Source organism: Eulemur rufifrons, chromosome 1 (assembly GCF_041146395.1).
Source record: "Eulemur rufifrons isolate Redbay chromosome 1, OSU_ERuf_1, whole genome shotgun sequence".
NCBI classification, from domain to species: domain Eukaryota; kingdom Metazoa; phylum Chordata; class Mammalia; order Primates; family Lemuridae; genus Eulemur; species Eulemur rufifrons.
Window position 1 is genome coordinate 32476896 of NC_090983.1, and position 72089 is coordinate 32548984.

Genomic DNA, 72089 nt, shown 5'->3' on the forward strand with positions numbered 1-72089 from the left:
TGCCTTTGCTGGGGTGAAGGGCCACTGCTGGGAAACCCTAACAGGAAGGAACAGGAAGCAACTAGTTCCTTCTATTCCTTCCACCACACTTTCTCTCTTTGGTGCCCCCTAATGGGAACAAATGGCTGAGCTGCTTTCTCAGTCCCAGGGGCGTGTGTATAGCTTATTGGTGAATCTCCCAATGAAGATGGAAACTCTACTGGTCTAGATGGATGAAATTAACAGTTCAGCTCTGTCACGGTCATAGGGGTCAGAACCGGCCTCAAAGAAGTTAGAAATGGACTGGGTGCTTATGTGTAACTAGGTACATTGGTTTGGTAGAGAGTATGCACAGTTAGGAGTCAAAATTTTTTATTCTGTTTCCGGCTGTGCCACTAACTAACTGGGTGATCTCATAGAAACCACAAAATCTCTTTCAAAATAACCGTAATAAGAATTAATTTCTGTATAGCACTTACCATATGCCAGGCACTACATGTTTTACGTACATTAACTAATTTAATCCTTGCAACAAAGCTATGAGGAATAGGGCCATTAAGTAACTCATTCAAGTTCATAAATAAGTAAGGGGCAGGCCAGGAAATGAACCCAGCAGTCTGATATAGAGACTGTCTCTTTATTACCAAGTTTGTTGCCTCTCAGACACTTACATGGGGCTTCTCATGTGCCAGGCACCATTCTCCACCCTTAAAACATGGAACAACCTCTAAAGTAAGGACTGTCATCCCCATTTTACAGATGAGGAAGACAGAGCCTGGAGAGGCTGTGAAACCCTCTGGCCTCCATCTCCCTGCCTGCCAGTGTGGAGGTTGGAGCAGCTGGCATCGAAGGCTGCTTCTGTGAGACACCAGGACTCTAATACCGAAGAGCTCAAGTGTCCTGGCTCAAACACCACTAGAATTAAAGACTCTCCCTACATATTTATAGACCCCCTGACCTCACAGGATTTATAATAAAACAGTGTTGTTATATGAGCACTAAAATTGCCAACTCAACACAGGTTTTTATTTCCCTCTGTCTATTCTCCTGCCAGGAATTAGATGAGAAATAAAAGGAAGGGAATTAACAGCTTTTTTTAAAACTCATTTAGGAAAATCTGTTTCTTGCTTTTGGCAAGTAGCGCTCTGGTCATGGCCACATCTGACTGTAGTCAGATTCTCTTGGTATTAAAGTGGGGAAGGGATTACACACACCTTTTTTATTGCTTTGCTTTTCCCCACTTCTATTTTCTGTTTGACTTTAAAATTTTCAGCCGACCACAAGCCTTTGAGATGGGTTTGTATTGTCACAGTGGAAAGGTGCAGAGTCCAGGGAAGCTCAAGAACTCGCCTGAGGACACCCACCTGGGAAGAACTGAGCTGGGATTTGAACTTGCAGTGAGTTTTACCTAAAGTGACAGTATCGGGACTGCCAAGACTGAAATTGATCTTGCGTTAGAAATGCTATTTTTTTTTAAATAAAACTTTCCTGTCAGTGTGTAACTTTGTAACTCTTGACAAGCCATGGATAGGGACACTGATAAACTGCCAGCCCCTCAGTGAGTGACCTGACATCACTGAATCCCTGACAGTGCCACCGTAGCAAGTCACAGGCCAGCCGTGCACCACGCTGATACCATCTGAGGTCCACAGGGGTTCAATGTCCAGGGACCCGCACACCACACTCAGGGGCCAAGTATGTAGAACATGGCAGTATCTGCAAGAGCCACAGGGACAGGGTGATTTTATAAGGATGCGCACCCATTGTCTTAGAATTGTTCCTATAAAAAAAATTGTACAGCCTAGGCAAAAGCAGGTCCTCTCTGTTCTTCACCAACAGATGACTTTAGCCAACACTTTTACAGCACCTCTTTGGGCTTATAAAAATGTTCGTAATATAATATGCTGGGAAATGGAGGGTTTAGGGTAATGACAAGAGGCCTGCCTCAGAGCATGATCTTAATTCCTTAATTCCGAGTTCCTTAATTCCTCATTTTGAAGGTCTGTAGAAGTCCCTAAAGTACTTTGGTGAGGAATGAAAGTGAAGGGAGGACGGGAAGCCTTCCCAGCAAAGGGCGCTGGAATGCAGATTCCCTGTAATTTACTGTAAGAGCAGTTAAGCAGAAAGAGGGTGGAGAGCTGCTCCCATTCCAACCCTTCCCCTCCTCAGCTAAGCGAGAAGTCCTTATTCTGCATTCCTCTTTACAACACGACTACCAGGGGTTTATCCAATACCCTCCTTGAACTTGAATGTGCATTACTTCAATCGACAAAGTCAACAATGAACTGACGCCAGCACTACTGAAGGGAGGTGGGAAGGCGTTGAGGTTACTTAGCTCGGGCTTCAGGTTCCAGGCCCTCCACGGGCTATGAAATGTTTCAGGTACTTAGCCTCCTTGCCCGGGTTTCCTCCGTTGACAAATGGGAGTAAAAATGCCCATCTTCTTGGCAGGTGCATTAGTTCCCTGTGGATGTCATGATAAAGTACCACAAACTGGGTGGCTTATGCAACAGGAACTTATTCTCTCATAGTTCTGGAGGCTGAAAGTCCAAAAGACCAGCAGGGCAGTGTCCCCTCTGAGAGATCTAAGAAAGAATCCTTTCTTCCTTCTTCCAGGTTCTGGTGGCCCCAGGTGTCCCCTGGCTTTGGCAGCATCACTCCAGTCTCTGCCTCCATCTTCACATGGCCTTCTTCCCTCTGTGTCTCTGTGTCTTCTCCTCTTCTTAAAAGGACACCAGTCATTGGATTTAGGTACCACCCTAATCCATAATGATCTCTTCATAATTCTTAAGTAATTACATGTGCAAAGGCCCAAATAGGGTCAAATTCTGAAGTTCCAGATAGATGGACTTTGGGAGGACACTATTAACCCATGAGAGCTGGCTGAGGGGTTAAATGAGAAGGCGCAGTTAAAGCACCTCACACACTGTCTGCATATTATGGTCCCTACTATGTAACGGCGGTGGCTGTTGTTTTTGTTATTATTGCTGCTGCAGGGGCCATCGCTGTTTTTCTAAGGGATGGAATAAAAGGGTTGGTTTTTGGAACTGAAGGGCAGGGCTGAGGAGTCATGGCGGGCACAGCAGACAGACCCAGCAGAGACAGAGGAGGTGGCTCAGAAAGGGGGAGGGGAGAGTGCAAAGGAGACAGTCCTCATCTGGATTTGCTGAGCTCCTGTGCCCTCAGTCACCAAGGCCTGGGATAAGGCTGTCCCTGTCCCTCCAAGTGGCCTTACCTCTTGAAAGAAAAGGAAACAAATACGGGGAAAGGAGCTATGTGTATGTTCTCACTTCTTCCTCCCCTTCTGTTACAGGTATTTCCGAGTTTTTCTTTCAGGAGTGGGAGAAGAGTAGATTCTGGAAGGAACACTCCAGAGTCGGCTGACGCCTCCTCCCTGAGAAGTAAGGGAATCACAGTGCTAATCTTGGAGAAAAACTCCGATGATTTCAGAAGATTCCTGAGCCCTGGAAGTGAATCAAGCATAGCAGAACTGTGAAAGCAGCTGGAAAAGCTGGGCCTCTTCCTTCCTCAGGCCAGAGGACAGGAGTCCTGGGTGCTCTAAAATTTAGTCAGTCAACGTAATTCTGAATACACCAAAATTTCCCCCTGATGTTGTAAACTGCATGCTGCCAAGCATGGTGGCTAAGTTTTGATGTAATTGTGGCATGTGTTTATGCCACCAGAAAAGATGGAAGGACAAGAATTGAGTCATGACTAAAAATGTTTGAATACAAAGATTCCTTTTGAGACTAACGTCTTTTCTCCAGAGACCATTCTAGTAGTCTCTTAGCCGGGTGTTCTTAATGCTTTTTGTGTACCATGCACCCTTCTGACAGTCCGGAGAAGTCCATGGGTTCCTTCTCAAAATAATGGCTTAAACTAAATAAAATTGAATACATAAGATTACAAAGCAAGCCAATGATATCAAACTACAGTTATTAAAATATCAACAACAAAAACAACAAATTTGTGATAAGGTTCTATATGTGCTTCTTCACTAATGTATTAAACAACAAGGTTTAGCAGCAGACCCTATAGCTACTGTAATTTTGAAGTAATGAGGCTGTCAATGGTATTTCAAGATATCTGCAACTTCAGTGGGATCTGCAGATATCTGTAATTTGTTGCCTATATTCATAATTGAAGAAAATGCTAAATTTCAGTTCGAAGTTAGTGAAAATAAACACTTACTGTTTCCCCCATACAGGTTCACAAAATTCTATCCATGGAGATTTGTAGGCCCCAAATTTTGAACTCCTAGTCTAAGCAAACTTTTCTAAGGTACCCAGTTTTTGGTGGGGCTCTGCCTGCTAGCACGAGCACCAACTCATGTTATATTTGCAAAGGTCGCCCCCTGCTGGCCAAAAGGCTTGTGCTATGACCTGAAAACTCATTTAATTGGCCGTGTTTGAAAACAATGTCAGGCAATTAATTCATTGACTCATATCAAGAAATGGAGCAGGAATATTATTTGTCAACCAGGCCCAGGGGCATCTAATCAGTACAGATTTAAAAGCCCCTTTTGGCTTACTGGGAAAGTGATGGTTTGTGCTGTTGGCCATTAGCAAAGGAGGGCAGGCTAGCAGCCGACAGGCTATTTCTAAGGGGGCTGCTTTCCCAGCTTCTGGTCAGCAACGAGGAAACTGCAGATTGCTGCAAGGTTAGATTTCCCAGTGGGCTTGTCTGACCAAGATCTTTAGGATCCGCTGTCGGTGCTTGCAGCTCGGAGCCAAGTGGAAAGGAAGGAGAGGAAAAATGAATCCGGAACTTACATTGTGCCGGAAATGAGCTATTTTCACATACGGTATTGCACTGAATTCCTAGAGTAACTCTACGTGGAATTTTATTATTATTATTTACAGAGGCAACTGAGACTTGGAGAGGAAACTTGTCACTTGCCCAGGATCGCTCCGAGTGCACGGCTGTGCGGGTTTGGATGGGTAAGGAGGCCACCAGGGGCGGGGCAAAGAGATTCCCATAGCAGTGCCCACACCTGGTAGCAAAGAGTTCTGGAGCCTATGACCTGGTTTGAATCGCATACTTCACCACTTACTAACGGTGTGGACTTAGACAAGGTTGTCAATCATTTTATGCCTCATTTTCCCTATCTGTAAAATGAGGATAACAACAGTACCTATTGTAAGAGTTGTTAGAAAGATTAAATGTAAAGCCCCTGGAACAATGCCCAATATCTGTAGGCATTTGATAAATAATAGCTGTTAATTACTCTGAGACATTGTTGCCTTCCGAGAACCAAAGCAGTTACACCGCAGTTAACAGGCTAAACCAGTACTTCTCAACCGCATGTAGTTTTGTCCCCCAGGGAACATTGGCAATGTCTGGATACATTCTGGTTGTCACAACTAGAAAGGCATCTAATGGGTAGAGGCTAGAAGTATTGTCAAACGCCCTACAGTGCTCAGGATAGCCCCCTATAACAAAGAATTATGTGGTCCCAAATGTCAACAGTCTGACACAGGGAAACCCTGCCCCACACTGCACACCAGTGAAGCAGAGAATAGTTTGCCAGATATAATGATGTGCTAAATTGAAACTCTACAGGGGTGAGGGGCCCAGATAAGAGAAAAATAAGTAAACAAGAAACTGTTAGATAATAATTGATGCTGTAATAAAAACAAAACAGGGTGGCAAAATAGAGAGTGATGGGTGGGGTGCTTTAGATTCAATGGTCAGGAAAGTCTCCATAGAAGAGCTGGCATTTAAACCAAAACCCGAAAAACAGGAAGTGAGCAGCCATTGAAGACCTGAGCAAAGAGCATGGCTGGTAGAGGGAATAGCTTTTGCAAAGGTGCCAGGGTAGGGACAACTGTGATGTGATTGAGGAACAGAAAGAAAGGGAGATGAGAGAGGAGTGGGAGGGAGGGAAATAGGGAGTCGAATAAAATTCCAGTAAGGCCTCACAGAATGGCTTCCTTTGGACAAGGCTACTTCCTAAGGAAAAACATGGCCTCAAAGTACTTGACCATCACTAAAACATGTGCTTTGTTATATGGTATAATTTTAAATTGGTGTTAAATTTGTTTATTTTTTTGTTTTTATCTTTTTTGTTTTTGTTTTGCTTTAAGAAGCAACACAGGAAGTCTCATTCTTAGCAGCGAATTAGTTAACAAGGTCAATTACTGGATTTGGTTACTTCTGGTTTGAGATAAAATCACATTGCATCTTCCTGTTCTCCGGAGTACAGGGGGTTATTCAGATGTGGTATTATAAGAAGGAAGTTAAAAAGAAGGGAGACTAGAACACAGTCCCATTTTGCTCTGTGGAAGCTTTCCAGCTGCCTTGAGTCAGATGTAATATTACAGTGTACATTTTGAAAACCAATAAAGCCAGGGACGGGGAGAGGTTGGGAAGGGCAGGCAGGGTGTTCTCTTAAACCAGACAGCTTTGCCCATAGCTACTCTGTACTCACAAACTCAGAGGCTGAGGAATGAGTCATAAAAGGAACTGATCATCTAATTCTTCCACGGTTCCTGGTGGATTTCTTTACACGAAAGTAAAAATATCACAGGAAACTTTGCCTCCTTCTCGCATTAAGACAGTAGCAGTGAGATAGTAGGATAGAAGTTATAGGCTAACCATGCCTATATTTCATATAAAAGTGAGCTAGAATTGCAATTTATTAAGCAAATAAGTAAATTTTGATACAATGTCCAACAGACTGATTGGTTTATAAAAATGAGAGAAAGGGAGGAGGAGGTTTCTATTTTTGAAGATGGGATAAACTATATCCAGGGTGCTCCAGGAGGGAACATATATGTGGTATAAACAACAGAATGTGAACCATGAGAGATCTGGACATATCATGTGGAACAACACTTAAATGGCTCTGGAATAAAAAAATTTTCTCTGAGTGCTCTATTTCATTTAAGTTTTTAAAATTAGCTGGGCAATATTTAGGACGATTACCAGACCCCAGTTCAAAGCCACCACTCTCAGTGAAGCTGGGAAAGCAAGACTGCCAGCCATTCGTCAGGGTCTGCACTGATTCATGAGCCTCATAACCCAATTAGGACAAATTGCCAGTTGCCTACACCCAATATGCATTCTGCCCTCCTAGTTTCAGGACCTCAAGTTTTATTTGGGGCAACAAAATGTACAAAGCTAAAAGACTATATTTCCTGACCCCTCTAAATTACACGTGACCTTATGACTAATTCCTGGTCAATGAAATTAAGTGGAAATGTTTTGTGTGACTTCTGAGAAAGCATCTTAAAAGACAGCTGATGTTTCTACCCTTTGTCTATCATTTCCTTCTCCTCCATTCTGCTGTGTGGAATACGGATATGATGGCTAGAGCTCTGTCAGCCATTTTGCAATATGAGGACAAGGGTCATACCTGAAGGAAGGTGATTGTGACTATAAGGAGCCTGGATCCCTGAGGATTTTTTGGAGTTGGCATTCCAGCCCAAAGCACCACAACTCTGGACTTCTGCTAATACAAGAGAAATCAACTGCTTCTGTATAATTTAAGCCACCATTTTTAAGTTTTTGTTTCATGCAGTCAATTAATCCTAAATGATACATCAATCATTTGCATAATCTGCTCACATTGTGAGGTTAAATGGCCAAGGCCAAGATCAAGTGCTCTTCTAAGGTCTTATTTTATCTAAGTTTCTTAAAATTATTATTTGAAACAATGAACAATTTATAATAAGATTGACATTATATATGGTCTTAAGTGACCTTTTTTTTAGAGGCGGGGTTGCACTATGTTGCCCAGACTGGCTGCAAACTCCTAGACTCAAGTGATCTTCCTACCCCAGCCTCCCAAGTAGCTGGGACTATAGGCACATGGCACCACGCCCTGCCAAGCAACCCCATTAATCTAAGGGTGTTTGAATATTCCTTGGCAGATCTCATCAAATGAAGGTAATGGAATTCAAGTACTCTATAGCCTTTCGCATTTAAAAGTGGTTTAGACATCTGCAATCATTGATAAGCAAAACCAGTGACTCTCATCTTCAGGGCCCTACAGCGGAAGAGTCAATATTTCTCAGTTAGTAATATATAACTAAAAGATCTGGAAAGTCCCTCTTTTTCTAAGCCCCCTGATCTCTCCAATGTAATAGTGTCTGTGCTGACTGGCTCTAAGGTAGCCATTCCTAAGGTTAAAGCATGAAAAACTTTCTTGCTTTCTCCATGTGGTAATCAGTACTGCTTCTCACCAAATGCTGCCCACTCGCTGCCTTCCAGGAACATGGTAGAGTTGCACTTCCTGGATCCCCGTGGTCAGGAAGGGCCATGTTCTGGCCAATGAATTGTATCACTTTCAAGTTCAATGTGAGACCCTTCTGAGTTGTATTTTTCCTTTGCCATCGTACCAGGTGGTGGCTGCCCATCTCTCCAGCGGGGAGAGAGGTGAGCCACCACTGCGCAGAGTTCTGGGTGTCTCACGTTGGACATGGAGTATGAACAAGAAATAAACCTTTTCTTGTTTCAATCCACTGAGATTTAGAGGTTGTCTGTTTGTTACTGAAGCTTAATCTATATTATCCTGACCGAAACATCACATAATCCAGAAAAAAACCTTCTCAGGATGGGAGTAATCACACAGACATTGAGTGATAGAATCCATGGTTCCAGCAATCAAAAAGATGTGAGTAAAAGTCTGCTGCAATTTGACGCAACCACTTAACCCTTGTAACATCAACAAATTATGTTCATAATACTTTTTTTCATCAATTTCCTATAACATATCTATCTATAAAAATCTGTCAATTAACAAAGCAATTCTCCCATTCCTCAGTGGCTTTAGACCTATGAAACTTCCTGCCAAGCCTAGTGTTTAGATTCCACATACTATTAGCTCCACCATGTGGTACTTAGAAAAAATGACATCTATTTATAGGCCCATAAAAGCAAGGTCAAATAGCCATAGACCCCTTGAAAGGAGAATTGTACATGATTTTTAAAAAAATCATATCCAGGTTGCTAGGGTATCAAATCAAAAGCAAGAGAGAGCTGTTTGTGGTAGTGCGTGCCTGTGGTCCCAGCTACTCGGGAGGCCAAGGCAGGAAGATTGCTGGAGCCCAGTAGTTGGAGACCAGTCTGGGCAACATAGCAAGACCCCCCTCTCTAAAAAACCAAGAGGGAAAATATTCCTGTTGTGTGAACTAGGAAGTTCAACAAAAGTGAGGTTCATTCATTTATATATTCATTCAACTAATATTTGCTGAGCTGTACTACATATCGTTATTCCAGACAGCAATGAACAAGATGTACAAAATTCCTGCCTTAGTTGAAAAGACAGACAATGGAACAAATGAACAAAGTAATACATACTACAATGTTTAATGGTGATAAGTTCTGAAAACCAAAATAAGTCAAGGTTAGGGCCTAAAGAGTGGATGGGGAAGGAATTATTTTAAATTAGATTGACAGAAATAAAGGTGAACAGTCCACATTTAGCTGTTACAAAGTTCATTTAGATGAATGATACAAAATCTCAAATATATATAAAAATGAACATTCTCCTACAGACATAAAATGTAAAAACACCTTAAAATGCTCAAATCTTGATTTCTAAACTTCATCACCCTGAAAAGAAACCAGGACTTCCTGGAGAAATGGCTGATTCATGGTCTGGGGCAAGAAATGGACAACAAGATGCTGAGATGTATCTTTAGACCAGAAATCACCAGGAGCATGAAAAGACTGACAACAGGGCCATGTTAGTCTTTAATCTGTCATGAAGACAGATTATAGGGGCTCCCACGGCAAAATGGGGGAGTATTTAAGCATCAGTAAGAATAATAACTGTAACTGACTTTACATTGGGATAAATAAAAATTCATGAGTTTATAGTGATATTCAAGAAAAATAAAGGGACAGGGCTGTGTTTTATCAAGGAATATCAATAGGAAGTATTATAGAAGTAGAGAATTATCGTTTTGCAAACTATAACACTGATTCATACAAGCATCATCTTGTATATTAATTTCTTGCTGCTAATGTAACAAATTATCATAAATGCAGTGGCTTAAAACAACATAGATTTATTGTTTTGCAGTTCTGGAGATCAGATGTCTAAAACGAGTCAGCACAGCTTCGATCCTTCTGGAGGCTCTTGGGGAAAATGTGTTTCTTGTCTTTTCTCGTGTCCAGATGCTGTCTGTCCACATTCTTTGGATCTCAGGGTCCCTCATAGTTCTTTCTACTTCCATCATCACATCCTCTTCTTGCTGGTTCTGACTCTCCTAACTCCTTCTTATAAGGACAACTGGGATAACATTTGGCCCACCCTAATCTGGGATAGTCTCCTCATAACAAGATCCTTAATTTAATCACATCTGCATAGTTCTAATTTGCAATGTAAGACAACATATTCACAGGATCCAGGGACTAGAATGTGGACATCTTGGGCCAGGGGCGGATTTTTCACCCTACTGCAACTTGTGAAGGGTTGCTTGAGAGCAGAGTCCTCACAAGCTATCAAAGTATCATCTCACATACAACTTACTAATAATAAAGGGGAAAATGACTTTTATAACCAAGAATTCTCATAATCACCACTTTGAACAACGGGACAATGAGACATTATGTATTACCTAATGTTATATAATATGAGGTACACAAATCACTTATAAAATATTCTTGCCGAAAATGTTTACCCTGAATCTAATCAAGCCTTTAGCCCTGACTTCCAGCCTGCATGAATGATACTGTAATAAAACAATCAAGCACATTCAGGGTATTTCTACTACCCTAGACTTCTTGAAATTGCAATGTCATGAAAAAGGATAGGAGATATTTTAAATTTTTGAAAAGGACCAAAGAGACATAATAACCAAATGCAATGTGTAAACCTTGACTAAATCTTTGTTTAAAAAGTCATTGTATAGACAATTAGTGGAATTTTAAATTTTCTAAATATTAGATGATATTATGGAATTATTTCTAATGTTCTTATGATTATATGGGATAATATCCTTATTCTTTGAAAACACACACACATGTTAAAATATTAAGGATCGAAGTATGTGGTGTCTGGAACTTATTTTCAAATTATTTAAATAAAATATGTATGTGTGTGTGTAAAGAGAGAGAGAGAGAAAGAGAGAGATGAAACAAGATGGCAAAATGTTAACATTTGTTGACTCTAAGTGGAGAATATACCATTATGTATCATATCTGTGATAGTTAATTTCATGTGTCAACTTGGGTAGGCCATAGCACCCAGAAATTTGATCAAATATTATTCTAGATAATTCTGTGAAAGTATTTTTTGGGGATGAGATTAACATTTAAACCACCACATAAATGTTAAATCTCTCTCTATGTATAATATTTTGTATATATACGGATAAATATATCTATGTGTCTCTATCCATAAATATGAGGTAGATAGATAGATAGATAGAAAATTTTCTTTCTCTGGGGAACCCTGACTAATACAATATCCTTCTTTAAACTTTCCAGTATGTTTGAATTGTTTTCTAATAAAAAGTTAGGGAAAAAATTTAATTTCAGGTAAATAAAAGAAAACAGGAGTTTTAGGTACATTATTTTAGGGCTCATAGCTATGCCTCTAGGAGAGAAGATTAGTCCTTATGGAGAATAGTCTGAGGAGCCGAGCCAACTAAAAATATGCATCACCTGCCAGTTTGCAAATAATTGTGAGAATTCACTATGTTGGGGACTTTGGTCAGTGCTAGGGAGAGAGTGGTAAGCCACCCAAAAGTAGTCCTTGCCAACTTCTTCCTGTGGCACTGCATGCCCCATACCTGGCAAGCCAAGTTCACTGGGACAAAGTAGAGCCCATCCAACCAGTTCTTGGTCCCAGGAGAATGTACAGGCTTTAGATCCAGGGCGTTTGTAACGATGATACAGCCACTTCAGAGAGCCTGGCTCTGAAAGCCAACCAATCAGTGACAGCCTCGTACTTCAAAAGTCTGACAACTGGTAGCAAATTTACTCCAGAGAACATGATATAAACTCTTTTCTTCCTCTGTAACCAACACTGAACATGCTTAAAAAGGTTCTGCTTTGGGCCATGAAAGGGAGTGTATTTACCCTGGTGCCTTAAACATTAGAAAACTGAACAGATTACCTGTGACTACGGTGCTCACACATTGGACAAAAGGAAGCACAACATTGTAATCTATGGAGGAAGGGAAACAAACAAGGGAGGTTCTGTGATTATCCCAGATTTCTGCTTGGGACACTTTCTGGACTACCCAGCAGGGAAAGAAATATGGAGCAGTACATGGTGGTAAACTTGCTGAGTTGAGGAGACAGAGATGGAAGTTCACAGAATCTGGAGAGACTGGACTACGTAAGGCAAAGTTTCAGAGAGGAGCAAGCTATACAGAACAGAACTCCAGAAATTTATGTAGAGATTTCCTTGAGTTTTTAGTGAATACTAAGTCATGGACACATAGGGTGTGATTCTATAAAGTCAAGCAAAGAGTGACTAAGAGCTGTGAACTGAATGGTTCCCAGAGATCCTATAGTGCTGGGAATTTCTGTGAGTTCCTTCTAGCCAGCATGGAGAGTCCTGTCCTGTCTGATCACTCAGGACATCCAGTAGAGACCCCATAAAGGCTACTCTTTAATAATAAAACTACACTCTCCACAGAGCAAAATCTCCTCTAGATAGATCCTAATGAAGCATAACAAAAGCCTCAAAAGGATCAAATTGAACCACAAATAACTTAATTGTCTACCTACCAGACAAAGCTCAACATTCTTTTCAAGGGGGACAATACCCAGATACTCAATGTTGTAAAATTCATGAAGTTCAGCGTCCAATCAAAAATTACTAGGCCAGTGAAGAAGCAGGAAAATTTCACCCGTAACCAAAAGAAAAATCATTTACTAGAAAGAGATTTAAAAAATGAATGAAATGGTAGCATTAGCAAAAGAGAGCTTTAAAACAACTGTTATATTAATAACTATGCTGAGGAAGTTAAAGAAAAATATGAACACACAGAGGAGGGAAATAGCAGATTTGAGAAACAGCCAAATAGGAAATCTAGACATGAAAACTACAACACCTGAAATAAGGCTGACATAATCCCACTCCTGCCTCTTTGACACAACAAAGGCTTATCCCAAAACCCTTTGTAAGATCAGAGGTTTGCTTTATTCATCCCCAGATGAATTGACTTCTCCATGGCAGCTTAGCCTTCGGCTGAATACCCCCGGTGACGCCAGTCAATGCAAAATGCAGCAAAACAATTGCCAAGCCAAGCCCTGCCCAAATTCCCAACATATTCATGAATAAAACAAATGATTATTGTTTTAAGCTAGTAAATTTTGGGTTTGTTATGCAGCAATGAATAACTGAAACAGTTTTGTACATGAAAGGCATGATAAATTCTTGGCTTTTCATCCTTATCAACTTTTAGAATAATGAGTTAGTGCCCCAGAGACTTCCAAAGTTATCCAATGTTTTGGGTTGTGTTTGGAGTTTCATTAGAAACTAATGGCTTTTAAAAATATATGATGTGTTTTCAGTCCATGTAGCCATTACTTTTGTCAGTGCCTACATTGGCTCATCTTATCCAGTGGAAGCCTTTTTAAACTGGCCCCTTCAACATTGTTCCAGCCATCTTTGATAGTGTCCTTGCTTTCTGGCCCAAGAATACCTCTCAGGCTAATCTTGCGTATTTTCTGCACAGACCTGAAATTGCTCCCAAAGCCAGTTCCTTTTATTGGGAAACCACATACAAAGACCATAATTTGGACATCAGATATGTCTTTCCCCCAGCTTTATATTTTTAGAATCATTTTGTTAGTCCCCTAGATTTATTGAGGTATAATTGACAAATAAAAATCCACATTGGTTCTAAATAACACATTCACTGTCCATTTTAAAATCTTTGAACAGGAGATGCATCTTCAAGTTGATGGCAGGCGATAGTTTAAAAGGCTGTATTTTTCTTTTTAGTAATAGATGGCTTACGTATTATCTTGTCTATTTCATCTAAAATGTATTTCTTATCTAAGATTAGATGAAATTACATGAAGATAAATCTAAGATTAGATGGAATACAGATTAGCTTTTTTTTTTTTTTTGAGACAGAGTCTCACTTTGTTGCCCAGGATAGAGTGAGTGCCGTGGCGTCAGCCTAGCTCACAGCAACCTCAAACTCCTGAGCTCAAGGGATCCTCCTGTCTCAGCCTCCCGAGTAGTTGGGACTACAGGCATGCACCACCATGCCCGGCTAATTTTTTCGATATATATATTTTTAGCTGTCCATATGATTTCTTTCTATTTTTAGTAGAGATGGGGTCTCGCTTTTGCTCAGGCTGGTCTCGAACTCCTGAGCTCAAACGATCCGCCCACCTCAGCCTCCCAAAGTGCTAGGATTACAGGCGTGAGCCACCGCGCCCGGCCCAGATTAGCTTTTTATACTTTATAAAAATAGAATGATTTCAGCTTATTTTTCCACAACTTACTTTTCCTGCTAAACATTTTCTTGCTATAAACTTTATTTAGATATAATTTGCATAAAATATATAGACTAATTTACATATAATAAAATACTCCCATTCTAAGTTCACAGTTTGAGGAGTCACAGCTGTACAAAACCATGTAAACACCACTACAATCAAGAATATACAATTTTTATCTCCCTCAAAACCCCCTTTGTACACCTTTGCAGCCAACCCACCCCCCATTCCTCTACCCTCAATTTCAACTGCAGGCTACCATTGATTTACTTTCTGTCATTATAGACTAGTTTTATCTTCATTTGTATATCCATTCGCTACTGAACATTTGGGGTCTTTCCAGTTTGGAGTCATTTTTTAAAAAAGCTGCTATGAACATTCACGTACAAGTCTTTATATGGGTTCATGTTAACATTCATGTACAAATCCTTACGTGGGTATGTTTTCACTTCCTTTGGGTAAATACCTAGGAACAGAATTGCTGGGTCCTAAGCTGAGTACACATTTAACTTTAAAAGAAACTGCCAAATTATCTCCCAAAGTGGTTGTCCCACTTTGCATTCCTACCAACGTTTGAGGGTTCCAGTTGCACTATAGCTTCATCAACACTTGGTATTGGCAGTTACTATTTGAGCCATCCTGGTGGGTTTGTATTGTGTGATTTTGTGTTTTCCTAATTAATGGCAAAGGGTGTTGAACATCCTTGGCAATTGGAATACCTTTTATAATCTATTCAAATCTTTTGCCCAATATTTATTGGGCTCTTTAACTTTTCATTATTGAGCTGTAAGCATTATTTATGTGACCTGGATACAAGTCCTTTGATATATGTATTGCAAATATTTTTCTCCCAATTTGTGAACTGCCTTTTAATTGTCTTATGGTGTGTTTCAAAGAGTTTTAATTTTAATAAATTCCAACTTATGTATTTCTTTCATGGATCATGCATTCTATGTCCTAAGAGATCTTTGTCAATTCCAAGATAGCGAAAAATTTGCTTCTTTCTAGAATTTCTAGCTTTAGCTTTTGTTTAGGTCTATGGTCCATTTTATAATCTAAATTTTGCACTAAAATTGTATATGGTGTGAGGCAAGAGTGGAGGTTCATTTTCCATATGCATATGGAAAATCAATAATTATTCCATTTGTTGAAGATTACCTTTTCCTCATTGAATTACTTTGGCACTTTTATCAAAATTCAATTGTCCTTATATACATAGGTCCATTTCTGAACTCTATTCCATTGGTCCTTAATATTTCTTATAAAACTTATCTATTGGCAACAAATTCTCTTATCTTTTCTCTATCTGAAAAAGACTTTCTCACCTTCATATTTGAAGGATATTTTTGCTGAATATAGGATTCTAGGTCAATGGGTTATTCTTTCAACATTTTAAAGATGTCATGCCAAGGTCTCTAACTCGAAGTTTGAGAAAAGAAGTATGTAGTTATTCTTATCTTGGTTGCTCAGTATGGAATATGTCTCTTTTTTTTACACCACCAGTTTTTACAATTTTTGCTGGTTTACAACAATTTCATTATGATGTACTTGGTGAGTTTTTTTTTTTTTTAACGTGTTACCTTACTCGTTGAATTTCTTGATTCTGTGCGTTTATAGTTTTCATCAATTAAGAAAATTTTTAGCCATTATTTCTTAACACATTGTTTTGTCTCCTCAGCCCCAATTTCTAGAACTTCAAATACAAGTATATTAGAACAGTTAATATTATCCCACAGGTAGCTTTGTTCTATTTTTTTTTTTACTTTGTGCTTTAGTATGCTTCAAATTCACTGATCTTTAGTTTTGCAGAGAACAATCTACTGTAATTTCATCTATTCCTTCTCATCTAGCTAGTAACCAAGGAGGGCAAAATAGCAGCAGTGATTTTTTTTAAAAATAACTCTTATACATACTTGATTAATGGTATAAATGTATTGGCCACGAATAAAATATTTAAGGACTATTAATTTAGAAATAAGTAGTTTTTAATACTGCATTATGTCTATAAAATTATAGCTTGTGTGTATATAGGTATGCGTGTATATATAGCACACATGTATGTAGCATTGGAAATGATATTGAATCTGACACCAACAATGCATTATTATTGTTTTATTTTTTCATTTTGAGCTCTTTTAAAGAAGGTGATAACAATCTGTGGAAAATACTTTATTGTATCATGCCAACATACTGCAATGAATATTTCAAAATAATACAAAAGTAATTCACAAACTTGATTAAGTGAGATCAAATGATCCAAAAATTTTTCTTCCTTAGTTTGTCACAGCAATTGCTAAAAGTCCATAAGCTGATTTTTCCAAGAAAGATTATTCTAATAACTTTGAGTGTTCAATCCGTGCAATGGTCCAGTCAGGCTTTACTCCTTGTGTAAACTCCCTCTGAAATCTAGGAAAAACATTGCAAATAGTGTGAATGTTACATCAGCCCAAATACCTCTTAGATAACTATATAATTTGCAAGTGTATATTAGAGGAGTTTTTAGCAACAAGCTAATAGTTAATGGCAAATCGAAATCAAACAAAAAAAAAAGTTTAACCTACCAATTCAATCACAAAAAATATACCCACAAAAATTGAAGTACATTCTCAACTAATGTGAGTATTTTTAATGGACTAATCTACATTTAACATCTGCCAGCCTGAGAGAAACTTGGATATTATTCTGTTTCAATGCTATTACACATGTCTAATATGAGGAGAAATAAATTGGACTCTGATGGTGCAGGCAGCATTCCAAATATATAAACTAGCATACAGTAAGACTTGTTTTTCAAATAACACTATTACCAGTTTAAAAATAAACAGTGGAATTCAGTTTATGTACCTTAGATCAATCTTGAAAATGATGTTTATGAGCTGCCCATGGTTTTAGTAAGGAACATCAGAAGGGACAAAATTTAGTACTGATGACAGTGATCCTTAATTATAAATGATGTCTTAAAAACAGATAATTTAGTAGATTCAAATTAAGTATTTAAATGTATAGAATATTTTGGGCAATTACGAATATAGTAAAATTGAAAAAATAACACATTTCTTTCAAGAAAAGTAAAAAGACGAGGATATATGAGGGCTGTCTGGAAAGTATCCAGCCATTGTATCCATGTATCCATCGCTGGATACTTTGCGGACACCTCTCATAATTCTCTTTTACCTCAGTAAAAAAGAATACATTTTCTTTCTTAGGCCATCTTTGGAATGTGTTTGTTATTTTAAAGCAAATTTATATAACCTTAGCAATATAATAATATTCTCTTTTGAATATTAAATTATGCCTCCATTGACTTGCTCCAGTTGTCCCACTGTTCCAAATTTTGTTAGCACAAAAATGCAATATGGGCCGGGCGCGGTGGCTCACGCCTGTAATCCTAGCACTCTGGGAGGCCGAGGTGGGCGGATCATTTGAGCTCAGGAGTTCGAGACCAGCCTGAGCAAGAGCGAGACCCCACCTCTACTAAAAATAGAAAGAAATTATATGGACAGCTAAAAATATATATAGAAAAAATTAGCCGGGCATGGTGGCGCATGCCTGTAGTCCCAGCTACTCGGGAGGCTGAGACAGGAGGATCGCTTGAGCTCAGGAGTTTGAGGTTGCTGTGAGCTAGGCTGACGCCACGGCACTCACTCTAGCCTGGGCAACAGAGTGAGACTCTGTCTCAAAAAAAAAAAAAAAAAAAAAAAAATGCAATATGTTTCTTTTAAATAAGTTGGTCACTCCCTACTATGCAATATCTCCTTAAGGGAAGAATGCCTTTAATTTTGTATCTGAACCCCTACCAGAGTACTTGGCACACAGATAGATGATCAACAGATTCTTAGTAAATGAATGGTCCATGTGCCAATTATGGCAGATTTTATTTTCCAAAGATGGACACAACTGTACCTCCCCTCACATGTGCTCTTCTACAAGCTGGCTCTGCTGTCTGTTACCCCATAAAGTGGTGGAGTCTCCCCACACCTTTTGAACTGTGCAGGTCCTATGACTGCTTTGACCAATAGACCATGGCAGTAAAGACGTTCTAATTCTGGGCATAGCCCTTTTCTGATCTAGCAGCTTCCATTTTTTGCTTCTTGGAATCCAACCACCATGTAAAAGATGTGACTAGTCTGAAACTACTACAAGTCCAAGCCACAAAGGAAAGGCCTAGAGAATGAGACACGATGGAGAAGCCAAGGAGCACCAAAGGGCCACACAAGTGAAGAAACCATAGTGGAAACGAATCCTCCAGCTTCTGCCACTCCAGTGGATGCCAGGTGAAGCAGAGAAAACCCATAACTGAGCCTATCCAAAATTCCTGAGCAGTGAAATAGCAGGAAAAATAAATGGCTGCTTGAAGCCACTGAGTTTTTGAGTGGTTTGTTACACAGCAATAGATAGCTGAAACACCATTCAATTAAATTTGGCAACATTACCTCTTTCTAATTTCTTAACACTCCTGTTTCATATCCAGTTTGTCTTTATGACCTTTTCTCTTCATTAATAACTTGTGAAATTTCAATTCTTTTCTCCCTAAAATCCCTTTAGTTTTTATACCATCACTACCTTCCATTTTTTAGAGAATGGAAACAACGAAATGTGATTACACTTACTCATAGCTTGCACTAAGAAGTTGTTTAGTTTCCACATTCTGATCTCCCAACTTAACCTGGAATACACTGGCTCCTCTTAAAGTTTCACTGGGGATGTTGGCACTGGTTAGATACCAAAAGCACATCAGGATATTAACAAACTTCCTTCCTTAGAGAAAAAACATACACACATACACATACAAATACAAATCACAATAATCCATCATCCATATATCCAAAATGAAATCAGAAATTGGCAGTAGTTATACAGTTGCTACAGATTAAATTCTGTGCTTATGTGGGTATAACTTTAAAGATACCTGTACTGATACTTTCTTATTTTTAGAAAATCTCTTAGCATTTATGACATACTTGCTTTCTTCTCTGCATTTCAGTAACAAAGCTACTATTTACTGAGCAAATACTTTGCTAAGTATACTAGGTGGATTATATTCAATTAGTGGCATTTTCTAAAATTATAATAATTTTATGAGATATCTGTTGCCAAACCCAAAATGCAGAAGAAAAAATATTTTTTGCTGCTAAATAATTAACTTAACTCAACTTCCAGAAAGAAGAAAGGCTTTTATTCCACCCTAATTCACTTTGCTGTGCCTGGTGATTCTGACAACTTACTGTGTAAAAATCAGTTAGTGACCATAGGGTTGAGACGCAATTTGAAATATTAGGAAAGGAGAAAATATTTATCACTAAAAATACCTCTACAAATGTTTCAAAGTAAAATGTCCATGAAAACTTTTCTAACCATTAAGAATCTTTTGCAGCAATTTCGATGGAACTAGAAACCATTATCCTAAATGAAGTATCTCAGGAATGAAAAAACAAACACCACATGTACTCTCTAACAATTGGGAGCTGAATTATATGGGCTCAAAGTTATATAAAGGACATTGGAAACTAAGAAGGGGGGAAGGTGGCAGGGGGTAAGGGGTAAAAATTTAACTATTGGGTACTATGAACACTATTCCAGTGATGGGCACACTAAAAGCCCCAACTTAAGCCTTATATAAGGTATCCATATAACAAAACATTTGTACCCCCCCCTTAATATTTTAAAATAAAAAAAAAAAACTGCTTTGGGAAGTATAGAAGCAGAGGCTACATACATTTCCTGTATGGCTGGCAACATAATACATATGCAAACACAGTCATCTTTTAATATCCATGGAGGATTAGTTCCAGGACCCACTGCAGATACCAAAATCCACAGACGCTCAAGTCCCTTATATAAAATGGTATAGTATTAACATAACACATATCTTCCAATATACTTGAAATCACCTTTAGATTACTTATAATACCTAATATTAATACAATGTAAATACTATGTAAATAGTTGTTATACTGTATTGTTTAAGGAATAATGAAAGAAAAAAATCTGTACATATTCAGTACAGACGCAACCTTTTTTCAATACAAGGTTGGCTGAATCCACAGATGCGGAACCCATGGATGCAGAGAGCCAACTGTATGTGTAGAAGAATAAATCAATCAATGAATTTTTAGGAATGCTATAGGAAAAATATATGTATTGAACAAGGAGAAGAACTATATTACCATTAAACTTCCCTCCCACTTTTCTCATTATCTTCAAATATTATAAATCCAATTTGGAAGTTCTGTAGTTAATCTCATTTTCAAATCAGTCTTTAGCTGGCACTATCTACTTTGATTTTCTTTTACTCCTTCCTTTTTCCACATATCATGCAGCTGGAAATTTAAAATGCGTATTTGTTTCAAGTTAGGAAATCTAAGACATAAATATTTTCAAATTGAGACATGGGAGCAGCTCGTCCTAAATAGACTATTTTTATCAACATAAATGATAGTGTTTTCTCCTGTGAATTAAATAGTGGTAGGGAAAAGTTCTAGATAGAAAGGCATAAGGAACTACTACCATATCTTAACTCTTTCATAGCTGGGTCTTTAAAGAATAACTATATCATTTTCTTTGAAGTTCTATAAATATCCACTTGTACAGACAAATCCCCACTATTTTGTGATTATCCACCAGTTTAATCTGGACAATTATGGATCATTTAAATTTAATAGTAAATTTAAAGTTTACTATGCTCTAGCATTACCTTTCTCATCATAGTAAATGGAGATGTCTCCTGTTGACGTATATACAATTTCATCCACGTCAGCAGCAAGGGCATTTTTATGGTTGTCAGGGAGTGAAGTAATCTTTTCTTTCAATACATGTAGCACCTAAGTTTGGAAAAAGCAAACCAATTCAGTTTTTGAAAACTTTCAAAAAGTGACCTTTATCATGGAATGCATTTTTCTAAATCTATTTTTAAATTAACTACCATATTTACTCATCCTCAAAAGCAAGACTGACAGGTATCTCTCCCAAAGCAAGAGTACAGATTCATCTAATTCTTCACCTAGAAAATTTCTAACCAGAACATTCTATATAATAGCAATTGAAAGACATCATATTTACTTACTTATGCCTTATGTAGCATGAATTATTCTCCATGCTTTTATATGGCCCAAAGTACCCAAAAAGACAGACACATAGACTCTACTTTGGCTGCCGGCACACACACTGTTTTTAAGTATTAAATGTAAATAAGGAGATTGTGTATCATTCTATTGCAAGAGAGTAATGTGTTTATTTTAAAGGAAACTTAAAAGTATACTTTACCTCTTTGGCCACAAGTTCTTCCAACAGATCAAATTTACACTGTGACAGCAACTTGGATACATGAGCAAAAGCCTTTAAAAAAAGTGGGAAGATGGTGGCATTATTTCAAAATACCATGAAAAATACCATAAAATGCTCATACTTAAGTGGCTAAGTGTAACAAAGACTATTTTATGGTAAAGGTGATAAATAACATCAAATACTAATATTTAATACATCAGCACTAGGCATGACTCCTTCAATATTGGTTGACTTTTCTTATATGGTCTTCCCACATATATAGTACTAAGTGAACTGACTGGTAGTTATGTATCTACTCGCAGGACCTGGGAAATGATGGTGTGTGGTATACACAGCAGATGCCTCAATAAAAATCCTCCTATATATTTCCTTTTAAAATAATGAAGTAAACCACCATCTGACTGTTATGAGCCACCTCTTACTCATGCACAGATAGCAGTTGGGAAGCAGCACAGTTTACATCGTACTGGGAGTCTGGAAATCAGCGTTGCAGTCTGAATCTCATTAGGAGAGATAAGGCAGGTTTGAGGAAAGTGGGAGAAAAGATAACAGTTTACAGGTGGAGAACCTTTGGCCTTGGGGCCACATGTGGCCTTCTGGATCCTTAAATGAGAACTTTTGATTGAATCCAAATTTTACAGAACTCCTTTAATAAAGGGAGTAACTGGGACTGAAAGTGAGTGTCCAGTTAATTTTTTTTATTTTTTGTAGAGACAAGGTCTCACTATGTTGCCCAGGCTGGTCTTGAACTCCTGGCCTCAAGCAATCCTCCCATCTTGGCCTTCCAAAGTACTAGGATTACAGGTGTGAGGCACAATGTCCAGGCCTGGGAGCATACAGAAGAGCCAGCTAATTTAATCTGGCAGGACCAGAGAAGGATTCCTAAAGGAAGTAACATCTAAGCTGAAATCTGAAGAACTGGCAGGAGAAAGGGGATGCATAGGCCCATCAGACAGAGAATACTGCATAATTGTTATGGGCTGAATTGTGCCCTCTTTTCTCTCAATTCATATGTTGAATTTCTAACCTCCAGTACCTTGGATCATAACAGTATCTGGAAACAGGGCCTTTAAAGGCATGATTAAATTAAAGTGAGGCCATTAGGCTGGGCCCTAATATAGTATGTCTGGTGTCCTCATAAGAGAAGGAAACGAGGACCCACAAAGAGACACCAGAGGCACACATGCACAAGAAAGACCATACAGTGACACTGTGAGAAGTCAGCCACCTGGAAGCCAAGGAGATAGGCCTCAGGAGAAACCAACCCTTCTGACACCCTGGTATTGAAGTTTTGGTTGTTCCCAGTCTGTGGTACTTTATTATGGCAACCCTAGCAAATTAATACAATAATGGAGTTGAATTTTGAGAAAATGTACATGCCCAAATGGATTCAAGGACTCTTCGCAAACACTTTGGAGGCATTCAGGGTTCAGAGATATATATGTTTTGGTAGGTCTTCATGTGCAGAAGATGGGTGATAATTTGGGCAAAAGAAACAAAGACTATCATGTTGAAATTCAACCATTAGACTCTAGTTTGTGTGGCCACAGATGAGCACACCTAAGCAAATTATCCTAAAAGGTAATAATGAACCATTAGGAGGCTGCCTTGATAAGGTCTTGATGATATAGAAGTGTTCAACCTCCAGTGGTTTCTAGGAGATAGCCTTTTTTCCCCATAGGATAAACTGTACAAGCAAGATATAAGAAAATAAACATATATGTCATATGCACTTACCAATAGTGAGCAGGACCTGTGGAGCTAACATGAGGCCTATATAGCAATAGGCCACCTATTCCCCTGGCCCATGTGATGAATAAAACGCTTGCCTAGATTGTATTTAACTGTCTCCAATCTTTAATGACTGTGGAGGACCAAGACTGTCTCAAGATCCAACTGTTGTAGACAATGCGCCTCAGCACTTACTAGCTATGCATCCTTCAGCTAATCATTTCATCTTTCTGGTGCTTGGTTTCATCACTTGTAAAGAAGGATTAGAGTATAAAAGGTGTCTTTACATTTTCATGTTCTATGATTAAAAAATAAAAATCTTAATGAACATGATCTAATTGATATTCACAACCTAAGATAACATCTTATTACTGGGAGACAAGCCTAAGGAAAAAGGGGAAGTGAAGCCCAAAGAGTAGATAAACTAGATAATGTTTTGCATCAAATTATTCCTAAACCCTAGGTGTATGCCCACAAGGGAAGGTACAGTTGTATCATGACAGTAGGGAGGAGGTTTTTGGCCATGTCCTTATAAATTTTAGGTGATGACGAACTGATTTGCTTGATCTGAATGGTATGTTCAGTAACCACTGGTCTAAGGGAATCACTAAATATTCGCCACAGATGACCCCAGATATTCTTTTTGGAAGTCAGAATGGTTAACTGCACAAAAATCGACTTAGGTAAAGCAAAAGTAAATACAGACTGGCTGATGAAGGGATGGAAATACTGCTTAACAATAAGGAGAGAGGAGGCTAAAATAGCTAACAGCTGAAGGACCATTAGGATCAGAAAGTGAACCAGAAAGTGCTCTATGCGCCTCGGTGTGTACAGACAAAACAGGGACCAAGGTCTGATTCCTGTCCATCGTGGGGAGATGATTTCCTTTCCTTGCTGACACATAAATGAACTGATACAGTCACTACATGTCATAAGGTGGACAAGCTTACACGTTATCAGAGGGCATTGCAGAGAATAGTAGGATAACGTCAATTTACCTCTGCATAGACAAAAGACTTTGAGAACTGATGTTAGCAGAGGCTTATCCCTTAATTATGATGCTCAGTTAATCAAGTTGCTCTTTGATTTTTAATTTTCTTATAAACATATACATATAGTAGTCAAGAGTTGATTCACGGAAGCAGGAAACAGGAGTTAATATTACACTAATTACATAAAATTTTTTTTTTGAAAACATTTAATTTATAATTGATAGGTCACAGAAATAAATAGAAATGAAACAATCTTAAATAAATTAGGAGTAAAAATATTAATACTAGTATACAATATTGTAAAATGATTACACTGATGGTATGATTTTAAGGTATATGGAGGTATGAACTGGAAAACAAATCATGACCATTGTTTATCAATAGTTCTGCAATGTTTGTAAATAACACTAAGAAAGCCAAAAGAAAGGTATAGATGGCTCTTTATCCTAAAAAAAAAAAAAAAAAAAAAAAGCATGTACACACAAATTCTGCAAATAGTCTTAGGACCCAAAGTGACCATTATGTGGTGAGGGTAAGGCAAAGTATCATCAGCCATTCAGAAAGAGGGGCATAACTGACAGAGTCAGGGCTGTGAATCACCAAAGGCTACCTATTCTCAGTGTGCAGGGTGCTGTGCACTTATAAGTAACCAGGTAGTCAAAGCAAATTCTTTGAAAAGGTAAAATCTCCGGGTTATTCCTTAAGAAGTATGAGGTGGTGGTATAGCACTTTGGAAATGTTATCTCATTTATTCTTCAATCCTATCCACTCATTAATTTATTCAACAAACATTTATGAAGTGCCTACTTTGTGCCTGGCACTGTCTTCCCGATTTTGCAGATTTGGAAAATCATGCTCAGGAAAGATAAGGCCATATAGCTTTCCAGTGCCAGAAACAGGCTGTGAATCCACTTGTCTGATTCAAAACCTGCAGAGAGTGAAGAGAGCAATCGGGGGACTTCATTCTGGTCTCTCAATGGAACCCTTCATTCTCAGCGACCGTACAAAAACACACCCAGAAGATTAAGTCCAGAAATGGATGGAGGGCTCTGGGCCGCCACTACCCACGTTTGATCACTTAGGTGAAGAAACCTCACCGCTAAACACTTCTGCGTATAACAGCTGAATGCATGAGACGCGGACAGGTCAACCACGGAAATACACACACCTGCTTCGCCCCCTCAGAGAACTCTGCGATGCTGAACTCTTTGTCAAAATAGGCCCAGATGAGGAAGGCGTAAATTCGAGTCCGAACCCAGTTGATGGGGTTGGAGAATCCCAGAATGATCATCTTGGTTTTCTGGCGCTGCTGGGGCTGCTCCTCCGTGCTGTAGCTGCGCCGTGAGCAAGCAGGGAAACAATCAAGGGCTTCGGGGAGTCCCCGAAGGCTGAGCACTGGCCGCCGAAGGCCCTGGGCGGGCAGCGCAGAGGCCGCCAAGGCCCAAGTGCTTCGGGAAAACGGGGCCGCTCCCGAGCCGAGGCGGCGGCGGCAAAGGTAGCAAAGCCTGGCCAGTGGCAGCTTCACCTCGGTCGCACCAGGAGTCCAGGGTCGGACGGCCCCGCTGGGCAGGGACCGAGAGAGCAGCAGCTTAGGTAGCAAACGAGCGGCCAGCGCCATCTTCATGACCTTTCACCCCTCTGCTTGCCTGTGCTGTATTGAAAGGAAGTCGGTGGGAAACCACTCAGCGGTGTGGGAGAAGAGACTGGAGAGCAATGTTGGCCTATTGCTGCCACCTCTGGTGAGTCCGCCCCATTCTGGCTCTCCAGCACGCAGCCAGTGCAGAGGCCTTTCGGCTCCCCGCCACGCCCTCGGAACCAGCCACTCTGGAGTCGGCCGAACTCACGGATCTTTTTTCCTCTGGTCGTGTTTCCGGGCGGATCGCGCGCCGACGAACACGCTGGAACCGGATTTCACAAGGCCTGGCAGAGGGCGAGCGTGAGCAACCATGGCCGGGCAGCGCTTCCCAGTACCCCGGCTCGAGGGCGTTTCGCGGGAGCAGTTCATGCAGCATCTCTACCCACAGGTGAGGCCCTAGCGCGGGGCCGAACCGCAGGAAGCTAGGGGAGATCCGTCTCTGCCACTTGGGCGGCTCCGGACTAGTTTCTTGAGACCAAGGGTGTGGGGAAGAGGCAGCAGGCAGCAGAAGATGACTGGCCCTTTGACCAAGAGAGAGGGCGTATGGGGTATGTCGACTGGTTCATTTATTAAAATTTCCGGAGAAAACAGCCCCACGTTTCTGAGGAGCAAGATGACGGTGGAGAGCTGAGCGTGAGAGGCATTTTGCCTACGCTCTTTACCCGCTGTCAAGAGCAGCCTTGCAGAGAGCGCTCTATTAATACTTCTGCCGTTATTATAGCATCGGAGGCCTTCCCCCCGCCCGCTCCCACTCGCCCTGCCTCCCTGTCTTCTGCCTGGTTTCCTAAAGATTAGTGCAGGATTCGCGGCCCCCCTTTGGTGGTGGGAACTGCGCCTTTGAGTCTACTCCAAGTTAATGGATTCGGAGGCTCAACTTTTCACTCCACGGAGCCAACAGGAAAAGCAATGGGATTCCCCGAGAAACTTGCACCGGTCTTGGTTTTTAACTAACCTGGCTTCTAGTTCAGACATTGGAGTCTTTTATATATGTAATTTGATCATTAGTTCTTTAAAAGAAAACTCACAGGGAAATATTAATGGAACAAAAAGTGATTTTACTTGCAATGCTTTGCAAGGGAGTCCAGATTTAAGAAAAACAGAATAAGAAGCCCATCAGGTATTCATAGGAAAAAAGTCTACATGATTACAGTAAGTCTGTTTATGGTAGGAAAGAAAAAAACCCAGCAATTTTCTTACCTGATATTATACTCACATTTATAAGGGAGATCATAGAACTACAGTTCTTGAGTATTACAAAATTCAGGGCTGAAGTTTTTTCTTTTGGTAGTTGACTACCTACGAGAGAGGATTCAAGCCTTCATATATTTTGGGAACTAGTACTAAATGGATTGTTCTTGCTCTTCCTACCCCAAACCCCCATCTCAGGATGTGTTGGTCATCGGATGCCTTCAGGGCAGTGTAATGAAGATTGGTGTATGTGGAAATGCTTTATAAGATACATAGCAAAAGGTATTATGTAATCTAATCTTTACAAACAAGACATAAATCACAAAGCATCACTAAGTTTTATAATGTACAAAATTATAACCTTATCTGTAAAGAGATGTGAAACTAGTGCAGTAAAACTAGAAATTAATAACAAAATTGGAAAAAAGATCTTTCTACCTGAAAATACTAAAAAGTATGAGGCCGCACAGTCCTAAATAACTCCATAATTAACACTGTATCTGGTACAGGTGCATTAATAGACCAGAGGAATAGAATTGAAAGTCTAAAGTCTAGAACTCAATCATATATCTCTCTGTCTCTCCATATATGTGTGGATATATAATATATAATTTATACATATATAAATTTCCACTCATGGAAATTTAGTATGTAATGAACATGACATTTCAAAAATCATTGGGGCAAAATTGACTTTTTTTTAAAATACATCTTTTAGACAAAAAATAGACTTTGTTTTTTAGAGCAGTTTTAGGTTCCCAGCAAATTGAGCAAAAGGTACAGCAATTTCTCGTATACTTTCTGCCCCTTCACCTAGCCGCCTCAGTTATCAACATCCCTCACCAGAGTGGTACATTTGTTATAATTGATGGACCTACACTGAAACATCATTTTCACCTCAAAGTCCATAGTGTACATTAGGGTACATTCTTGGTATTGTATGTTCTATGGGTTTAGGCAAATTTGTAATGTATCCACCATTATGGTATCATTCAGAGTAGTTTCACTGCCCTAATTGTGCTGGGACAACAGGATAGTCATTTAGAAAATGATAAAATTAGATTTATGTCTCATTTTATACATAAGAATAAACTCCAGGTGGATCAGAAAAATGTAAAGAAATGAAACTACACAAGTACTAGAAGAAAATATGGGCAAATTTCTCTATAATCTAGGTCTATGGAAGGCCTCTCTATGACTCAAAATTCAGGTGTAATAAAAAATTAGAATTTGATCACATAAAAATTTGAATGGCAGAAACACTGTAGGCAAAGTTGAAAGACAAATACAAACTGGGAAAAAAACATTTGCAACATATATGTCATATAAAGGGCAGTAAAAGCCCTTATATGTAAAGAACTTTTAAAAGGGGGAGGAGAGGCAAAAATCTGACAGAAAAATGAGCAAACAACCAAAAAACACTATTAAAGTGGCCTTTAAACATACGAAAAGATATTCAGCTTTATTCATAAGAGAAATTAAAGCTACACTGAGATACCACATCTTACCTATTATCTTGGCAATTTTGAAAGCTTTGATAATGCACTTTTGGTGAGGCTGTGGAGAAACTGACACTCTCACATTTTATACTGACTAGTGTAACTCTTTTGGCATATTTAACTATACGTGTTTACTTTACAACCCAATAATTCCTCATTTAGGAATTTACTCTAAAGATATACCTCCAAAAATATGAAGACATCTATATAGTATTATTGTACTTGGAAATAACCTAAATGCCTATGCAGAGGACAGTGAGTAAATTGTTGCCCATTTATACTGTGGTGTACTAAGCTTTAAAATAAAATGAAGGAGATATCTGAACTGATAGTAGTGATTTCTAGGATACTTTGAAATTTAAAAAAAAGCAAATTACAAAAGAATATATTTAGTAAGCTACTATTATGTTTAAAAAAGGGAGAAATAAGGAAATATTTATTTTCGGTCACTTTGCAAAAAGAAAATACAGGAATGATAAGTCCGAAATTAAAGAGATTGGTTATCTATAGAGGATATGTGAGTACAAGATAGAAGAATATGGACGGGGTGCCTTTTTTGTATAGTTTTGACTTTGGAGATCACATTAATGTTTTACATTCTAAAGTAATAATAATAAAATCAAAGATGAGGAATGATTTGAAAATAAATCCTAATATGGAACATAAAAAATAACAAATGAACCTATCTAAGAGGAGTGGGGGGGAGAAATCACTCAAGTCATTTTTTTTTTGAACTCAGTACTTTGATAATATGTCCTCAGTCTAAAGACAAAAAGAACTGAAAATAAACTGAATTCTATTTGGTCATTAAATATGAAATGTCCAATTTCTAATCAAAAGTGTAGTTTATTATATCTTAAACAAGAAGCAGTGCAAATAATCAAAGTGTGCACCTAAACTATCAACATAGTTTTGCCATCTTAACGGTAGCTTGCTTATGCCAGCTGCAAAGAAGCCTGGAGAGTGAGTGACAATGAAATCTCAAAGGTGTTTTCCATACCTTGTTGAGAACTGAATGTTTTTCCTTGCAAGAAGTGATACAAAGCCTGGGAGAAGTGGTAGTCAGTTGGTGCAAGGTCTGGTGAATACGGTGGATGATAGAGAGTTCCAAGTCTAGCTGCTGTAGCTTGAGCAGCATTGGTTGTGCGACATGTGGTCAAGTGTTGTCTTGCAGGAGGATTGGCCTGTCTCTATTGACCAATCTTGGCTGCTCAATCGCAAACATCCTCATCATTTTGTCCAATTGGTTGCAGTAGCCATCCACTGTAATCGATTGACCAATTTTCATGAAGCTGTAGTTGATAATACCAGTGCTAGACCACCAAACAGATACCATTAGGTTTTTTTGATGAATATTCGGTTTTAGACTGTGTTTCGATACTTCATCTTTATCCAACCATTGTGTTGAATGCTTACGATTGTCAAAAAGAGTCCATTTTTCATCACACGTCACAATATGGTGTAGAAATAGTTCTCCTTTATGTCATGACAGCAAAGAAAGGCAAGCTTCAAGATGATTACTCTGCTGACACTCATTTAATTAGTGTGGAACTCATCTATCCAGCTTCTTTACCTTGCCCATTTGTTTCGAATGGTCCAATATTGTTGGAATAGTAACATCAAACCTTGCTGCTAGTTCATGTGTAGGTTGAGATGGATTCACTTCCACTACAGCTTTCAGCTCATCCTGGTCTCCACCTTGGTCTCAGGTTGCCCGTGGCTCATTTTCAAGATTAAAATCACCAGAACGGAACCTCTGGAACCATCACTGTACTATGTGTTCATTAGCCACATCCTTCCCCAAACACTTTGTTGATATTTCGAGTTGTCTTTGCTGCATTGGTTCCACAAGGGAACTCATATTTGAAAATAACACAAATTTTTAACTTTTCCATGGTTTCACAAAAATTGCTCTAAAAAAAATTTGAAAGATAATCGCAAACCAAAATGTGCGTTTGGAAGACTGAGGATGTACCTTCACAATAGAAATAAAACAAGACATGTCAAAATGAAATGGCCGATATATCAACTGTCAAAAAAATTTCCTTAGTACTTAAGGAAATTGGACATTTCATACTTAATAACCTAATACTACAATAAGTCCTCATTTAACACTGTCAGTATGTTCTGGGAAGCTGTGACTTTAAGGGAAATGATGATGTATAATGAAACCAATTTTACCATAGGTTAATAGATAGAAACAAGAGTTAAGTTCTGATGGCATATTTCTGGTCACAAAAACATCACCAAACTTCAAAATAAAGACCAAAATGCTTCTAATATTAAACATTGAAATATATGTGAGCTATACATAATTTAAGAAAGATTAATAAAAACAAGGTAATTACCCAAATTTTGGTGAATCAGTGAGTGACAGTGGTTATAGTAAATCAAGGAATAAATGTTTGCCAAGTGAAAATGTTGTGGGGTGTTTTTTGTTTGTTTTTTTTTTTTTTTTTGAGACAGAGTCTCATTCTATTGCGCTGGGTAGAGTGCAGTCAGTGGTATCATCATAGCTCACTGCAGCCTCAAACTTCTGGGCTCAAGCGATCCTCCTGCCTCAGCCTCCCAGAGTGCTAGGATTACAGGTGTGAGCCACGCAAAGTGAAAAATGTAAGGAGTATCCCCTACCACCTTGAAGTTCAAAAACAAACAATAACTGATGTAGTAGATTCACTGAGTGCTTTCATACATCATTTATCATCGTGGATTTATAGGATTTTCATATGCTTTATGAATTTTTGTTTTACAATACTTTGTATTCATTCCTTCATTTTCTAAGCCACATGTTCTAATTCAGGGTCACAGGTGGCCAGAGCCTATCCCAGCAGCGCAGTGCAAAGAGATTACCAACCCCAGACAGGACGCCATCCATCACAGGGCACACTCACAGACCCATACTTACTCATAGTGGGACCACTTAGACATGCCAGTTCACCTAACATGCACAACTTTGGGATGTGGAAGGAAACTGGAGTACTTAGAGAAAACCCATGCAGACATGGGGAGAACATGCAAACTCTACAGAGACAGGGGCCCCCAGCCAGGAATGGATTTTTTTTTTTTCCTTATCTGCATTATAATGAAACATTTGAGGGCCTGTTGTAGACTTGTTTTTACAGTGGTATGGTCTAGCAATTGTGAAGTGAATTCTGTGAATTTTGTGATTTTGCAAATGATTAAACATTGAGGTTGATGGGGACTAGCTTTATCACTGTTGGAGAAGGGAGTTATACATACGGTACAAATACAATAAAGACTAGGATGAACCTTGAAGTATGTATGGTTTATATATACATCCATAAGTGGTATGTGTGTGTGTGGCATGTATGTGTACATATATAGAGAGAAAGATAAATAGATGTAGGTATATACATATAAGGGGTATGTGTGTATGTATAATTGTGAGATCTACACACACACACGCATGTATTTCCTAGCTCTGTCTACTGAGAAGGTAGAAATAATGACACCCCATTAAACATTCCCCATTAAAAGAAACCAGAGCTACTTGAAGAAATGACTGATTGCAGGGCTGGAGCAGAGAAAGTACAAAAGGATGGTGGATTGTGTTATTTTGCCATAGGGTAAGGAAATGCTCAGGTTAAAAAGTCACAAGAACCAGCTTGAAGGGGCCCTGCTGGTCAAATCTGGGATAATCTGAGGATCAAAATTATATCAACAGATTTTTACTCAATGAATAAAATAAATGGAGAAGTTAGAGCTCACTTTGACATTATAACTGGAGAAGAAATGATGGAGTTTAAAAAATTCACTATTTTTTGCATTCATCATAGCATTACTTGATTCAGACAGGAATTGCCAGTTGATCCAAGTTAACAACATCACAAATACCAGGGCAAAATATCAAGTGCCACCTGATGTGGTACTTTGAGAAGGCCACAACATTCCTTCTATGGCACATTCCTTCCCAAAAATGTATAACTTGAATGTAATTATGAAGAAACTGTAGATAAACCCAAATTGAAGGGCATTCTACAAAATAACTGGCCTGTATTTTTAAAAAATGTCAAGGTTATAGAAGACAAAGGAAGGCTGAGGAACTTCCAGATTAAAAGAGACATGACAACTGAATGCATTCTGAGCCAGGAAAAAAAATAACTCTAAAGAAAATTATTGGAACAATTAGTGAAACCTGAATATGGACTGTGGATTAGATAACATTGTGTGAGTGTTAAGTATAATTTTGACAATTATTCTGTGGTTGTGTAAGAGAATGTCCTTGTTCTCAGGAAATATACTCAAGTTTTTAGAGATGAAGGACCATGATGTCAGCAATTTAACTCTGAAATGGTTCAGAGAAAATTAAATTATGTTTAATAATATGTCCCTCTCTTGAGAGTGAGAGCAAGAGATAAAAGCAAATGGGAAAAATATGAAAAAGCAAATGGTGAATCAGAATAAAGGGTATGTGGAATTCTTAGTAATGTTCTTGAAACTTTTTTATAAGTTTGAAATGGTATCAAAAAGTTAGACAAAAAATATTTAACTATAAAGTACAAATTTTAATCATTTTTCATAAATAACATGAAAATACTTTAATATTCAGATTTTTCTTCTTATTGATGGTATTGCTGTTTTGTTTTGTTTTCCTAATGTTAAAATTTTATTCTAGGTATGTTAAATAGGTCTTCTTCTTGTTTTAGTGACAGCATGAACTCTCAAAAGCTTTGAGTTCAAGCATCTTGGGATCAATAATCAAATCTTACTGGTTTTTGCCCCTCTATTGCCAAATACAGCTCCAGATATATTGTTGGCTCTCATGAATTTTGTTGTTGTTTTTTTTCCCCCACTTACAGAGAAAACCTCTCGTGTTGGAAGGGATTGATTTGGGGGCATGTACAAGCAAGTGGACAGTGGATTACCTAAGCCAAGTTGGAGGAAAGAAAGAAGTAAAGATTCATGTTGCTGCAGTTGCACAGATGGACTTCATTAGTAAGAACTTTGTATATAGGTATTTTCTTCTGAGGTTTATTTTGGGGATACAAATAACTTTTTAAAAACTTTTAAAATATTTTTGCAGTATTATACAAAGACCATATGGCATCTCATCTTTTGGCTGGTTTGATGTAATCACAGAATAGCTTACTGATTTTTAAAGAGTGGCTTTTAAAAGACAAGAATTCTGAGTTTACATAATTATACGAAGACATTTCCAAAGACAATTTTTTAAGTAGGGTATATATCCAATACCTTCTGGATTCATGGAAGGAAGAGAATGTTTCTATAACTAGAGTTAGATTACATGTAAAGTTGGGTGTGCTATATTCACTCAATGCTTAATTAATTGATTGATCCTACCACATTAGTAACTGTTATCTAGAGCAGGAAATTCTAAAAGCTCGTTTTGTTTTTCTGTCCTCGCCAGAAATATAGGACAAGCTATGTTGGTAAAATCCTTCATCAACTTGGATTAACTTTAGAAAATCATACTTAATTTTCTCTTTTGATAAAGTAGTCTTTAATACCTTTAATTTCTCTCATGTTTGTTATTTTATGCTATGGAATCTCTTAAAAGTAAATAAGAGATAGTCAAAAGCTGCTGATTATCCAAAGTTGAAAGCTTTAAGTGCTGTCATCTTACAAATATCATATGCTATTTATTCCCATTAGTTTCATTTAAAAATGTTAAATTAAAAAACAAACAACTTTCAAATGTTGAACATGTGCAGTTCCCAGCAAATTCAATCTGTTGAAAAACCATGTAGTTCACAAAAGACTTCAATTTAGAGATGAGTTAAACAGAGCTTCTAATGTCCGCAGTCATTCCTTTCTCATTAGAGTTTTCCAAGCTCGTGTAGCAGCTGCCAAACCATTTCTCAGTTTTTGATCCTTTGAATGCTCACCATTATAGTTTTGGTTATTAATAGGCCACGAATTGAATTTAATTGCCGTAAGTTTTTCCAAGTGTAAAAACTTTTCATTTTTTATTAAGTTAAGAAAGTAGAAGAAAGTGCTGGACTGATTGAGTGTTTTTCAGCATGCAGTTAATGATGTTTATTTTCCAGAGAGTCCAATGCCATAACAAATGGGTATTGAAACTTCATCTTGAATTGCCTTGATGTTTTGTTTTTTAAACTTTTCAAAACTTGTTTTGGAAGCACATACATTATGTAATAGTTCCTATCCCAGCTTCCGCCAAGCCTTTCACTAAAGCTACTAAAAAGTTGCAAGATTATTTTTTTAGTACAAGAAAAAAAATAGGTTTAGTCATTTTTAGCATTTACCAGGCAGTAGGAAAGAAAGGAGGCATCCAGGCCAAAGAGAGACTAGAAAGTAAGAAATCCTGCACATACATATATGATTATCACTTCAGTTTAGGTTGCTTTTCTGCTTTTTCAAACGTTGGAAGATTGATACGTTAACAAGTATTAACTTTTACTTCTTTCTTCTTGGTAGCTTTCATTGTTCCTTTCAGAGTCAGGATAGTCTGAATAAGAAAACCTTGTGTGATGAAAGGATATTGTTGGTATTCTGATCATAGATTTAACAACAACAAAAAAGATACTCTGAATCTTACGTAAACTTTGCTGTATCTACCTATCATATCACGTAATTCCTGTCATCATCTTACTCTTATTGTTTATTATACTTTCATCAGTCCTGATCTTGATTTTATAAAGCAGCATTTCCAAAATGGGGAACAGGACAGTGAACATTTTTTAATATTGCTGACTACTTGCATGCTTCTGAGGGGTACATTATCATTCTTGTTAACCCCACCATCTATTCTTTACTGAGCACTAACTATATATCAGGTACTGTGCCAAGCATTCTAGGTTATATTGCTCATTTAAACTTCAGAAAAATCTGTGAGATATTTTTTATAATAATTTTACAGATGGGAAAACAGAAGTTGAAAAATATTAAGTAACTTATCCAAGATCATATAGCTTAAAATGATGGAACCCAGGATATGTAGTCAAATTTGCCTGACTCCACCAAGCCCATGATTAAGCCCTCCTTGATACTACCTCCCTTTCTAGTCTGTATGCCATTCCAGACAAATGGCACTTTAATAGCAGATGCTCTTCTTTTTGAAATATGCAAAACCTCAAGGCCAACAACAGACCTCATTTTCCCCCCTGTGGACTTAGCAGAGGCTATGACAGGTACAACTACCTAAGGGAAAAAGTTGCCAGTGACACTCCAGTTCTGCGTCTCTAAACTGAGCTACTCTGTGCTTTCAGGGTCACTATTCTGCCCTACTTCTGTAAAAGTTATGAAACACTTCTGTTTTCTTCCTAGTAAGAAAGCTAAGCCTGGGCACCCACACCAATTACAGAGGTAGCTATGGAGCAGCAGATAAGCCTCCCCACTGACCCAAATTCTTCAAAGATGCTTTGGTAGGAATAAAGAATATATGGTGAAGTCAGAGATGGAAAACATTGAGTAGAAGAAGGTTGCCAAGTAGATTTGTTCATATAATTGGTCAGAAACTGTTTATAGTAGGAGACAAGTATTCTGCATCGGTCTGTGTAGATGGTAGACTCCTTTTCTCTCCTGCAGTGTTCACTCTACATAATTTCCAGCAGTGTCCTCAAGTTCAGATTGACATTCATGTTCACAGGACTCACTAGTCCATAAACTGGCATCGGATTCGCTTAGCTTTGCAGAAGGATACAAGGCAGGAAACAGCAAACAGGATACTATCAGTGGAGTCTATATGAATCCCAGGTCCATTTTTTGACTCATCAAGTGACAGCTTAGTTATATGGGAACAAGAGTGTGGAGGTAGTAAGCCACATGGTCCACAGAAACCAGTAGCTTGAAATCCCCCATAAACTTAGCTTCTAGGTTCCTCCAAGGGACATGCTCAGTTATGAGAATTACACTACACACAGGTAAGTCAAATCTTCTGCTTCCTAACAAGTATCTAGTCTACTCACTGGCCTTCTAGTGCAGACATAGTTTACCAATCAAGAGTCATTTTTATAATAAACATAGTTGCCTGATAACACAACTGACATTCCACCTTTATCTCTACCTATCATGTTTCTAGGAAAACAGTGCTAGGAGAAAGTAAGTCGGCCCAAGGTCATTTTCTCATAGAGAAGGAGAGAACGTTTTGCTAACCCTTTTTCTCCACCTCTTTAGTACAGATTTCAAGAGGGAAGATATTGGTCGTAAGACTGAAAATATTATAACTCTTAATCAGATGGAGGCCAGAGTGCAGTGAGGAGAGCAGAGGAGAGGTTTTTGATGACTTAATTGTCTTGTTACAGATAGAGTGTCACCTTCATGTACAGGGCAATACTCTTGATTCTAGAAAGTTGAAGGGATAGGTTAGGACTCAGAGAGAAAAATAGCCGTCTAGCCTCAAGAGTGTGATGTAAGGGAACAAACTTTGCTTCCACGGTGTTTGGCACTGTTCAACAGGATGTAAGAGGCAGAAATTTTGAAGAATAAAAATTGGTCACTTCACTGGAATTCTCTTTGAGCTATTCTTCAGAAGCCTTAAAGTGACAGAGGGTGGTACAGGAGGAGAGCAGTGTTACTGCCTTCTGTGTTCTGTGATAGTGCCAAAAGGCAGGAAGATGGTGGGGTGGAGTGGGAGCTTTATTTTCATTGGACCATTTGCCTACTATCTCTTCCTAAATAGCACTAGTGATTTGCCCTACTTGTCACAAGATTTGTTTTGTCATGACACTTGAAAACAGGTAGCAGTCAGAACCTGAAAGTTTGTATATTTCCAAAGGTAATCAGATACCATAGAAACACTTTTCTGTCGGTAACTTAGAATAGAAAGATATTGACCTATGAAAAAGATCCATCTGTTCCATAGATTTAAAAATATTTAATTCCAAAATTTCAAACAATTTAGCTCAAATAAACATACCACTAAATGAATTTTGAAAATGTAGAATTCCCCATACTAGGTTATAATAAAAATTATGGATACTGTAAAACAGAAGATTATATCCAGCTCCGACAAGCCTTTATGTATAGTGATTACATTATTACTAGTTCATCTATTATTAATTCCAAGGATTCTTTTTTGTTTATTTCAGAACTTTACCTTTTGATGAGTTAGTTCAGAGGGCAGCTGAAGAAAAGCATAAAGAATTCTTTATTTCTGAGGTAATTGCTTTTAATATTTTTTAAGAAAGCATTAATATCGATATACTAAATGGATTTTCTTATTTAAAAAAATTAGACATACAAGAGCTATAGTGTTCTCTGATTTGGTTTGATATACCATAGACTCTAGCTCTGCTATTCATTAGCTTTCAAACTTTGGCCAAATTATTTTTCTGTGCCTCACTATACTCATCTATAAAATGGAGATAATAACAGTACCTATTTCATAAGGTTTTTGTAAGGATTAAGTAAATAAAATCTGTGAAGTACTTAGTGTGTGTAACACACAGAAACTATTCATTAAATGTTAGCTATTAATACTGCTTCCTTTGAAAATGCTTTGGTCTGATATGGCAAGTTCAAATGCTAATGGAAAACTTTATTTTCATATCTTATTGACTATTAGACTTTGCATATTTTATTGTTGATAATAATTATATAATATATATTATCAATATGATTGCAATTGTGTGCATTTGCTATAACATTTGTTCAAGACTAAATGCAGAAGAATTCTAGTTATTTATATTATAGTCCAGCTTTAAATAATTCAATTTAAATACCTTGAGATAAGACATTGAGGCTTGTATATAAATACATTTTTATAAATTCACTGTTATCACAAAAGCACATTTTAAAAATAAACTGCTTTTTAAGCTTTGAATAAAGCTGTTGTCAGCATTTGAGCCAGCTGGGCTAGTCAGTTTGGTTCTAAAAGGTGTTACATTTTCACAGTCCTTTTATCAGGTAAGGGTTATACTAGATTACCACCAAGATCCCTACAAACTCTGGAAGTCTGTGATTCTGTAGTGTAACCAGAATGTCTTTTAAAATTGATTCCATTAGCTATACCTGAGAGCTGTTTTTTAATTTTATAGCCATGCTTTGAACATGTATATTCAATTGCCCTTTGGTACTTTCCTAAGCGTAATGAGTGGCACAGATTTAAATAGCCATGAAATGTGAAGTAAAAGAAATAGACAAAGTAAAGGATTAAAGTCTAAAAATTATGGAAAGTATGTAAATAAGATGAATGTGAACTGTCAGTTTGGTCCTCCAGGAAGCAGATGCTGAGATAGAATTAGGAGTGCAGAAGGCTTATTAGGGAGTAATACCTATGAAAGGAAAGGGGAGGAAGCAGGATTGGGTAGAGGAAAGGCATCAAATGCAATCTCTGCCAGCTCAGTGGGGATCTCCTGAGCAAAATGGGTGGCAATGTCTAGGCCTTTTACCATCTTACTTAGTCATTGGTTGGGGCTACCCCAAGAAAAGTGTGACTGTAGTTCTTCAAATGCTAAGGTGGACCTAAAGACATTACCAGCTGACAGATCTAAGTTAATCATACTCCTTTCAACTAAGCAGTGAATTCTTTCTTGAAGGGGATTCTGAGCAGTGCATCTCTGTGTCTGCCACATGAATTTCTTAAATCCTGTAACGTTAGAACTGGTAGAAAACCCTTAGAATTTTGAAGCATATACCTTGAAACCTATTTAGCCAATAAATAGATTTATAGAATTTATAGAATCTATCTGATGTGGCATTAGCTAAAAATATAGAAACAATGAATCTGAGAGCTCAGTTAAATTCATGAGCATAGATTTATTATGTCTTAAGGTAAATAAGATAATCTTTTGAAGTTTGTGTCATAATGGTCAATGTTGCTTTAAAAGAGGCAGAATTCTTGAGTTAGATTGCCTATGTGCTTGACTCAATATATCTGAGTTCTCTAATTCTCATAGGAAACTCAGGCAATGGTGAATGTTTTATAATTCAAAAAGTTCCCTATTTATAAATGATAATTTTGAAAAGTATCAGTTTAAGTTTACTACTATGAAGTGATATAATTCTAATTTATAAATGTATTATACACGAGCTGACTCTTAAGCATCTGGCTTGAGAATTTATATAATCAGAGGTAGACTTAGCTTGATAAAATACAATGTTCCAGATTTTTAAAAAGTCTATTATTAAAAGTATAAGGCATTTTGTTTATCTGTTATTTTACACTTGCATTATATTGAGAAGTTCTTGGCCCTCAACAATAATACTTTGAATATGCTATATAAATAGGAATTCTTTTATTAAGTGTTAAGACACTATTTCAAACCACTTTCTTCAAAGCATACAGCCAAAAAAAAAAAAAAAAGGGTTGAAAGTCTAAATTTGGAGTACAAAGTCTCAATTAACCATTGGGACTTTAGATATGGTACGTGTGTGTTGCCTTTAGAATTTATTTTACTTAATGTTTTGTGGACCCAGTTATTATGAGTAACACATAAAGCCATTGCTTCATATGGCCACCAGAGAGCATTAGTAGGAAGGGTAAGATAATTGAACTTTTTAGAAAACTCCTTAACTGGGTCAGATTTTAAGACTTGTTTCTTTCCTTCTTTACTTTCTAATATTTTTGAAGTTAAGGTGTTTTCTTGTTTTTTTTTTTATAGTTCTCTTTTCTTAATTTTTTATTTTTAATTATTATAGATACATAATATTATACATATCCTAATATATTTAAATGAATGCTTACATTTTTCTTTGGGATGTTTAAGGATGAGAAATACTATTTACGGTCACTTGGAGAAGACCCTAGAAAGGTAAGAATTCTGAATGTAAAACAATTGCTGAAAACCTACGTGGATGTATTAATATGTATGTTAACTGGCACTATAATTTTTATACTTACTGCCTGACATATAACCTGTTTTGTCCTTTTCCATTCTTTTCTGAATGATTTGTGCCCCTAAATAAAAAGTAAGATTACTAAAAGATGATTACTTAGTGTTCCGATAGGCCCATAGAATTTTAGTGTTTAAAATCATCTAATCTCTGCATGATAAGAAATCCCTTCTAGTATATATTTTATAGGTGACCATTCAGCTAATAAAATATGAATCCAAAATAATTATAAAAATCTTGAATAATTCATTATATAAGCTTTGACGTGTATTCAGTCAAATTAATATGGCTACAGTGTTAAGGAGTGATCCCTAACATGATCAAATAAGGTTATATTTTTTTCCCATTTATGTCATCATTTAGTTCTTTACCCTCTCTTTTATTCCCCTCCATCAGTAGAACTCACAGATTTTATGTAGTTGATGACTAGTATTTATAATACTCAATATTTATAATATTCAATATTAGAGTATATGTCAATTGTATAATTCTTGCTTAAAGTAGGAATCTTTCTGCTAATGAAGCATATTGAGCTTAATGGTAATGATATTGTTGAGTCTGTACTCTTGTTACACAGTCCATTTTTCCTTTATTTGAAAAATCATGTGTTGGCAGATGGTTACATCATGGTATTTTAAAGCAGTGAACAAAGTTTTGTTCCATTCCTCCTTAATATCATGGGATCTGTTGGCAGCCTAATTAAGTAAAATAAACATTTTGGCAACATTATATTTGTTATTAAAATTCTTTCCTGACATTTTTTTATCTAATTTTTTATTTTTATGTTTCTGTCCTGCAGGATGTTGCAGATATCAGAAAGCAGTTTCCTTTACTGGAAGGAGATATTAAGTTTCCAAAATTCTTCAAAGAGGAGCAGTTCTTTTCCAGTGTTTTTCGAATTAGTTCACCAGGATTACAACTTTGGACTCACTATGATGTATGCTGCATAAATGAGAAATCTAAAGCTACAGATCTTTAGCATTTAGAGATTTAACATTCATGATTTTAACTTTCTGTAGACTACCCTAAAGATCTTTACTATATAATTTGCTGAAACATGAGTTTTGAAAATAGGTGCTCTGCAAGGTAATGAGAGTGAATTATTTATTTAGCTAATGGTAAAGCCTAGTTATTAATAGTTCATCATATTTGTATTTCTCTGTGGTCTTGTTCTTGATTCATCATCATATATGCACTCAGTTTTATGAAGTTTTTTTCCGCATGTGACAAATGGCCACTAGATAAGGGGGAATGTCTTATGTCTACTGTATTGGTAGGACAGCAAGGTGTATAGAATATTGATCTTGATTATTTATTCTATGGTATAATTTTCAGGGTTTTTATAACTTGCTTTTTTAAATCAACTTCCCCACTCTGAGGTATGGTGTTACAATTCTATTTACTTAAATATATGTTCATATATAAGCATTTTTAAAACATTTTAAAACACTAGTATTGTGTATAGTTTGGTGTTGGGAGGTAGAGAAGCTTAGGAAGCTAAAGTAATGCCTAGTAAGCTTCCAAAGATAAAAAAAAAAAAAAAATTTTAAGTTCTAAATAAAACTATTATCTTTTATACATGTATTTTAAAATTCAGTTGAGGACCTCTTGGGAGGATTGTAGCATAGTCAGTGAATCTGTAATTAAATGAGATAGACATGAAATCTTAGCATATTTTTTTAAGGTTTTACATGAATGACATGGTGAGAAAATGATACAGTAACTCAAATATATTTTTAACTCTATTCTATGACTATGTTTTAAATTTTAAGTAGTATGTATCCCTTTTACCTTGAGTTATAAAAGAGTAATAATACATAAAGCTTTTCTTAAAAATAAGTCAGAGGAACACTAGTTGTGATTATATAAAGTTTACATAAGGATTAATGCTAAAGGGAACAATGCTTAGGTAGAAGTGATATGTAAATAATCACGAATATATCTTGCTTAGTGTGTATCTTAGTTATACTTACCTGAGAATTATGTGGCTCTGCCTTAAACATTTTTCACAGTCTGTACCAAGAAAGTATACCCTTGCATACCCAGGAAAAGTTAAGATTGCCCCATTAATAAATATATATTAAGAAAATTTGCCAGATTATATTCCTATAGAAATAATTTGAAAATCAAGATACCTATAACCAAATTATGGTTGGACGTATAAGAATTTGGCAGTTGCAGCAGTACCTTGTATTTTCCTACCATCTAATTTTTCTAAGTGCTTCCTAATCCGTTATCTAATGTTGGCCTTATAAAGTTCCTTGACAGGTAAGTAAAATAAATATCAACCAAGGAGAGCCTCACATAGGTTTAATTATGTTCACAGTTAGTGATGGGAAAAGGGTAGTTTCCCGACTTCTCATTTCCTAATTTGCCAATCCTTTCCATTTTAAGGCAGTGCTACAGAAATGTCCATAAGGCACAATTACATGTGGAACACAAATGTTTTTATTGTTAAATTGGATTGACCATAAGAGTTTTAGGTAGAGTAAGGCAAGCCTTACTGAAGGGTAGGGTTTACAGTTAACTGTTCAGAATGCCATTGGTTCTGAAATTATTTGAATTTTAGATACTGATTACCAATAAGTTCCTGTTGGTCTTCAGGTAATGGATAACTTCTTAATACAAGTGACAGGAAAAAAGCGTGTTGTACTCTTCAGTCCTCGAGATGCCCAGTATTTATATTTATCAGGTATAGTATTTTTTTAAGTTTATATTTCTAAAGTCTATTCAGTTAGTATTTTTGAGAAATCTCTTGATTCTTACAGGAAAAAAACATTTTAGGATTTTTTCTGAATTATGGTGTGTTATATTCTCCATTGTATATGTATATGTAATAATAGACTCAGATTTTGAGACTATCTTAATTATATTAATGTTATATGGGTATCAGTGGTCATAATTAAAGAGTGAATCATTGAAAATTACCATAAATTTCAGAATAGTAATTCTTCTCACAGTGTGGGTATAGTAAGTAATTAATTGTACAGAAAAGAGTTAACTCTTCAAATTTATATTTGTGATTACTTTTTTAAAATGCTAACTTTTCTCAATCTATATTACCCTTTTTGGAACTTTTCAGGTACTAAATCAGAAGTTCTGAATATAGATAACCCAGATTTGGCTAAATATCCACTCTTTTCCAAGGCTAGAAGATATGAATGTTCCCTTGAAGCTGGTGATGTATTATTCATTCCCGGTAAGATTTCTAGACTTCAGTAGTGTGCTGTTTATAAAATCTATACTATGTCCCTCATCCTTTATGTGATTTTTTTTTAATACAAAAGTATATTTGTTATATGTATCCTGTCCTATACAAGATGATTTTTATACATAACTTTGTGTTTTTAAAGTATGAATAGGCAAATGCTTATAAAGTTAACAGTCTTGTTTTTCAAGGGTAACCTACAAATATAATATTGTACTCTAAGTTACTTGATTAAATGACATCAAGTATGACACTTTATATCCGGGAAAAGATTATACCCAGTTGGTTTTACAAATTATTTTATTTTTAAAATATTTACATATACATATTTTAGAACTATGTCACACAATTTACCAAAGAATGCTAAGTATTTTTCAAAGCCAAAATAGACTGAAGATTTTATTAAAATATCAAAATGTTATAATCTCAACACCTGGTTATCTTTTGTATACATTTTGTTTATATAGTTTGAATTCACGTCACTTAATTTTTATTCAGTAAATAGGCATTAGTCCATAAAATTTCCATGTTATTAGTAACCACAGCAATGTAATTAACATCAGCAATTAGTACTTGAAAGTGAACACCTGAAGATTATAAAAATCATAATTAAGATTAAAGGGATGCATTAACAAATTCTACTTATATAGTTGTATTTCCAGTATCTAAATTAATATATTAATGATCATTAACACCCCATTTCAGTGATAGAATTAAGTGAAAAATTAATAAAGTAAAAAATATGATGATTTCATTTGGGACTAAATTATAAATTCCTTGAGAACAAGGAACCATGTCTTATTAATCTTTGTATTCCCCAAAAGGCCTGATACAATGTCCTTCATATAATTGATTATACAAAAGAATTTGATGCATTTACTTTTTATTCTTATATTCATTGAAAAAAGCAGCATATTAATCTTTAAATACATTGCCATTTTTTAAAATTTATATTTAGATTTTTGGTTTTTGTATTTTGGTAGCATATTTAAAGGCTATGCAGGCTATGCAGTTATTCTATATACAACTGTAAAAAAAGAAAAAGGAAAAAACCAGAAGTACTGAATATTTGCATATATTTTGAAACAAAAGCCCCATCTTTGGATTTAAATTTAACAGAATGGTTAGCTTTTTATTCCTATTATATTGAATAAGGAAAAAAACGATTCTGAAAAGAAAGTGTAGTTAAGATTAAAACCATGTTTGAAAACTAGTTTTGCAAATCAAAATATTTTAAGCTTTTGTTTTTCCTCAAGCACTCTTAGAATGAGTTTGTTTCTAAAATTTAAACTTTCCTTTCTCCCTTTCACAAAATTAAACACTTTTGACGTGATTAGTATTCCATCTTTGTTATTACATATTGTGATTCCTCTAGCACCTATATTGAAAATGTTTAGACTCAATTGAAAACAAAGTAAACTTTCTAGTGAAAGTAAAAAATCAATTAGGTATGTCCTAATCCACCACCAAAATATTTGCTGTAGTACTGTATACTTATTATAAAAGAGCTGAAAGAAATATAAGATGATTATAATTGCATTAGAAATATAAAACTGAGAAGGCTACAAAGGATGCAAATTTAAGCAAGTTAGAAAACCAAACTGCAGCTTGAACAGGAAGTCTTTGAGGACAGAAGTACTATACCGAATCAGAAAAGGTCAAAGATACTCCTCAAATAATTGAAATGTTCTGTGTACAAAAAAACAAACACTTTTGATGTGGTTGCATGACTTACGAATTGTAAACAAGCAACACAAAATATAGCCCCAAATTAGAGAACTACAAAACAAATATATTTTTATTGTGTCTTTCAAGTTAGAAGGAAAAATTGCTATTTCTAAAGGTTTTAAAAGTAAGGGTTGTGCTATTGACACTTTAAATTTGTTGGCAATTCATAAAAGTTAAAATGTTTCTGTTAAAAGCCGAGAGTGTGCTAACGAAGGGATCTGGTTACAAGAATTATTTCTTACATTGGCTATATGCAATTCGTGATATTTCACTGACATTTTGGGGTTTTTTTTAAACTGTAGGTTTTATTTTTAACTTGTTTTTAAAAACTTTTTCCAGCTTTATGGTTCCATAATGTAATTTCTGAAGAGTTTGGAGTGGGAGTGAATATCTTTTGGAAGCACCTTCCATCTGAATGCTATGATAAAACGGATACCTATGGAAACAAAGATCCTATAGCAGCATCAAGAGCTGCACAAATTTTGGACAGAGCCTTAAAAACACTAGCGGAATTACCAGAGGAATACAGGGACTTCTATGCAAGGCAAATGGTCTTACACATTCAAGACAAAGCCTACAGCAAGAACTTTGAGTAAATAATTAAGTGAATGCAACAAATATAAACATTTTAATAAAATTTATTTAGCTCAAATACTGGAAAAGTATAAAGATATAAATTTTTAAAGATACACTTTGTCAAAATAGGGAAGAAAAATCAATTTCAGATTTACAAATTAAGTAAGTATGAAGGAGTATGTGTGGTATCTACATGATACAGATGATTACAGATTAAAGAATACTATACTGGGACCATTAGCTTTCAGTTGCAAATTACTAAAAATCCAATTTAAAATGACTTAAACAATAAGAAAATATATTGAATTATGATACGTGTAATTTACTGATAGAATGGACTTCAGTGTTTCCAATCCAGTAATTCAGTAACGTCGTCAAGAACCTTGGGAGTTTTTTTTCCCCTCTTTTCAACCACAGCATTGGCATCATCCTAAGGCTGGCTACCCTCGTGGTCATGGGATGATTGCCAGTAGCAGTTGGGGCCTTGTGCATCTTCATTTACATGCAGTGGAAGAGTCAGGCTGGATTCCAGGGGCTCTGTCTTAATATGAGAAAGCTTTCCCAGAATTCGCTTTCAAATTTTTAGGTCTCATTGCTTAAAAGTGGCTTACACCTGTCCATCTATACAAGGCAGTTGGGTCTAATGGAGCTAAGAATAGAATCCTCTTTCTTTGAGGTGTATGAGGTATATATGGGGGAATGGATAATTTGTTTTAAATCAGGTTTCTGATAGGAAAGGAGAAAAGGTGGGCAACCAACAATGTCTACTACATTTGCCTAGCATCTTTTTTTTTTTTCTTTTTTCTAGAATTAGAATATTTTGATGAGGTTTTTTAAACATGCAGGTGCCTAGGCCACAACTTTGTAGACTTTGATTCAGTATGTTGGGTTTTGGTATAGACTTCACGTGTTTCAATGCATAATCAGGACTGAGAATTATTGGATTTAATGATAGTGATCTGAATTATTAGTTTTGTGATTTGTCCAAAACAAATGTTTGGTCTGATCCTAGTCTTTCTTGTCACCCAATGTCAGGTCTGCCCCTTTTTTTGGTTTTTGAATGTCAGAAAATAAATCAGTTGTAATTTATACTTATGACTAAACCTTAACCTAATTAAAGTTTTGCCCACTAGATATTTTTTTCACCTATCCCTTTTTTAAAAGAAGAATTTCTTGTTTTAAAGAATAAATGAGAGATCCTAATAGTCATTGAAAACAGTGAGCCATTGTGTGTGGAATCTGTGCCATTCTTTGTTTTGCACCTAGTAATTATATTGTAATGTCATTGAAGAAAGACCAAATATATTTACTGAACACAAATGTGCCCATCTAAAGCAATCTCTGAGTACGTGAATTTGGTTACGTTTTAATTATGGAGAAAATCATTTTCTCTACTGAAGATAATCCATCCACTCAAGTCCTATGTTTGGAGTTGGATTAATTTCAGGTATAAAAAGCAAATTATAGTAAATAAGGGAAAGTATATAAAAAGTTCTGAATTTCCTAAGCATCTTTGGAAAGAGATAATGAAGTTACTCAGGTCAACAAAGGTGAAAAAAAGAGTCCATCAGAAAAAGAATTGTAAAAAAAAAAAAAGTAAAGAAGGAATAGAGCCAAAAAAATAAATAAATAAATAAATAAATAAAAATAAAAGTACTAAATTACTAAGTGGAAAAAAAAAAGAAAAAATTGTTTTAATATATTAGCTAGATCTAATTGTCAGATTTTGATCTTTGATTACTTCTTAGGCTAAGCAAAGAATTTCTTTAATGATTCCTTTTCCTTCATGAAGGAAGGAAAAAGATAAAACCCCTTAGTTTGCACAGTACTTATAGTCAGCTCTTAATAAATCTTCCTTAGTTTTTTTTTTTTCTTAACCAGTAAGAGAGAATCTATACAAAGTATAAATCCAGAGTCATGTAGAAAACTTGGAAGTAAAACAGATTACAATTTGCCCACTGTGAATATTCATTGTAATTAAGTTGCACAGCGGGGAAGCAAACTGGATGACCTTATTATGCAAGTTAAATAACTTTTATGAAGCTTAATTCCATCTTTAAAATAGAACTAATATGTACTTCATAGGAGATAGTTCAAGGCTATAAAATGCAAGGGGATAGTTCAAGGGCAGGTACATAGTTGATGGCTGATGATAGTTATTCCATTTAATAATATTCCTTCTTTGCTGAGAGATTTGTTACAGCATTATAATATTTAGAAAAGCTAAAGATGACCCCTTTGGGAAGTTTTAAATTTATTTCTCTGGTCATAATTTTTAACGTTAGGGTCTATGTATTTTAGATACAAAACATTTTAATCTTTTTTGCCTACTGGGTTAAGACCAAATGAGATGTTTATTTTTAATGTATAAAATATTATGCAGTATATGTTAGCTGCAACTTCTCAGGAATTCCAAATCTTAGAGTTCCCCGCCCCACCCCCCCCCAAGGGATTTTAAAAGTCATCTGTTCAACCCAGATTGCTTAAATGAGTGTCTGGGCTCACATAGCTGTGGGTGATAGAAACTGGGGTTACAGTTGTGGTGACCAGATCATCAGTTCTCCATCCTTTCTCCCTTATGTGCTGCACACCTCAAATACTTCTGAATAGATTACACAGCTTTTCTTTGGCTAAAGTTTGGGGGCTTGACCTGAAGCACAAAGGAATTTTTTTCCTCTGTCAACAAAACTTCTCACTGCACTGCTTGCTATTAATACATAGATAAGATTCAAAGTAAAACTAATGAACAGATAAACAGCAGAGTATAATACAAAAAATGGAATACTATGCAAAGAATGAGGCAGAAGTATATGTACAGGCATGGAATTTTTCCAATGTAATTTCATAGAAGAAAGGTTTAAATCTGTGCTGCCATTGTTTAAAACAAGGTATGCTGTATATAAACATTTGCATATGCATAGAATTATCTCTGCAAGGATGCACAAGAAACCAGTGATAGTGGTGGCCTCTGAAAAGAGCCTGAACAACTAGGTGGGCAGATTGGACTGTGCAGTTCTGTAGTATTTGAATTTTTGTTCACCTTATCCTTCCAAAATATTTTTAAAAATACTATGTGTAGAGTGTAATTATTAGCTTTTCATGAACATTAAAAACATTTCTTGTGATACGTGGGTACATTGGAATTCTATTTATTCAGTAATTAATTTCAAACCTCTGCACTTTCATGAAATATCAAAACAAGGGGAACAAAGTCAACAAGACTTAATTTGTATCCTTCATCCTTTTGAACAGCAGCTATGTGAACATTTGGAAAGAACCTTAGTAACGAGGCTTTTCTATCACCTATAAACAGTTGCCAACAGACATCAAAGCTGAATCTAAGGAGTTGACAAAAAAAAAAAAAAAGGCAGGAAGCTGGAAGGCAGGTCTGGATGGAATTAGAACTGTGCTGCTGTGACTCTTTTTCCCCAGTGCTAAAAAATAGATGCAGTCAGGAGGAACTAACATAGATTGGCAGTCATCCACACGTCTCCAGATTTACCTTAGTCTTGTTTCAAGCATACAAGCCATGAGTGTTTGGGTGTCTTACATATACCTAAGTAGTATTTTTTTTAAGTTCATTAACTAGGATACTAAAATGACCATCCTAAGTGACTTTGCCTGTCTTTACCATTAACTGGTATAAGCACTGCTGGGTCTCTCTGCCTTTGTAAAGAGCAAAGAGTTTAAGATAAGGTCTAGTCTAGATCTTATCCTCTAGTGTACGTTCCTCTTAAAGGCCCTGTGAAATAAAACAGAATAGCTCTTTTATGAATACTACCTTTTGTTTCAGATTTTACCTCTTAAGCTTTAGTGTGTTACACATTTCCATACTAACATGCTGGTAACATGCTGGGTCTTTTTGTCTGTCCTATATCCTCATTGCCTAGACCTTACTTACCCTTGGTGGGTGTTTAGATATTACATGAATGAAACAAAAAATAGATCACACCATATTCTAACCAAGTCTTTTAAGGAGCTAAAGGAATACCTGAGATGATTAGCATAGAAAAGGAAGAACTTAACTTGTTAAAGAGATTTTGTTCTCTAGGAAATCCAACAGAAGAAATGGATACAATGCAATTATTTTATTGAGCAATTTAAAAGGGAAGAGAGATGTATTTTTAAAGAAAAATTCTGAGTTGCTCACTTGAAAAATATGGAGGTTAATGAAAAGAGATACACTAAGTCCTCACTTAACATCAACAGGTTCCTGGAAACTGTGTCTTAAAGCAAAAAGACAAGTCCTTGAATAACAATTTCATTCACTGTTGTTCAGTTATAACATTGATAAGAAAAAAACTGTTTTCATTATACATCATTTTGCTTAAGGATGCAGTTTCTAAGAACCTACTAATGACATTAAGTGAGGACGTACTGTATACAAACCCAAAAGGGCAAGATGGAGAGAAATAGCTTCTTTTCAAATAATGATCTGAAGTTTTAACAATGTTAATATAAAGCACATCCAAACAAACTTCTGTGGATTATTAATTTTAATACAATTATACTTTCATGCTGTGGTGGTAATAACTTTATTATTTGGAGGACTGTGTTTCTCAATTGACTCATGACAAAGGCACACTCCAAAAGGATACACAACATTTACAATAACAGTTTTAAACAAATCTGGAGAAAGGACCAATTTGAAGTATTAAACAGAAAACATCTGAATACGGATCAACTTGAATATATTTTCATTGCAGAAAATATTTTTACTTTTCAACATTGTCTAATTTTGCTCTGATGGCAGTTCTACATGCCCAGTGAGTTATTCTTAATATCCATTTTGCATATAACAATTAAGCATTCACATGACTGGATAAAGAACTCTGATTTTTTTAAATGAATTCTTCTGCTAAAAGTCCTACTTTTCCATTTCAGTTAATCCTGTGAAAATAAATGCCTTTTGTTTCCCAGCTCTGCATAGTATTCAGTAACTCAGCTATTTTACATTAGATACATGTGAATTTAACCAAGGATTATTAAACAAATTGAAAAAAGCCATCCAATCATAGTGCTTAAAGGCAAGGTAATATGCAAAATGTTAGAATCAGGCTATCTTGGTTTCCCTGAGGGGAATTTTTGGTCTCAAAAGAAACAGCAGGTATTTAAAGAAAATGAAGCAATATAAAACTACTTTGTCTAAAAAAAAAAAAAAAAAAAAACCCATTTAGAGATGCTGCTTTGTGGTTTATAGAATTAAGTGTTAAAACACCAAAAAGGGATGTTATTCTAAGAATGCTTTTTCATGAATCTCTGAATATTTGGAATGTATTTATAGAGTGATTAAAATATAATTCTGGGAAGAAACCAAGAAATTAACATTTTTATTTTATGTGGTTTTATCAATTTAGGTCTACTGGGTCATGAAGATATTAAGCTTCAGTGTCTTATTTTTTTTTTTTCAGTCCTAAAGCAGCATGTTGCTTCCCTGCTTATTTCATGACCTGCAAAAGCTAATTATTAATAAAGTGACCACTCACCTTTTATTGTAATCACACAACTATGTTTCAATGTAGGTTGACATTCATTAGATCTTGGTTTCTCAAAATGTATTTATGTAGGTCATGAAAAATGGGCAGAAGGAAACTTCACCCAAATTATGTAGCAGTGTTAAGCAAATTCAGTTTTTGAGCCAAAATTAAATCATTTGTGTCTTCAAACTTTCCCTTGTAACTTTTCTTATAGCAATATAATTTTGCATTTTGGCCAAAGAGAGCTATTTTCTTTTGGCAGACAAAATCATGCTTCTGGAGAAACATTGATTTAGATCTATGAATCTGTTTCCTTTTCAATAGAGCACTAACAAATAGAACGTTATATATTTATTTTACCTAAGTTGATCTCTTTCAAAGGACTGACTTGACATAATGAAAAATTTGAAACTTGCTCTATAGTACCTATTTATCCAATATACATATTTATGCTCAATTTAAACCAACTTTCCAATACAACTAACTGGTTTTTGGCCAAGATTTAAGAACCCCAAAATGTCTTATCCAAAATAATCAATTAAAAACTGTCAATTAAAAATTATGCCACAGTGCTTACGTGTAATTTTTTTAAGAGATGGGGATCTCACTATGTTGTCCAGGCTAGAGTGTAGTGACTATTCACAGGCACAATTATATTGCACTACAGCTTTAGCTCAAGCAATCCTCTTGCTTCAGCTTCCCAAGTAGTTGGGACTAAAGGTGCATGTTACCGCACCAGCTATAATGTTTTTAAAAACCAGCTTTACATTATTGCACATTTTTGAATATTTGTAAACAAATATATTTTGACTCTCAAGAAAAAAATACTCAGTGGCACGTTGAAGAATGAGTCCTAAGTTTATGCAACGCAAGAGGCAGGGTACAGTTATCCCAGAACAATGGCAAACATTGTGTTTTTGCTTTGTCTGAAGAAAAATGAAGTGTTTCCATTCAAGTTTTGAGTGCCCAAACAGCTATTGTTAAAACGGCATCAAAATTAGTTTAAAACATTACTCAGAAAACCAACTACTTCCAACAATAACAATTTTGGTTACCTTTTTATAAGAACTGTATTATAACTCTCATTTTTAAGGATTTTATCTCTTGTCACTGGATTATCACAAACCACCTTGTTAGATTTCAAATTAAGTAATTCTAACCCAATCCAAATAAAACTGTTCACATTCACAAGCAAGGAGTACCACTGCACATTACACTCATAATTTAGGAATGTGTGCCTCTCCCATACCCCAAAAACTGACAATGCATCTATGAATTACATCTCATTACTTGAATTTATAACGTTCAAAGTGCTTATGTTCTTCCACTGAACAATTAATACATTAATATTCTTGTAGTTTCAAAACACTTCATGAACCCTGAAGTGATTCTCTATGGAAGGAGCTTCCTTTGTAAAATGAATTTGGCTAGTCACCTGCATACCAAAATCCCCAAGTATCTGAACAAATTTCTTGTGCTCCTTTCCAATCCAAGATCTCATTGGATCACGTACTTGATAAGGTGTTACATGAGTGTGAACAATAATCCCTGTTTGGGCAAATTCTTTCAAGACTTCTGGATAAGTAACCCAAGTATTGCTTCCTCCAGAATGACCACCATCCAGCCAGTACATTGTTCTTATGCTTTTGATAAAACCATCTATGTTCTTGTCTTTCTTGGCTTCTTTCAATTCAAAAAGCAACTGATTCAAAACAACACAACCTTTACTGAATCCAATCAAAGTAAAAGACGCATCATTTAGTGATGGTGGATAAAATCTTACGGCAGATTCATCAAATTTTTCACAGGTCCTCTCTTTTTCTCCCTGGCAACCATTTGTAGTATGAGAAGAACTGGATCTACAATTAGATGCTGTGGAGTCCTTACTCCAAACATTCATATTTTTCTTTGATAAACTATTCTGACTTAAGTTAAAAGCATTAACTAATAACATATAAAGGTGTTTAAAAGCCCCAAAGTCAGCACTGTGTTCTGGAGCACCAAACATGTTGCTTTTCACAAAATTGTCATAGCAGCTGAATTTGTGCAAATGCATTCGAGAACACTTTATCACCCAAATATAACTATTGGGGAACCGGTGGGCTAAAATGGTGGCAACATTTTCTAGACTCCAGTTTTCCCACTGATAATTCTCAGGATGACGAGTCATAATTTCATGGTAATTCTGAAAGGTAAGAAAGATGAAATAAGCATTAAATACATATTTACATAAAACTATTTCTACAAAATAGTTTCCCATTTTTATTGTAGTTGAAATTAGGATGTTACAATGACCTATGGTTAATGTACTAGAAATGAAAACTAAATGTCATTACTTTCCTTTTAGAAGATTTTGAACAAATCACTTCTTCAGTTTAAGATTCAAATGCATCAAGATACAGGAAAATAAAATATTCCTACATAGAACAGTAAGAATTTTAAAAATAAAGCAATTTAGAAGGATTATCAGTATGTTTAATAAATTTTATTGAGTATATACATGATCAATTTTCCTAATACATCAACTAAAAATATAAATTTGGGTCATTAGACTTTTTGAGTAACAGAATTTTAAAATATTTCCCTAAGCTGCCATCCTGCAACCATGTCTCTTTGGATTCCTCTAGCAACCCGAACAGTATGTACGATTTCAATTTTGGTATTACAACAAAACTGCAATGAACATTGCAGAAAAGTCTTTGTATATATCTGTGATTATATCCTTAAATGTAAATGCCTAGACATGGAAAAACTATTAATAGGTCAAAGAATATTCATAACTTAAGGTTGGTGATATAAACCACAAAACTGCCTTCCAGAGAGGTATGTATAATTTTTCATTTTTCTTTGTTAAATTTCATAGGCACAGGATAACTCATTCACATTTGGATTTATTAGAAAACTAGGATGAAGTTGAAATTTTAATATACTTATTAGCCAACTGGATTTCTACTCTTGCCTATTCATATCCTTTGACCTTTTGTATTTAGATCTTGTTTATTTATAAGCAGTCTATATATTAACAATAATTTTTTGTTTATTCAGTTACTAGGACATACATGTAAATTTTGTTTTCCTCTTAATATTTATTCATAGTGGCTATTTTTAAAAAGGGGGGGCAATGCATTCAAATTTATTCTATAAAATATACTGGATACCAACTGATTGGGCAGGGAATAAAACAGACTAAATCCGTGCCCACATGGAGTGCATTCATTTTTAAGGGTCTAGTGGCACGGCGACTCATGCCTGAGGATGAGGCAGGAGGATCACTTGAGGCTGGGAGTTCAAGACTAGCTTGTGTAACAAAGACCCTGGATCTACAACCAACCAACCAACCAACCAACCAATCAGTAAAAATGGCCAGACAGGGTGGTATGCATCTATTGTCCCAGCTTATTCAGGAGGCTAAGACAGGAGGATTTCTTGACCCCAGGAGTTTGAGGCTACAGTGAGCTATGATCATGCAACTCCAGCCTGGGTGACAGAGCCAGACACCCTCTCAAAAAAAAAAGAGGGTCTAGTGCAAAGACAAAATAAACAATTCCACAAGTAAATACAGTAGCAATGTTTGACTGAAATATAATTGAACCACACATAATATTTTGTAGTAGCCACATTTAAAAAAGTAAAAAGTTAACAGGTAAAATTAATTTTAATATCTTTTATTGAGCCACATATGTCCAAAATATTATTTCAACATGTTACAAATATTAAAAATTACTGGGCGATTATTACATTCTTTTTTTCTAATTCTTTGAAATCCAGTGTGCATTTTATACTTACATCTCAATTTCAACGCTAAATTTTCATTGGAAATACTTGATCTGAATTTAGATTTCATAAAATTTACAGTTGAAAATATAAATTTACATACACAAGTTGTTCCAAATATACTTAAAAGTTTTCCAGGAACTGAACTGAGTTATCAGTTTTTAAATTTAAATTTAAATTAACTGAAATTAAATACAATTAAAAATTTAGTTACTTGATAAGACTAACAACATTTTAAGTGATCAATAGCCACAAGTGGTAAGTGGCTACCATATTGGACAGCTCAAAACATATTAAATGGTGCTAAGTACAATGGAATACAATAAATAAAACAGGGGAAAAGAAGTGTAAGGTTTTGGAGAGGGTAGAAAATTATTTAACACAGAACGGTCAAGAAAGGCTTCTCCAATAAACTGATAGTTAAGAACGACCTGAAGGAACTAAGGGAGTGAAAAATGTGGACATTTCAGGCAGAAGGAGCTGGGAGCCCATTGGACATAACCAAGATACAGCAGTGAGACCAGTGTGGCTCTAGTGAAGTGAATGGAGCAAAAATGATTACAAAGGAGAGAGAGATTGTTGGGGAAGAGAGGTGTTGATAGAATCTGTTTTGAAAGGGTTACTCTGGCTCCTATGTGTGAAGGGGAAACAGCTGAAACAGGAAGACCAGTAGGACGCTGCTAAAATATAATCAGGATGAGAGAAGGTGGCTAGAAGCAGAGTAGTAGCAGAAGTGGAGGTGCTAAGAAGTGGTCAGATTCTAACATATTTTGGAGGTAGAGACAACAGAATTTGCTAAAGGACTGGATATACAATGTGAGAGAAATAGTGTTGTGGGTTTTCCTTATTTCCAACAGTAACAATCTGTATCAGTTTTAAATGCACCTCTGTTTTGACCTAGTAATTCCAGTTCTAGGAATTTTAACTCATTGATATAACTGCATATATGCACAAATAAATATGTATAAGAATATTTATTTCTGCTTCAAAAGAAATGAGGCAGCTCTATAAGTACTCATACGGGTTGTAAATAAGGGCTAAAAAATCCAGTATGCTATGCTACGTTTGTGTTAGAAAAATTTTTTTGCATAAATATGGAATGTCTCTGGAAGGATATAAATATTGGTAACAGGCCAGGTGTGGTGGCTCACACCTGTAATACCAGCACTTTGGGAGGCCAAGGCAGGATGATCACTTGAGGCCAGGAGTGTGAGACCAGCCTGGGCAACACTGCAAGACCACATCTCTACAAAAAAATTTTAAAAATTAGCCAGGTATCATGGCACATGCCTGTAGTCCCAGCTACTCGGTAGGCTGAGGCAGGAGAATTGCCTGAGCCCAGCAGTTCGAGGCTGCAGTGAGCTATGATCATGCCACTGTGCTCCAGCCTGGGCGACAGAGCAAGATCGTGTCTCTAAAAAAATATAAAAATGAATAAATGTTACTAACAGAATCCTTGGGGAAGGGAAATGGGCAATTTGGAGGGAATGGGATGAAAAAGAGACTTAACTTTTCAACGTAAAACCTTAAATAACCTGAATTTTTAACAATATGTACTTTTTCTATTTAAAAAATGAAAACTAATAAAAAATACTACCAAAAATGCATTCTATATACAAAGGCATAAGGAAGATAGAAAAATTATCTATAAAGCCACCAATCAAAAATACTCATTATTAAAACTCTGGTATCTAGCAGTCTAGTTTTCTTAAGTGCATGTACACATATACAAGTATGTACACAAGAGAGCATTTTTCCTCCAATAAGCAATAACAAGCTTATACAGAGTTTTGACTTAAAAATATATTACAGGCATGATTCCTCATCAGTACAGATCTGCATCCTAATTTTTAGACATCAGTAAGGTTAATACAAATCTACACTTCCATTGGACGTATACAAGAGTGCTTATTTTCCTACATCCTTACCTACTCTTAATACTAATGGATATTAGCATTATTTTTCAAAAATCTTTGCTACTGGGGTAAAATGATGTTTTACTTGTGATTTAATTTGCATGTTTTGATTCCTAATCAGGTTAAACATTTTTCTGTTTACTGACAATTTTCATTTTTTTTTTTTTGTTAATTACCTGTTTGTGTCCTTTGATAATTTTCCCACTATGCAGCTCAACTCCTTAACAGTTTTGTTTCATTAAGATTAGGAGTTTGCCATATATTAAATTAATTAATTAAAAATATTAACTTCCAGAAAGCTACCATTTGGCATTTTTTGGATTCTGCTATTGCCATTTGCACATCTAGATTTATGATATATACAATTATTATAAAATCTTAGGAGCTTAGCTCAGGAAGGACTCATTTAAATCCTTTTTATACTTAAGGAACCTGAGGTCCTAGAAACTATAATTATTTATATTATATAGTGATTTAGCTAATAAGCCAAAATGAACCCTGATTTTATGATTCTCAATTTAGTCTCTACCATTTAGAAGGTGCTCTAAATCCAGAAACTTGGTATTTTCCTCGATGAGCCCCAAGTTACATGATCAGAGGGGGAAAAATGCTAATACCAAGGAACTGTGTGTGCTAAAATGTAAAAATAGGATCATTACTGTTGTGTCAAAGCCCTAATCTAAGAACAATAGAAATGTACTTCCATATTCTAAAAAGAGCACCAGACATTCCCACAGAACTTGCTAAGAAGCAGCTAAAACTGGTTCTACAACCCAAGCTATTACCGATGGCCAGTTAAAGACACTAAGGGACAAGAGGGCTTTCTTTGGAGAGAGTTTTCATCCTAGTTGGGAATGTACTTACCATCCCTGTAGGAGGTAAGGGGTAAAGGTAATGCTTCTCATCCCCAGTAAGCCAGGCAGCAAGAAAATCTCTTGGAGAGACTAAGGGATGCTTACTATTCTGTTTAGATGCTTAGTGACCTGAAAAAATTTATAGGCCCACCCCACACTATTGAAGTAACATACAAAGCAATTTTAGGAAAACTTGACCCATGACTCCAAGAATTTGGAGACATTCATGATATATTTAAGCCAGGTGATCCACCCTTAGAGCAGAGCAAGGAGAACTATATTGGGTACAAGCTATACTTCTGCTATGGTTTGAATGTGTCCCTCAAAGTTCATGTGTTGGAATCGTAATCCCCATGCAACAATGTTGAGACGTCGAGGGTCTTTAAGAGGTGATTATTAGGTCATGAGGGTTCTGCCCTCATGAATGGATTAATGCTGTTATCTTGAGAGTGGGTTCCTAATAAAATGATGAGTTTGGCCCCTTCCTCTCCCTTCCTTTCTCTCCCTTTCACCTTCTGCCATGGGATGACACAGCAAGAAGGCCCTCATGTGGGCCCCTTGATGTAAACGTCCCAGCCTTTAGAAGAATCATGGGCTAAATAAATCTCTGTTCATTAAAAATTACTCAATCTCAGGCATTCTGTTATAGCAGCACAAAATGGACTAAAACATTTCTATCAAAAATGATGCATGGGGACATCTTTGCTGAGCATAAAGTACACATCTCAAGTAAGCAAGCTAAAATGATCAGAAAAAGATCCAACCTAAGAGGGCTGCCTGAAGAGAGCACAGGAAGCCCCAAGGTACCTGATCAGGATATACCATTTAGGGCATGGTCATCTATGTATCCTACCCTTTAGGAAAGCAAAATTTTTAAAAGTTAGAAATTAAAAATGACTCAAATGTGTATGAACTGTTGAATGGATAAACAAATTATATATCCATACATAGAACGCTACTCAGTAAATAAAAGGTACAAACTACTGACACAGGCAACAATAAAGATGAATTTCAAGAGCATTATGTTAAGCAAAATTAGTTAGACACAAAAGCCTACATAATATGGGATTTCAAATTAATGAAATTCTAGAAAATGTAAAACTATAATGAAAGAAAACACATAAGTGGTTACCTGGGGCTGGGAAAAGAGAATTGATCACAAGGGGAGACAGGGGGTACTTTTTAGGATGACATAGATGCTCCTATAACATGATTATAGTGATGGTTACATAATTCCAACACTTGTCAAAATTCATCAAATTGTACTATTACACTGAAAGAGATAAATATAATTCTATATCATGAGGATTTACAAAGATAACTCAAAATTGGAAAGTACGTACTTTTAAGAAAATTCTGATCTCCCTTCAAAATCATTACTGATGGACAAGAAAAACATAAAGAAATATCTAAAGAAATATAAATTGCTGTGGCCTCAGCTTTCCTGTAATTCAAATGATAAAGGACAAGTACAGAATAAAAAGGAACATTCAGCTTTTGCTGCAAAAGGAAGATCAAGAAGGTAATGGTGGGGGCCGGGCCAGGTGGCTCATGCCTGTAATCCCAGCACTCAGGGAGGTGGAGGCAGGAGTGTCACTTGAACTCAGGAGTCCAGCCTGAGCAAGAGCAAGACCCTGTCTCTACTTAAAATAGAAAAATTAGCCAGGCATCGTGGTGCATGCCTATAGTCTCAAATACTTGGGAGGCTGAGGCAAGAGGATCACTTGAGCCCAGGAGTTTGAGGTTGCAGTGAGCTATAACTCTGCCACTGGGTTGAGTTACCACTGTACTCTACGCACGGCAACAGAGTGAGAGACTGCCTCAAAAAAAAGAAGGTAACAGTAATTAGGAGAATTTAAAATTATATGGACAACCAGATCCAACGAACACCAAATAATGAATCAATGTCAAGATGAGGCAGAGCCTCTAAAGGTATCTTACAAAATTCTGTTTAGCTCTATTCTGTTCAATATTTATTCAAATTAAAAATAAACCTATAAAAAGAATGTTTATTTAATCTATATATGATACAAACCTAAATAAGCATTCTAAAGGAGAAACACACTAAAAAGATGGGCTGTATCTAACCGGGAAAATTTCATTAAGGATAAATATTAGGCTCAAAAGAATCAAGAGCAAAATTATGATGAGGAAATCAGCCTAACAGCAGTTTACATGATAGCCAACATGTATCAGGCACTTCATGCATTGTTCAAAGCAACTTACATATATTCCTTCATGCAACAAATTATTTACTGAACAGCTATTACATGCCAGTCACCAAGCATCACAATATTCAGTGAACAAACAGACATGAGCTTACATTTTAGTGGTAGAAGGTAAAATAACTAATGAAAAATATAACTAAAATAACTAAATGAAAAATAACTAATACAGTAAATGAAATAGAAATAAAGAAAAAAGTTGACAGGGAGCCTGTGTATACTATGATTATTAAATAAAATGGTCAGAAAAGGCCTCAGTAAGAACCTGACTCTTGAGCAGACCTGGAAGAGGTGAGGTAATGGACCTATAGATATGTACAGAAAGGCTGTTCCAGGCAGTGTGTGCAAAGCTTTTGAGGTGAAGTGCACCTTGAGAAATACCAAGGTCAATGAGGCTGGAGCAGAGTAAAAGAGAAAAAGGAGGCAAAGTCAGATAGGTAACAGGGTGGGTAAAGGTAAGTGAAAAGCCTTGCAGGACATCAAGAGGACTCTGGCTCTTACTTTGAGTGACATGGGAAGTCACTGAAGAGTTTTGCGCAGAGGTGTGGCATGATTTGAATTACACTTTTAAACAATTATTATCACTTTAGATACAATGAGAAGGTGAAGCCACTGGATTTGATGATGAATTAGATATGAGGTATGAAAGAGAAGTCTAATTGATGACTTCAAGACTTCTCACTTAAACAATTGAAAATGTAGTTTCCATCAACTGAGATGAGGAAGTTTGCATGGGAATAAAGATCCAGATATTTTAGGTTTAAGATATCTACTAATATCCAAAAGGAAATAATCGTGCATGCAATTGGCAAGTCTAATGTTCAGGGACTATGTCTAGGCTAGATAAACAATTGCCAAGAGTTATCAAGGTTTACGTAGCATGTAAAGTCATGAGACTGAAGGAGACCATTACTAAGGGACTGACGGTAGGCAGAGGAAAAGTCCAAGAACAGAGGTATGGTCCTCCAATAATTTAAAAAATTATCAGAAACATAAGAAGAGATCAAAACTCATTGAGTATTCACATATGAAATCTCCATTGACACCCTATAAACCGTTATTCCCATTTTATAGTTGAGGGAGCTGCAATACAGAAAGATTTAACAATTGTCCAGAGATTTTAAAACTAAGAAGTTCAGAATTAGAGTTCAAACCCGGGTAATCTGGCCTCAAAAGCTTTTTGATGCATTTTCTTCTCTAAAAGACTTAAGGTTTTTAGAGCATTTCTACATAAATCAACAGTATATCACTGTCCAAAAGGCTAACAGAGAAATGGATGATATAGAAACAAAAGGAGGTATTAATAATATTCAAACTGTATATAGGACTTTTTAGACCTCATCTAAAGACTTGTACTGACACACTTTAAAAATACTTAGTAGGTGCTCAATAAGTGTTAATTGTCATTACTATCACCATCATAATTATAGGAATGCATGTAGTTGTCCACAGATCTCTGAAGGTCATTTTCAGAAATGCCATATGCTATTTTCCCAATCTGAGCACAAGGGCACCAACTGAGTAAATTTTTTCCTCTTAAATACTAGGGTTTTTTTGATAGTTTTTATTAGCAATCAACTAAACAGTCAATTTTTTTTCCTCTTACCAAGTTGCGATTTGACAGTGAATTTTATCATTATTTGACAGAGCACAAAGTTTCTATGTATATCATTTTAGAGCATCAATTTCAAAAACAATAAATATTGTTGGTATAAGAAACACATCTAGATACGTTCTAGCTTTTTCTGTCTACATTAGTGCTCTCTAAAAGAACTTTCTATGATGATGGATATGTTCTCTATGATAACAACTCTATCTCTGTGCTAATACAGTACACACAGCCATCTGTAGCTACTGAGCACTTGAAATGCAGCTAATATGACTGAGAAACTAGATTTTTAATTTTATTTAATTAAGTTAGATAGCTACATATAGCTAATGGCTACCGTATTAGACAATGCAGTTTTAGATTAAGACCCAGGTTCCTGGACAACATAACCAGATATTTGCCCACAGCTATAAAGTTAATGATAAAGATCACACAAAAGCAAATTTAGGTGAGCATCAAAATACCGACATGCTTAGCAATTACTGTCCCTTTTCTTCCATCAGCCCCCTTTTTAAGAGTTACTGAGTCATACCTTTGTAATTTTTTGTTTGCTTGTTTTCTAAACACTACTTGCTAAGCTAATTTAATCCCCGCCCAACACACACACACACACACACACACACACACACGGTCCTCTGAGAAATCAAGTTATAGAACGGAAACGCATAATGTGTCTCATTCCCTACGTCTCAAATTCCACCTCCTCGAAGCTGGAGTGACAGCCGGCTCTTTCGAGATCCCAGCCCTCCTAGGACACCTTCCCCCTGAGGCTCCAGGAAGGAAGGGGCTAGAGGTGTGGAACGGATGGTTTTAGATTTCGTGGAGTAACAAAGAGCCACCCCTATGAGTGCAAGTGGGGGTGTGTTCAGGTGAGGCAAGGAACCCGGCAGCAGCCACGAGGAAAAAATCTGGTGACCGCGTATAAACACAAGCAAGAGGAGGGAAAAGATGCCCAGGCAGGCCCTGAGTTACCTGCACATCCCCAGGGAAATAGAGGACGTGATGCTGGGGCGGCGGTTGCGGCTCCTCCTTCGCCTGGTCCTCAGGGAGGTCCCGCCGCTCCAGTCCCTCCTCCGCCGCTGCCAACAGGAGCAACTCATTGCTGCGCTGCGGATCGGCTCCCGGCACAGCGGACAGCTGCAGGCACTGCTGACGGCGCTCTTCGGCCGAGGGGGAGCATCGCGCACCGCCGCTGCCGCCCGGGTTCATGGTTCTGGCCTGAGAGCAGAAAGAGGGGTCTCCGATTCCGAGCTGCGGCAGCAGGAGCAGCAGCGGCGGCGACCGCAGGAGCCTGAACCCCCACATGGGTCGCCGCCGCGAGAGCGGTCCCGGGGTTGGAGGGAGTCCTGACAGAGGGGCTTCAGTAGGCCGCCCAACGGTCGGCGGGAGCTACCCGGTAGGGAGCCGGCGCGGGGGCGACGACGTCAGAGGCTGACGTCCACGCGCAGCGTGCGTAAGGAAAAGACGAGAACGGTGTGAGCGAAATCAGGCTCGGATTCCCGAAGGGCGTGGTGGGGGCGTGGCTTCGAGAAGAATGTTTCTCATTGGTGGGATCTGCCGCAACCGGGAAGTTCGAACGGAAGTCCGGAGAAGAGGCGGAGAAGAGCGAAGGCAGAGGTAGAGAACCAGGTATTCCCGGCAGACGCGGGCGGCAGTTTTGGCGCATGCGCACCAGCAGGGACGGCCCAAACGTCGCTGTCCAATAATCCTGTAGCTATAGTTTTGGGAGTACCATGCTCCCGGTTTCGGTACGTTCACCTTTCAGGTGAGGTGTATCTAGTCTTTCGAGCCTTAAAAGGGAGACACCTCCAAAGATATAAGGAGAGTAATTCTGTCCTGTAGGGGAATCCGTGGGAAGTCTTATGTATACCCTGGATGAAGAAAATCGCTCGCTCTCTTCTCAGACCTTGAGTTTCCTGAGTAGAATTATTATTAGATGAACGAAGACTTCTAGGTTCATGGGAAATCTGTGATTAGTTAGGAAGGCTAATTCATCTCTGCTAGTAGCGAGGAGCAGGGCACATGGACAAAGACAGGAAAAATGAGGGTGAGGCATTAAGCATTTGTTAGTGTTTTGCAACCAATGAGATGTACTATTTGGGGGTTTTCGAAAACCAATTTGAACAGTGTAGGAGAGTCACGGGTGTCCCACAACTATGTTGTGGCCAGTTGTGTAAGAATAAGATTTGGTGAAATGTATACTAAAGATGGGGTGGGGGACGGGGAATTCAGTAGTCTGAATTCAAGTGCTTCTGAGTCAAGACACTATAAAGAACCTTTTGGGAGGGTATATTAATGAGAATTATAAAAATTACAGCTAACATTAATTGAGGCCTTACTATAGGCCAGGATTCTAAGTATTTTATATATAATTGTTCTGAGTCTATATATATGTATTTTAAGCACACATACTGTTTTCTTTGCTCCATATACACAAATATTAACAAATAGCTTGCAGTAGGAACACAAATGAGCAAATGATAAAATATGATTTTCTTATGTTTACGTAGTGACTTCATAGAGTTGTAATATGCTTAACCTACTCTGATCTAAATTACTAGATTCCATCTGACATCACAATGCTATAACCAATCAAAAAGTATCCAGTAATAATTACTAAGTAGATCTGCTTTCTAAAAATAATTGATTAAAAAGAAGTAGAGGTTAATTATACAACAATGAGTATATAACCACATTTAGGCAACCCGCTTTCACTCTATTTTGCAAATTGCACACGTTACTTTCCTTTGCTAGGTAGAAGATTGTGGAAATGTAATCTAAAAGTCCAAACAAGTACATGTATTGCAAATGCAGCTTTTTATTTTTGTGGTCTTGTTTTTAAGTTAACCTTTTAATGATATCTATCTCTATTGAAGGGGATGGGGAGTTCTCATGTTTTAGAAAGAAAATTAATTGTAGCAAATATTAAATACTACAAAATCATCTCGGTATTTTTAGAATAATGGAGGTCTTTGAGAAATGTAAGTAAGTAAAGATTTAAAAGGTGGAGTAACGTGGCCGGTTAGCTCAGTTGGTTAGAGCGTGGTGCTAATAACTTAAAAGTCAGAGTAAAAAACAGACTAAGCACAAGTTTTTTCCTACAGTCAAGGATCTGTACAATCCTACAGAAGACACTTCCCGAGAAAGTAACAGTCATTTATGGTAAGTTGTTGACACTGCAATTCCTTCTCACATGTCCCCTTGATATTACTGTAATATTTATTTTCTATTTCCATCCCCCCTATCTTCTTCCAGGAGACAATTTTGTAAATCCCTGCTTTTCTAACAACCATGACCACAGATGGCTCAGCATTTTCTGTCTTTTATTCTCTCTCAGAGTTGGGTTTGCCATCTCAGAAGGAGGTCTTATATATACAAAGTTACTATAACCAGTTGTGTGAGTTCTCCCCTCCTTTCTAACTGATGGGGATCCATACAGGGATTTTATTATGTTTATAGTGTCCAAAAGGCTACAGCTCATCTCTGGACTCTTGACAGTTCTTAGGGGATCCTGGGCTTTTGTTATGCTACTCAATATATTAGATAGAAAACGTTGCAAAATTGGAAGGAATCTGATATAGGTTAATTTACATTGGAAAAGACAGCATTAAAAGGCACAAACTGCAATATCTACAGAGGCCAGATCTATATAATAAATAGCAAAATTGGCCATAAATAATATAGGGAGCAGTAAAGAATGTAGCAAACTAGAAAGACATGTCATATTTGAAGAAGGCAGCCACTATTCACTACCAGCCAGTTGTAAAATGAAGGCAACATTTTGCCAAACCTTCAAAATTTTCAAGAGAAATCAGATACATAGATTTTTATGTGTAATCTACCAATTTATAAATATTGACAACTAATTAAATTTGCTTTATATGAGGTATCCAATTCTAGCATATCAATTTTGCCCCCAAAATTGCTGATAAAACAAAATTAGAGAATAAAGCCATTTGGAGGATTTGAAAGGTGGTAGTTTTTGGCTACAGGAAGTAAGACCAGCTAGCAAGATGTTATAGTTGTTTAGGTTAAATAGTATTAGGGTTTGAACAGTCCAAGAAGAGAGGACATATTTTAGAGATATTTAGGAGATAGAATCTATAAGACTTGGTGACTTATTGGGTATGACAAGGAGGAATCAAAGATGATATGCAAATTTGTGATTTGTGTGATTAAAGTCTGCTATTAGTAAGGGGAAACAATAGGAAGAGCATATTTGGTACACAAGTCGTGTTTATTTTTTAAATTTTTCATTATGAAAAATTTAAAAAATAAAGGTAGAGAGAATAGTATATCTCCTTTTCTTATCTCCATCAGCTAGGTTCAACACTTTTCAAGCTTTTGCCACATCTGTCTCACTTGCTTCATCTATTCCTTTCTCTTTTTATTCTTTTTTCTTTCTTTAGAATTTTAAAGCAATCCTAGACATCACATCTTACATTCTCTATATTCTTCAAGGTCAGTTGTTTTGTTAAATGTCCCACATTCTGGATGTATCTCTTCCTCTCTACAGTATCATTTAACTTTTTCCATACTCTTCTACATTTCCTGTAAATTTTAGATTTATTCCATTGTATTCATATGACATGTTGAAATATAGGCCTTTTTAAAGGCATGATGGTTAATTTTATGTGTCAAATTTACTGGGCCACAGGATGCCCAGATATTTGGTTAAACATTATTCTGGGTGTGTCTGTGAGGGTGTTTCTGGATGAAATAAACACTTAGGTAGACTAAGTAAAACATATTGCTCTTCTTAATGTGGATGGACCTCATTCAGTCCATTGAAGGCCTGAATAGAACAAAAAACTGAGTAAAGGAGAATTCACTCTCTCTGCCCTTGTCTTTCAGCTGGGACATCCTGCCTTTGGACTTGGACTTGGACTTGGACTGGAATTTAAACCTTGGCGGTAACGCTTTTCAGATCTTCAGAGTTAGACTGGAACTGTACCATCAGCTCTCCTGGGTCTTCAGTTTGCCAACTGCAGATCTTCAGACTTCTCAGCCTTCATAATTGTGTGAGCCAATTCCTTGTAATAAATATCTCTTCATCTTCATCTTCATCTTCATCTTTCTCTCTCTCTCTCTCTCTATATATGTATATATATATATATAAATATGTACACTATTGGTTCTGTTTCTCTGGAAAACCCTAATACAAATGGTTATTAGTTTTTATTAATGTATTAATTAGTAATCAGCCATTTTTTTGTACAATATACCACTTCTACATTTCCGCGTTCCTTTTAATAGCTTTTTGTGTATATGAAATAGAATTTTTCACACTAGACTCTGCTATATGTATAATACAAGTCAGTTAATCTTGCCAAGTCACAGATTTACATTTGGAAAAATATATATATTTAAGAATGACAATAGCATTCTGTATATAACGTACAGGGAAACATGGAAACTCTGAAGGTTAAATTTAACATCTGTAGTTTTCCAATCTCAAAAAACGTATCCAGCTGGTTCTCTATTTTTTAACACCTGATTTATGAATTAATTCAACATATAATTTGGTGATGGTTTAAAGTTAATTCTTCAAGATCTCAAATTCTGTACAACTGGGGATTCACCTAAAAAGTTACTGTCTCATGCCAACTTAAAGAGGTGCCTTTTCCTGTTGCACTGTATACATTACCAGAATCCATCTTCTTCCTCATCAGCAGTAGCCACCTTGCCAAGAGAGCCTCTATGCCAAAGGAACTCTCCAAGAAGGTTCTGCCTTATTACCAGAGGCTCTGATACTGCTAGAAAATAAAAGAACCCCTGCTCACACTACCAGAATTGGGACAGATGTGCTTCCAAAATGAAAATTAGTATTTATTTTTTCTTAAAAACAATGTTAAAAAATAGCTACTTAGGTATATCATGTGTTAAATGACTTCTTTATGATCTGTTCTAGGAACATAAGACTGTTTATGGCACTTTTATTACAAGTTCTGAACAATCTTCTCTTAAGAAAAATCTTTTGAAAATTAAATTGAAGGCTTCCTGTATATACTGGTATACCAAGGAGTGAGGAACAGTTTACCTTAGGAATATTTTATTGCTGACATTGTTTAGAATTATGTCACATGATAATAATCATAGAAAAGGCAGAACCATTTGTAGTCTGCTTTATTATTGTTTTTAAATTTTCTTGCAGATAATATATATCTTGTTGCCTGCTCCCAGCGCTGATGCTTCCACTCTCCCCTCTGCCCCACTACTTTGTATATCACTGCTTATGCATTAGAAGTTGGGAAATGGAAATTAGAGTTATATTGTTTAAAAGAATTTGGGAGGAAAAAAGCTTGAACATAAATCTGTGCTCTCCATTTTACCAACAAAATGACCCCTAACTAGTAACATCCTCTCTGAGCCTCAGTTTTCCTTTCATTAAAATGAAGTTAGGCTGGGTACAGTGGTTCATGCTTGTAATCCCAGCACTTTGGGAGGCCAAGGCAGGAGGATCACTTGAGGCCAGGAGTTTGAGACCAGCCTGAGCAACATAGCAAGACCTTGTCTCTACAAAAAATTTTTAAATAAAAAAATAATAAAATAAAGTTAAATGTCTATTTTTATGAGGATTAAATAATGTAATTTAAACCACCTGGTACTTAGCATATACTCTTTTCCAAAATTAATTTTCTCCTATAATAAACATTTCCATATTTTCTGGTAGCCCAGGATGTTTTGAACATATTTGGTATGTTTAGGGAATTTTCAATCTTAATATAAGTGTTGCTTCCTCAAGGTAAGCTCTGAAAATGTTTCCAGACTCTCAAAGCTAATGTGCAGACATGTGACCCAGGTTGCACATTCAGCATACCTGCAGAAGACTTTGATTTGGAAGTTAATAGCTTGCGGAAGGAAAGATTCTGCTTGGAAACCAATTTGCTGATAAAGGCATCTGACATTTGGAGTGGCAGTGCTTGAAAGGTTAAATTTCTAGTGCAGCAGTGGCCTTGCAGGGCAGTGGGAGTGGCAGCAGTTACATTTAGTGTTGGTGGGGCAGTAGTTACTAGTGGCAGTGACTTCTTCACTGGGCCAGTTCTATGGGTAGTTTTAAGCATTGTTCCTGGAAGCTTAGTTTGCCTGTTCCTCCAGACTCCCATTGATTCTCTGAGTTCCCCCATCTCCTTTAAACAAACTTCTTTTCTGCTCACTCAGCCAGAATCAGCTTCTGTTACTTACAACTGTGAGCCCTAATAACACGTATTTGTATTTGAAGTATTGTTACCTGTAGAAGGTTAAGAATATCAAGGTAGAGAACTGATATAATTTATAATCACCTGAAACAAAAGTACATAATGCTAGAAAGCAAACCCTAGAAAAGTTTAGTGAGCTATTACTGAGTAGAGATTGAAGAATGTAGCTTTTAAGGAAATTATATATATTATTGGAATATTTTTACCAAGTTTCTCTTTCTCTATTACTATTAGAAATAGTTAAGAGACCTTAGACTTTTATGTCCCCCAAAAGAAATTATTTCAAAACCAGTTTATAAAAAATTTTTAATCCCTGGTTATTGATTCTGCATAGCAGTCCCAAGTGAGTTTATCAATTCGAGTCAAAGCCAGAATCAAAATAAATCAGGCATTATATGGCATATTAAATTTCTAGAGCTCAGCTCAGCTCCCCTAATCTCTTAGCAGCAGCAGCAGCAGCTCTCACTCATTGCAGTGGGGAAATAACAAAGCAAGAGTAGAATTGCTATTGCAAAGTGAAGCACATCACCACATTTCCATCTAATGCATTATACTTCATGAGTCTCCCAGGAGCCAGAAAAACACAACAAAGTCTTTAAAAGTGAATCCAGATGTCAGCCATCACCATAGCAGTGCTTTAATTATCAAAAAACAAAGAAAGAACTCCTTAGGTACATTCTAAGCAGGTGTTTGTTCACAGAAAACAGCATAGCTGAAGAAACAGCTGTGGCATTATAAACTGCTTCAAGACTAGGGAAGAAAACTACAACTTAAATGACAGAGGTTACCTAGAGGAAACATAGAAAAATCACAATTATTAGAATTTTGCAAGTATTAATCTACACAACATAGACTGATATTAATTGCTCCATTTCACAGATGGAAAAACTGAGTATCTTGTATTATAGTCATTTCTAATCCAAAGTCTGTCAGTCTGACAAGTCTACTAAATAATGAATTTATTTTATAAGATGCTTTATGCATACCATATAGCATGGGGTTGTTTTTAATATAACAAATTTACATATTTTAATACAAATCATTTATTTTCATTTTAGGAAAATTAGAAAATAAATATTAGCAAAAAAGGAAACCTTTAAACCAATCTCTAATAACTGCTACATTTTCATATGAGGGGGTTTGAATCTGGGTCCGTGCTTGAGCTTCACAGGATCTGTGAACCCATGAAAGTAAGCAAAAAATGATACAGTGCTTTTTTCTAGGATGGGGTCTATATACTTCTCATTAATTTCTCAAGGATCTATCATTCAAAAATTAGTAACTCCCTCTTATCCTCTGGACTTTGTCTAAAATATTAAATGGGCCCAAACAAACAGTAATTTCTAAAATTTAGCTTAGCCTTTTTATGGTGACTTTACAAAATTATGGAATATTGGGAAAATATTTGATTTCTTCTTTAAGATTTTTATTTTTTGTTTTTGTGCATGTCTTTGTGTGTGCAATCTGATAATTACCTGCTGGACAAGAAGAATAAACAGATGCTCTTGCAACTTACCTTGGTGGGAAGATCTGGCTCAAACAGTGAGGTATCTACAAGGAGCAGCAGAGTCAAGATGGTGGTATTGTGGATGAATAACTAAAACCTGAATATACTTGACAGCAGAGGGAAAAAAGCCCATTGAAAAGAAGAAATTAGTAAGGAGATAAATCAGGAAACGGAAGAACTAAGTCCCTTGGATGGGTAAAAAAAAAAACCTGTGAGTAAAGGCTTTGTTTATGATTGAACATGAGAGAGAATTGAGAGACTATCTTCCATTGATGTTAATGAGAAAGGAAAGAGGAAAAATATTGAGAGATACCTTTTGGTGAATAACACATAGATGGATATGTCACTTGCATTACATTATTCATTCGACAAACTTTTAATGAGAACTTATTATGTATGAAGCACTATGGATTGAAACATGTATAAGAGATAACTCTTGGCCCAAGGAATTTACAGCATAATTGCAGAAGCAAATATAAGTCACTTCTGCAAGGTAGCAGAGTCACAGATGAGAAATTGTAATGTTTGTGAGGATCAAAGTAGTGAGAGTAGTCAGAAAAGTCTTTAAAAAATGGTACTCAAAATGGGTCTCAAAATAGGAATAAGATGGGTTGTTACTCGGCAAACAAGGAGAGAAAGGAGAAGACAGCAAGTACAAAGGCATGTGGCAGTGAGAAAGCATGGCATGGGTAGAAAATGCCAAGTAGGCCGGGCGCGGTGGCTCACGCCTGTAATCCCAGCACTCTGGGAGGCCGAGGTGGGCGAATTGTTTGAGCTCAGGAGTTCGAGACCAGCCTGAGCAAGAGCGAGACCCCATCTCTACTAAAAATAGAAAGAAATTATATAGACAGCTAAAAATATATATAGAAAAAAAAAAAAAAAAAAAAACTAGCCGGGCATGGTGGCACATGCCTGTAGTCCCAGCTACTTGGGAGGCTGAGACAGGAGGATCCCTTGAGCTCAGGAGTTTGAGGTTGCTGTGAGCTAGGCTGACGCCACGGCACTCACTCTAGCCTGGGCAACAGAGTGAGACTCTGTCTCAAAAAAAAAAAAAAGAAAAGAAAATGCCAAGTAAACTGACACGGTGGAAAAACAAAGGGGTTAGTAGGTGGGGGCATGGCAAGTAATGACGCTGATTTCTGCAAAACCCCGGTGAAAAGAAAATGAGATCCTAACTATGGCAGTAACAGTGGGAAGAGGGAAGAGAGGATTAACCAGAGAAATATTTAGAAACTAAGAATCAGGATTTAGTGCCTCTTGGGAAAGCCAGTGTGAATGCTTGCCCCAAAGCTGCATTGTTAACAAACTAAGACATTGATACCTTAATGTTAGAAACAAAGTGCCACCCTCCTTTAAGAGACTATAAGAAATAGTTCCATCATGTCTCATATCTCTTTTTACCTCTGTTTAATCTCTGTTTGGGCCAAGCTTCTCCCAAATGCTCATTCTCATATTGCTCCAATTATTACCTCCAGGGCCCTCATGTTGCAGAACCCAGGGAATTCATTGCA

General features: G+C 36.6%; 3 protein-coding genes across 3 annotated transcripts; 1 reads left to right on the forward strand and 2 right to left on the reverse strand.

Moving 5' to 3' along the window:
• Positions 1 to 16527: 16527 nt before the first annotated feature.
• MAIP1 (matrix AAA peptidase interacting protein 1) lies at positions 16528 to 26080 on the reverse strand. The gene is made up of 5 exons (XM_069468840.1): positions 25573 to 26080; positions 21661 to 21732; positions 21092 to 21218; positions 19008 to 19155; positions 16528 to 16803 (listed from the first exon to the last, which is right to left on the reverse strand). Exons 1-5 carry the CDS (start codon positions 26026 to 26028, stop codon positions 16725 to 16727), a joined length of 882 nt encoding a protein of 293 aa, XP_069324941.1. The 5' UTR covers positions 26029 to 26080; the 3' UTR covers positions 16528 to 16724.
• A 270-nt stretch (positions 26081 to 26350) lies between these two features.
• On the forward strand, positions 26351 to 46335 carry TYW5 (tRNA-yW synthesizing protein 5). The gene is made up of 8 exons (XM_069468868.1): positions 26351 to 26428; positions 33548 to 33702; positions 37760 to 37829; positions 40379 to 40423; positions 41305 to 41442; positions 43110 to 43197; positions 43588 to 43704; positions 45781 to 46335. Exons 1-8 carry the CDS (start codon positions 26351 to 26353, stop codon positions 46035 to 46037), a joined length of 948 nt encoding a protein of 315 aa, XP_069324969.1. The 3' UTR covers positions 46038 to 46335.
• Positions 46336 to 50495: 4160 nt separating this feature from the next.
• Positions 50496 to 63302, reverse strand: C1H2orf69 (chromosome 1 C2orf69 homolog). The gene is made up of 2 exons (XM_069468855.1): positions 62845 to 63302; positions 50496 to 53679 (listed from the first exon to the last, which is right to left on the reverse strand). Exons 1-2 carry the CDS (start codon positions 63175 to 63177, stop codon positions 52855 to 52857), a joined length of 1158 nt encoding a protein of 385 aa, XP_069324956.1. The 5' UTR covers positions 63178 to 63302; the 3' UTR covers positions 50496 to 52854.
• Between the last annotated feature and the right edge of the window lie 8787 nt (positions 63303 to 72089).

What these genes read in the sequence shown, in the direction of transcription:
- MAIP1 (XM_069468840.1), bottom strand. Translation starts at nt 26,028, where the DNA reads ATGAAGATGGCGCTGGCCGCTCGTTTGCTACCTAAGCTGCTGCTCTCT. An exon ending in TCTCTGAGGGGGCGAAGCAG is followed by an intron (nt 21,733 to 25,572) that starts GTGTGTGTATTT and finishes CTTTTTTTAAAG; the next exon opens with GCTTTTGCTCATGTATCCAA. An exon ending in CATTTACTATGATGAGAAAG is followed by an intron (nt 19,156 to 21,091) that starts GTAATGCTAGAG and finishes TTTTTCTCTAAG; the next exon opens with GAAGGAAGTTTGTTAATATC.
- TYW5 (XM_069468868.1), top strand. Translation starts at nt 26,351, where the DNA reads ATGGCCGGGCAGCGCTTCCCAGTACCCCGGCTCGAGGGCGTTTCGCGG. An exon ending in AGTAAGAACTTTGTATATAG is followed by an intron (nt 33,703 to 37,759) that starts GTATTTTCTTCT and finishes TGTTTATTTCAG; the next exon opens with AACTTTACCTTTTGATGAGT. An exon ending in AAGAATTCTTTATTTCTGAG is followed by an intron (nt 37,830 to 40,378) that starts GTAATTGCTTTT and finishes GGGATGTTTAAG; the next exon opens with GATGAGAAATACTATTTACG.
- C1H2orf69 (XM_069468855.1), bottom strand. Translation starts at nt 63,177, where the DNA reads ATGTGGGGGTTCAGGCTCCTGCGGTCGCCGCCGCTGCTGCTCCTGCTG. An exon ending in ATTTCCCTGGGGATGTGCAG is followed by an intron (nt 53,680 to 62,844) that starts GTAACTCAGGGC and finishes CTTACCTTTCAG; the next exon opens with AATTACCATGAAATTATGAC.